This window comes from Quercus robur, chromosome 10 (genome assembly GCF_932294415.1).
Source record: "Quercus robur chromosome 10, dhQueRobu3.1, whole genome shotgun sequence".
Classification (NCBI taxonomy): Eukaryota; Viridiplantae; Streptophyta; class Magnoliopsida; order Fagales; family Fagaceae; genus Quercus; species Quercus robur.
In genome coordinates, this window is record NC_065543.1 from 5,833,853 (window position 1) to 5,905,941 (window position 72,089).

Sequence of the window (72,089 nt, forward strand, 5' to 3'; positions counted from 1 at the left end):
TGGATATGCTATTCTTTATGAGTTTTCTAATGATAAATATTGGTTTAGATTCACATGAGTGATATTTTATTATCTAAATTTGTTTTAAGTATTATATATAGTGGTTTCTAATTAACTCAACGGGTAAAATTTATTGTTGTTGAGTAAGAAATTTGAAATTTGAACCCTACCTGCCAAAATCAATTGTTATCTTGGCATGATGATTATAAAAAAAACAATTATTATAGAGCAGACATCATAGATTGAAATTTTGATTATTGCTCATTTCTCATTTATTTCCAATAACTCATATGTACTAAGAGCTAAGTCTTATTCATTTGTAGATGGAGCTTCAATAGAAGCGAAGTTTAAAGGAAAATTATGAGCATTACGTTCATGCATAACTTCCATACCAAGGTTAGTATGGTTAATAATATCAGCCCAGATATTAATATCTATCATAATATATATATATATATATATACACACACACACAGACACACATGTCATGCATGTTTGGGACTTTTAGATTTACCTTATGCTCTAGATGAACAAGAGTGATATTGTATTATCTAAATTGGTCTTAAGTTATTATATATAATGGTTTCCATTCAGATTTGTGTTATACTCTAAATGAACAAGAGCGATGTTGTATTATCTAAATTGGTCTTAAGTTATTATATATAATGGTTTCCATTTTCCAACTAGCTTCACTAGCTTCATTGGTAAAGGTATCATTATCAATACTTTTATCACTTGAACCCCACTTTTTTTCCTTCTTTTGAGAGAGTTTCAACATATGGCGCTTGCTCCTAATGATAGTTCTTTATCATTAAACTAAAACATCAATTGGTTTTTGGTGTAGGCAAGGATTGAACCCCAGATCTCTTATTCAACTATCAGAGACTTTATCACTTAAACCCCACTTAATTACACGAATTTGAGATAAAATGTATGTGAGACTTAAGTTTTCTTACGGTGGATAAATTTTATTATTATCATCGTTGTCAAGATCTAAACTCCAAACTTTGGAGCAATAACTTCACATCAAATATTAATATTAGACTCTATAACACATATTAGGGTTTTGAAGTTTGATCTTTGAAGGATAATGGCTAATAAAAGTGATATATATTTAACTCAATTAAACCAAAAAAAAAAAAAAGAAGGGTAAATTCTACTAATATACCCTGAGGTTTGGGTTAATGCCAATCACGTCTAAGAATTTTCAAAACTAGCCAATTTGGTCCCTAAAACCAACTTAGTTCTTAAATAGTTAGTTATTTTTTCTCAACTATTTTAGAGACACAGTTGGCATTAGGGATCAAATTGGTTAGTTTTAAAAAGTCTTGGACCTGGTTGGCATTAGTTCAAACTTCAGAGGGTGTGAATGGAATTTACCCAAAAAAAAAAAATCTTGAATGCCAAGTGAAGCATATATATATATATATATAAAAATATTTTGAAGAGTGGAAGCCATGCAAAACTTAGGGAGAAAATGGGCATTTGCCCCTAATTTACAAACTATGTAGCAAAATATCCCTGTTTCGAAACTATGTAGCAAAATACCCCTATTTTGAAATTTGATTTTGGTAAAATCAAGTTTTATGAAGAACTCATTATTACTAAAATCGAGTTTGATATGCTTTGTGCCACAGTGGAACTCCCTGATGTGGCTGTTGGACAAAAAATGCCACATAGAACTCGATTTTAGTAAAATCGATTTTTGTACAGTTTTTTTTATAAAATATAACTCGAATTCTACATAATCAAGTTCTATGGAAAAGTTTATCTACATCAATCACTTGGGTGTCACATCCATTAAATGCAATAACATGAACATCTATTAGGTGTAGAAATGGCAGTGGAGGCTTAGATACTTGCTTAGTTCAATTGAAAATCACGACCACATAATTAAAGCCTAGTCTAGAGAGTAGAGATGGGCAGATAGCTTGGCCAAAATTGGAAATTAACATCGTTTACCAAACAATATAATTAGTAGGCACTATTTTCAAACTATATTTTTTTACTAACATCTCGAGTTTAAAATACTCGATTTAGGGCCTATAAATCGAGTCTCAAAGACTCAATTTCCATGGTTTGATCACGTTTGATGTGGCATTTTTTTTCCATGTGGTGACCACTTGGAAATCGAGTTTAAAAGACTCGATTTATAAGCCCACCCTTAAACCCTGCATATTCAGCCTCCTTACACTACAAACCATTCACCCCACCCCACCCCACCCCACCTTCTCATCAGACCAGAAACCAAAGAACCCACAGCCGCCCGATCCAACAAGACCACACCACCACCGCACCACCGCACTAGACCCACGCCGCGTGACCTAGCCTGTGTGACCCAGGCCGCGCAACCCAGGCATCAACCCGGTGAGGTGAGGTGAGCTCTCTCTCCTCGGATTTTTTCTCTCTCTGATCTGATTTGGGTTTTCAAGTTCAGTTTTTAGTCAAAATAGAAAAACCTAGAAAAATTGTTTCATTGTTGAATAAATAGCGAATGTGTTTCATTGCGCTGGGATTGTTGTGTTTCTGGGATTTCTTAAAATTTTTTTTGGGTATTTTTGGGAATGGCTTGTACATGAGAGACTTGAGACTTAAAATTTTTTGGTTTATAAATCGAGTCTTAGAGACTCGATTTCCAGGTGGACACCACGTGGAAAAAACGCTACATCAGACGTGATCAGACCATAGAAACCGAGTTTTTGAGACTCGATTTATAGGCCAAAATCGAGTCTTTAAGACTCGAAATGTTAGTAAAATATATACTTTTGAAACTGTGCTTACTAACTATATAGTTGGGAAAATGGGCTTAATTCCCAATTTTGGCCAGATAGCTTTACATTTTACTTTACAACTTTTTTCTTCTATCAATAAGACTTGAACGGCTGAAGCTATCTAAAAAAATTGAAGTTGTAGTCTTGCAGTTGTAGAACAAAGATAACGAAAGAGTGAGAAGCTCATACCACACATCCACTCGAGATAAATCGAGGTGGTAGAGGGCTGTTTGCAAAATTGTTTGGGTTTTTAGGGTCGGTTGATCTTGGTTTTCGATGTTATTGTGGTGGTGGTGATGGCTGGGTTTCTGTGGTTGCCTGTTGCTAATGGTGGTGGGGGGTGGTTGGTTGCTAATGAAGGTGGTGGTTACTGGGTTTTGGTGCTACTGTAATGGTGGTGGTAATGGTTGGGTTTCAGTGCTTGGGTTGGGTTTCAGTGCTTGGGTTGAGTTTCGATAGTTGCTGATGGTGGTGGATGATTGGTTGCTGCGTGGGTGTGCTTGATTTGTATGGAACTTGATTTTGTTAAAATTGAGTTCCACCTAGATTTTTTTACTGAAAAAAGCCATGACAACTAGTCCACTGTGGCAGAATTTAGCTATAACTCGGAAATCTTGAAATCGAGTTATAAGCAAAACTCAATTTTCTAAAAATTGAGTTTCAAAACAGGGACACGATGCTATATAGTTCGAAAACAGAGATATTTAGCCAAATATTTTAAAAATAGAGGGCAAAAGCCCATTTTTCCCCAAAACTTAGATGTCATGTTCACACCACGGGTGGGCTACCACGTGAAATGTTGGATGGGAGTATAAATGTATGATTGAGTTTTAAAACCATTTCTTCTCTTCTCAGCCTTTGATTTCATTCTTAGTCCTTATTCCTTACCAAATACACCAACTTCACTTATGTAAGTGACAGGAAAGCCTAACTAAACACCATCTAGATGAGCCTGAAAAAAAGTGGAAGATTGTTAATCACTCTTTATGTGTGATTATGTATTTCGTGCTCTGAATTTTCTTCCTACATGGAAATGACAATTTCAATTTTGAAAGTAAAGGATAAAGCAATTGTCATTTGGAATTGACATGTACGAGAGAAATGATAATAGAGATCTATATCGTATTGTTTCCTTTTTTCTATTTTATTCTTATCTACAATCTACATAACATGCCAATTATATTTCTTTTAGGAGCTTATCCAATTAAGATAAGTAAACTTAAAACATGCCATTATTTATTTTGGACTACCGATATTCCTTTGTAGCCCAATATTAGGTTTATTCTGTTAAAAGCATTGATGGAACAATGTTTTCCAAATAACATCCTATACCACCAAATCCACGTTAATTACATGGAAATATATTATTTATTCATTTCACTTCTACTTGTAATGACCATCTTCAAGCCTTTCTTTGTGGTGCACTCTAAACACGTCCTAAATTGATTGAGAGAAAATAGGATGTCGGGCTTGATACTCCTGCAAAATGGGCCTTTAATTAGGTCATATCTTGCCACTTCCAATCTAAAAGCAAACATTAAAGCCCAAAATCCAAAATAACAAACAATATATGTTAGAGGATAGAGTGGGTTAATCAATAAGGTAAAAAAGTACTTTTATTGGCTACAAGGAGTTTTGATCCCAACCCCCCACAGGTTTGTGGCTTAGCTTGTGCCATTCAAACCTATAAGGTTTGGAATCTCATTTGGAGTAGCCTGCATATCGAATTATATTGGAAACCAAACTCTTTGTGAATAAAGAAAGGCACAGGTGAGTAAGGTTCTGGTGAGAGTGGAAGAACTAAGCATGTGCATGCAATTAGATTTTGATGAGAGGAGTTATTATCTTTTTTTTTTTTCAAAGGATGGGATACTGTCATACTTATAAATTTGTTTTGGAAGCTTTTAGTCTCTATAACTTTCTATTTTGGCTGGTTAGTCTCACTTTCTTCCTTGTTGTGTCCTTGAGCTGACCGAAACCTTCACTTATACCCAAAATCAAGGGAATCCCAAAGGCCAAAGCCCTTGGACAATGGACTCTTGATTTGTCCCTATACTTGTAACCTTTATTTCTGCTTTGGGAAATTAGTGATGATGAGATAGTATTCCTTCATTCTAGTCAGCAATGGAAGATTCTTTATCTCGACAGAATGGGTAGCAAGTTGCAGCAAAAGGTGCATACGGATGTTGACTTTGGTATGAACAAAAACTGTGGTTAAAGGTAATAAATGGTAATGGGAGCAAAAATGTGCATACCGATGTTGACTTTAGTATGAACAAAAACGGTGGTTGAGGGTAATAAATGGTAATGGGAATATGGGATCAATTCAATGGCATCGAGCCCAAGGTATTAAACATGCATCTTGTAGTAACTTTCCTTTGATTCTTATGAAACATGAGTTCCTATATATATATATATATATTATTTTATTTTTTATGAAAAATACTATGTCTACAATATTTTCACAACAAATTCTAAGTGGCAGGTTATTATTAGTTGTTACGGATGAATTAAAAAGTAAATTAAGTTTTGAATTCAATTTAGAACCAATAACAACTTTCCATCTATATATGGTTTATTGTGAAAATCTTGTAGACGTAACACATTTTTATTTATTTATTAGAGGTGTGGTTTGAGTTACAAATCTCTTGACATGTGAAAACCTCATTAATAGATTGAGATCCTCAAAGTTTTTAGGATTTTTTTTACCATAACAATTTGAAAATACCAACCATTTATTAATAAATGAGTGGTTTAGATTTTTCTCACATCATCAGTATTTATATGTGCATTAATTAACAATATTTCGATCCTTACCAAAACTCCAAAACTTTTTCTTCCACTTAAAAGTTCAAATCAAGATATTTATATATATAAAAATTAACCTGAAACTATAGCAAGGAATCAACCAAATGTAAGATTTGAAAAGATTATAAAGAGAACTGCCGAGGAGATAAATATCTAACGAGTCCACCCACTCATAGATGGTCGGTTTGTAGACTACTAAGAGATTATGGGTCCCACACATGTATGGGTCCCAAAATATATGAGTGGCTAACTCCATAAAACATAATCACAAGATATTTACTAGTTACGGTGGGATTATGGTGGTGGTACAAATGTATTTAAAAATTTTAACAAAACAATCAATGTGGTATTATATTTAAGAATAAGTAAAACCACACCCAATCAATTTTAATATCTATATATAAACTCAACTAAATTAGGAGTTCATTGAGGTGTTTTTAGGTGTGGTAGGATGTATTGAATTTTAAGTAAAATGATGATGTGTCAATCTCTTATTGGATAGTATAAAACATGAATTTTACATCCCGTCTTTACTAAATTCGAACTCCGTAACATAAACTGCCATGTCAATCTATAAGATGACACAAACTTTGGAGAACAATTTTATTCTTTATAAATCTAACATTAATCTAAGTAAAATTCTTTGGTTATAATTAGAGAGGGCTAAGATTGCGATTTTATTTTAATTGTAGCTAAGTGATATTGCTCGGACTTCTTTACGTGGACAACTAAGTTTCAGATCTCCCTGCCTGATTATTGTAATATTTAAGATCTTAAAAAAAAGTGAAAAGAAGGTAAAAGGAAATAGGATCGAGTTTTTATAGAACCACAATTTTTGTGTTACAACTTTCATCATAACTTTGATATAGTAGACTATAAGTAACTGGTTTTTACTTTTACAAAAACTCACAACTTTTTCTTTATTACTCATAATTAATCACATTAGAGTTGTAACAAAAATTGAAGCACAAAAGTTGCGTTCACATATTTTCTGAATTGGACCCGTCTAATAAGCTAGCTACACCACTCTACCTGAAATCCAGCTGAAAGGAATAGTGGGTGCTTTTTGGGCCTTTGCTATAGCTCTCTCCTCTAGCCTTCTCATCCTTTGAGCCAACCTACATATATAGTCTTGGGCTTCTCGTCCCTCACTTGTAAGTCCAGTAAGCTTCTCTACCTTCCATTTAGCCACCAAAAGTTCCACAATTTCTCTATAGTCCCTAGCTGTGTAGACCCCAATCCTTGATGAAACAAGCAAAGTGATCAAAAAGATTATGGTCATGGCCATCATACATCAAATGGGCTGGCATTGAGATTTTCCTCTTCATCATGTCTGCAAAGGCTATTACCATTTCATTTGGATCGAGCTCAAAAAGCTTCTCAGCTATTTTTGTATAAGCACTTTCATGGCGCTTCTCATCCCATGAGAGATAAATGCTGCTCGTTCTTGGAATGATGTGTAAATGGTCCAAAGGTATGGATCTTCCCTGGTGCCAATATCCTAGGTGCAAAATGCAATTAGACATTAACAAGAATTATATGAATTTTAAGACTATAGATCTCCACCCAACATTATAACTTTTAGGGGCATTACATGTGGAAATCGTATAAGGAACATCTTAAGCAAGGTTATCTAAATGTAATATGATAGCAAGGCTTAACTCCTCAATGGCAATATTAGGCTTAGATGCAAACTCCATGTGATATAGTGTTAAAGAGAGTTATAATTATTGTATTTGAATTAAGTTAACAGTTTGGTCAAAGATAGTGGTCATTGAAGGAATTTTTGTTAGGTGGTCATTAAGAAATTTAAATTAAATAAAATATAATAAAAATAAAACTTGAATATAACGATAATATAAAATAAATAAATAAATAAATAAGCACAAATGCATAAAGTTTAAAATTTTCATTCTATGAGTTTTTCTTATTTTAAAATCATTGTATGATAGTTTCATTATTAATACTATCAGCTACATTTTTTCATTGTACACAATCAAATAATCATTAAACTACTGATTTTCTATTCAATTACCAACACCTTGCCTAAATAAGTAACAATATAAACAAAATACATCATATTTTTTTTTGTATTATTTAAATAATTATGATTAAATTGATGCAAAGTTTTGCCATTTTTTTTAAAGAGAAATCATGACCAAGTGGTTGACAAGAACTTCTTTGTCAATACGCACTTTTTAATTATTTCATCTTGATCATTAGGATAAAAAGATGAAACATTTTCTCATAGCCTAAGATCAGAAAAAATATTATTCAAGTCAGTACAAATTTTCTTAGAAGATAAATCTTGCAATAGAAGTGATAGCAAAAGAATAAAAGGTAAACTATAAGTTCATTCAATATATTCAATTTTTTTTTTGGTTAAACAATATATTCAACTTAGCATTAAACCATTATATTTAATCATGTTCAATAAAGTATTGATGCATTATTTTAGTGCATATGCGTATATACAAGATGTATCAGATAAATCCAACAAATTTAAACTAAAGACTAAAACAAACACTAAATGATTAAAAATTTAAAAATATGCATTTTTTATATAAAAAAAATAGCGATTCTATTTTGACAAAAAATTTAAAACATCACAAGCTAATTTTTTTGTTTGGAAATTTTTTGAGAAATGCTACGTCTACAAAATTTTCATAACAAATCCTATGTGGCAATTTGTTGCTAGTTATAATATATATACCATTGAAATTACTTCTTTTGTCCATTAGTAACAGTCAGTAACAACTGAACACTTAGGATTTATTGTGAAAATGTTGTGAACATAACATTTCTTGTAATTTTTGGTTCAATCTTCCATAGACCACAATTTTTGAAAGGTCAAATTTTATTTTTAATGGGCTCAAATTTTTATTTAGGATGTTCAAGTTTTTTTTTTTTTTTTGAGGTGGTCAAGTTTTTTATTTTTTTATTTATTTATTTTTATATAGGGTGGTCAACAACCCATTTTATTTTAAAAAAGATGGTTTTTTAATATATATATATATATATATATATATATATATATATACATATTTCTTTTCAAGTAGGGTGGTCTTGTGACCACCCTGAATTACACTTGGCTCTGCCCTTAGTCAAAGAACTTATTGCACTTTTGAAAATGGATTTGACTTACCGCCAGTACTTTTTCAACTGGATATCTTTCTTTTTCCAATTTTTTTTTTTTTTAGTATACAATGACAAATGATAGTAGGTTTTAATCTTCACATTTTATTTAGTTAGTGTGTGATGTGGTAGTTTCTCATTAAAACAAAAGGAAATTCCATTCAAAAAAGTACTGGAGGTAACTCAAATCCTTTGAAAACCAAGAAGTGGTTTGATAGGAATTGCATCTATGTGATAATCAAAAGTGAAAATTAGAACAATTATGGGCAAAGAAGCATGAACACTTCAAAACCTCCAACATGTCCATATTGGACAGGCTAGAGACTCTTCTTCATTCTTGTCTGTTTTAATTAGATATGTTTTTAAAGATTTTAATAGTTGTTATTTATTTTGAAAACTTATACATAAAAATGAAATATGCCTATTAATATAATTAATTAATTAATTAATACATCACACACACACACAAACGCACATATATACAATTATATAAATATATTTTTTTTATATAAGATGGTGTAAAAGAAAAAAAATTGTTAAAATAATAGTTAAATTATTAAAATCTCAATTTCTTAAAATTTAAGAGGTTTTAAAATAATTATGTTGCATATCTTACCATTCCTGACTGAATCAAGTATTGAGTTGTCTTCTCAATTTGCTTCATGTCCACTCTTCCAGAAAGGAAAAGGTATTTATTGAGAAGATCACCATGCCTGTTTTCTTCTGCACTCCATGCCCTTGCCCAAATTGCCCAAGGAGTGTTATCTACACCCGTTTCATCATGAAAACATTCTGTGGAATTAATTCGAGTTTGGTAAGTTGGAAGGGCTTCTTCTGTGATCATATCACCAACTAAGGCAACAAAGTACTCATCTGGAATGTCTTTTGTTCTCTTTCTTAGTTCATGGACTTGCTCAATAAATCCATCTGAGGTAGGATCTGGCAAAAAATCTTGTGGTTGCCAACATTCCTTAACAGGTTTTAGGAGAGTTAGAACATTGTTTTTAGCCGAATTCTCCATAGATTTGAAAATTTCAACCTTTTTAGGTGGCATGGGGCAAGCTAGGTTCACATTGAATCCACCAAGATGGTCTAAACCCCCTTCTGCTCCTCTAAATTCCAACAAAAAAGGAGAGAGAAGTAATTAATGTCAGGATATTGAAGCTAAAATGCAATATGAAAACAATTGTTTGTCTATGTATATCTATTTGGTACACATTATTTCTTTTGCTTTTTGAGAATGGAGTTGCTTAATTTTTTTACCTATGTTAAAAAAAAAAGTTTATTAAAATTGTATCATAAAAAAGCTGAAAATAAAATAAAGTGATTTCGATCTGCTATGCCAAATAGCATGAACAAATGCATGCATCATTTACTAATAAGGTATATAATTTAAACTCCTTGCAGGGGTTGATTTTAGGTGAGCCCAAGCAACATGGGAATTGGCCCAACTAACCTCAGCTCAAAAGAGAAGGGAGTCAAGTCCAAAACTCATTATAGATGTCCAATAGAGGGTAATGACGCATAGCAAAGAAAACAACTCAAAAACACGAAGTCACAATAGCTAAAATAGATGAAAATACTTTCAATATCTATTAGTGTCAAATACAGCAAGATGAGGAAAGCAAATAAGATGGTAGAATTGAGAGAGAGAGAGAGAGAGAGAGAGAGAGAGCACTATTGTGCTGCCACATGTACAATATACCCTTGAGAGCTCCTATCTCAGATGTTCATAAGTGTTTGAGTTGTGTAAGTGTCTTAGGTAAGATGGGTATTATTGGGTTATTAATGCAAGGCTTTGAATTAAATCTGAGATGCTCTTAAGATCCATGATAGGATGGAAAGCTTCAATTTTGCTTTTGCATAGGTTTTATGGTGGGCTGGTTTAATCATAGTTTGGCTAATTTTTTTTACTAACCTTAATTTGTTGAACTCTTCTAGGCCAAAATGACACCTGGAGAACCTGTTAAATTTGCCAAAGCTTATCATAAAGCATTAAATGAACTTGGCATGCTTCTCATAACTAAATGCAGTCAGATCGAATTTTTAGTCACATAGAGCAACTCTTGAAGGAATCCTTTTGTGTGTAAGTGGCCAGCATATGGGTATATTCATAGGCCTTTATATTTTTTAAGTGTCACCAGTCCACTTTACAAGTGTTAAATCTTATATGCAAAGTGTTAAATCTTATATCTTAGGATTAGGACCATGTTAAACCCAAGATAGCCCCACCCTTCACACCTATTTCATTTACTTTCCCCATTAAAGTACATGGACTTGAACCACACATACGATAAAATAAGATATTTCAGAGCAAAGATAATTGGTCCCAAGCACCTAGGATTTGCTTTGCATGGGCCTATCAGGTCTAGCAAAAATGAGCATCGACATATCTTTTATAATTTCTAAAGAACTAAGTGACCATACTAATAATTAAAAAAAAAAAAAAGTGAATGTATCATTGTGACTTTGTGCGTGCGCGTATATACCATGTTTAAAGAGCAAATAAAATATATCAAGATATTATAATATATGACATGAAAATCAACAATTCAAATGAGTTATTGATCTATCTTTCATTCTAATTATGAAAAATGTTAGTTCATGTGAAAAGATGAGAGAGAATTTGAAGTTTAATCTTACTTCTTGTTGGAGAAGAGTGGGGAAGTCATAGAAAACTTAAGAGATCTATCTCTGAGTTCTCATCAGTGAGAGAGCAAGTGTTGAAGGAAAAAAGTAAAAGTTGAAGGAGTTGAGTATTAAAACCATGTCTTCTCTTTAACCTCTCTTTTAGCTCCTGAACACCAAACACTAAGGTAAAGGGGATTGGTTAGTTCTTAGTTGTTATGAAATTAGGAATATATATATATATATATATATATATATAGAAAGCAGTGAGGGAGAGAGGTTTTAGAAGACGTGGTGGATGGTGGAAAGAGTTTAATGTCTATTTGTTTGTTTTTTTTGTTTTTTTAAGCGAGTTTAATGACTTAATTAATGGAATTACATGATTGATGTCTAGAAGGATGATGAAATGATCACTAGTGTTTTTTTAAATGTTGGACTTATTAGAAATCAATGATTATACTAGGTGTATTTTTTTCATTTTTTTAATTAATTTATTTATTATAGATAAGATAGAATTTCAACTTATAATATCTATTATATAATTATTACTTTTTATTATCATGACAAAATATGAATATTTTTTGAAATAGGCAGGATTCGAATTTAGATTTTATGTTCGACATTAAAAAACTCTACTAATTGAGTTCACCCAAAGTCGTCTATATATTTTGTATTATTTGATTGAGGTTACTCCCATTTTAGAGGGTTGATTCTTGTTAAATGTATCCAACCACAAGAAGTCTCTCTCACTCTTAATCATTAACTTTTTATAATAATTTGCCTTGGCCAGTCATTCAAAATTCAACAATCAACATTTCAACAAACATGTTCGACTCCCCACCAACTTCTGTCCCTCTGCAGTGAGATATAGTAACAGCAGGCGCTTAGACAATTGCCAATTGAAGACGACGACATCACCATGATGCAAGAGCCAAGAGCTGTGTCAACTTGGGAGTGGCTAGTGAGCGTTCGACCTCTATTATTTTATTTGAAAGAAGCCAGTGGGTTTGTTTTTGGGTTTAAGTTTGAGTTTTAAATTTGATTTTTTTATTAATATATTAATATAGTCCTCTAATTTCAGTGGGTACGAAGATTGTGGCAAAGATGGTGGTTCCTTGGACCTTGGGCAAAGATTGTGGTTCCTTGCTTCATTAGGTCTCCCATATTAATAAATAATAAGCGTAGTGTCTTCTATCATTTTAGTCAAAAAAAAGAAAAGAAAAAAAAGCGTAGTGCCAGCTAGTGTACAGTTTATATTTAATATTTATAGTGTGTCTATCATTATGGGGTGGAAGTTAGGCATTTTTAGGATGTCATCCAATGAAGATAAGTTTTTTTAGTCCAATTATGATATGTTACTTTTAAATTTTAATTAAAAAAGAAAAGTTACTTCAGAAACTTCCATTATTTATTTTGAAAAACCCATTCCTTGTAGGTAGCCCAATATTAGGTGTATTCAGATAAAAACATTGATGGGACAATGTTTTCCTACAAACATCCGATGCTCCTGAACCTACACTAATTACATGTAGCTATATTATTTAGGATAAAACTTAATTACATACTTGGTAATTGTCGCACACTTAATTACTGCACACTCGTAATGTGATAGTCACTTCATAAATATAAATACTTGTGAGGTGTGAGGGCAAGGGTCATAGTTCAAGTCTCCTGAAAGGAGTTTTACACACATATACACTTAGATTATGTTAAAATAGAATTTCTATCTTGTATTAAAATAATAATAATAATAATACAACTTCAAGTAAATTGCAAATTAAACCCCTAAAGTTTAGGAGTGATTGTATTTTACATCTTGAAGTTTCAGAATTTAGATTTTACTCCCTAACTTTTGAGAGTTTTAGATTTTACATCATGATGTTTTAGAATTTGGATCTTATCCTCTATATTTTAAGGGTGTTTGGATTTTATTCTCTAAAGTTTGAGAGTATTTAGATTTTAGACCCTAAAGTTTCATAATTTGGAGGTGTAAAATCTAAGCACTTCTAAACTTTAGAGGGTAAAATCTAAATTTTGAAATATTAGGGTATAAAATCCAAACACCCTAAACTCTAGGAGGTAAAATCTAAATTCTGAAATTTCAAGGTGTAAAATTCAAACACCCCCAAACTTTAGGGGTGCAATTTGCAATTTACCATATAACTTAAGTACATAACTTAATTAGATTCAAACATTTGGTTACATTGTCCAATAAAATACATTCAATAGTATCATTTAAAAAAAAATTAAATTAAATTTCAAGCAATTATGTGTTTTAATCTAATCGAGGAAGCTAGCTCACTGCACCTAAAATAATATGCCGAAGAATTACCTTATTATTTATTCACTGCTACAAGTAATAACCTTCTTCAAGTCTATATTGTGAGGAGATTTCCAAGTTTATGCTCCTTATTTTTTCTAAGATAAAATACAATTTAATCTCTAAAAAAATTGCACTTTACTTCCTTCAATTTTGAGATTACTTCTAAATCAATCGTCAAGTAAACTTATATAATAATAATAATAATAATAATAATAATAATAAAAAGGTTAAAGTGCAAACTACATCTTTGAAATTTGGGTGTCTATAAATTTTACACCCTAAAGTTTTAGAATTTGAATTATATTTGCTAAAGTCATATTCTATTTGCATCAATAGCCAATTTGTTCATATTTTATGTTAAGTGCCACATAAACTTGATATGTGTGTTTAGTTCATCCAAAAAAGTGACATCATTTGGCATAATAAAAATGGCATGGCATAATGACAATGATGTGACATTATTTTATTGGATGAACTAAACACATGTGGTAATTTTATGCGACACTCAACGGAAAATAAAGAAAAAAGGCTACTAATGCAAACAAAATATAACTTTAAGGGTAAAATCCAAATTCTAAAATTTTAGGGTCTAAAAAATTCAAAGCCCTCCTAAACTTTTGGGTAATAGTTTGTCTTTACCCTAATATATATATATATATATATATATATATATAGAGAGAGAGAGAGAGAGAGAGAGAGAGAGAGAGATTAAATTCTATAAGGATGGGTTGTAAAACCCATGTTTTACACCATCCATTAAGTGATTGTCACATCAGTATTTTACTTAAAATTCAATACATCCTACCACACCTAATAACATCTCAATAAATTCCCAATTTGGTTAGATTTATATATAGGTATTAGAATTGATTAAGTGTGATTGTGTTTATTCTTAAATATGTGATAAAATGATGTGGCATGTTGGGATTGGTGGGGTAAAACATGAGTTTCACACCACATCCTTATAGAATTTAATCTCATATATATAAAAGTTGAAACTCTATTGTTAAGGCATTAAATGAAATTAATTATTTCTTAAACCACTATGGATTAGGACTAGATTAATAGATAATTCATGCCCATAGCTAATTCTATAAAAGGGTTTGTAAATGGACATTGACATGTAGAACAGTATGACGACCTTAAGTTTAATCATAAGCAAAGATACATGTATGTTTCTTGATTTTATTGTTTCTGAACAAGAATTTACAAGTAGTGTTATAATGTTTGCACTTACAACTGTCCAACTGTGTGAGATGCAGAAACTTGCCTACTCCCAGACAAGATTAAGATTGTTCTTCCACTGAATTTTGGGTTAACTCTACCATGATAGTACTATCATGGCCTCCCAGAATCAATAGCACAAATACACTTCTATGGGTACTACATCCTACCAAAATGATCATATCTATTAAAATAATGTCACATCATTGTCTATATTAATAGGAATTGCCACTCTTCTATAGGTATCACATCCTCCAATATTTATTTAACTTTTAATTTTTTATATATTTAGAATATATTTTTCATCCTCTTTGAGATATAAAATTATTAATTAAGGTTTTACATCCAAGTTTCATTAACATTTCCTTTTTAATTGATAATGTAAAGACACGGTTTGCAGCCCAAACCCAAGATGTATGGGATCTTGGCCCAATGGGTCGAAGAACTAGGCCCTAATGAGTTTGACAACGGCTAGTATGGATTTAAAAGATGACCAAGCAAGAACAAAGAAAATAGAGCTGAATGAATTCACTGTCCGAGGAGGTATTTTATCATACAAATCAAGTACAATTGGGTACAAGTATAGTTCTGATGGCTATAGTCTTCTTTCTCTATTTTTCATCCCCATCTCATGGAGAGTCTCTCACATTATATAGCTTCCTTTGGACCATCTTGATCCTACACCTGTTGATCATTTGAGCCCTTACTTGAGTGCATGTCCTATCAAACACCCTCTTTGGCTTTCTGTGAGTTGTGGTAGCCATGACAACATTGTTTAGGGGTCTACTCCACATAAATGCGGTCAGAAAAGTAGCTGTAGTGCATTTAATATGGTGGTAGCAGCTTTCCCTTAGATATTTTTGGGTTTCCTTCCTTCTCGTATGTTCATGAGGCACGTCCCTATCATTGAAGCTTTTGGAGGGTCACTCTAATTGCTAGAATACATACTTGAGCTGCATTCATCATATTCGAGGAGGAGTTCCTCCTCGAATCACCTTCCATTCATTCCTTACTCATGAAACTTTAAATTGGAACCCCTCATAACTATTTGTCCCTCCTCGGACCATTCAACGTCCTCAGACAAAGCCTAAGACTCAATATATGATTTTAGGCCCGCATCCGTACAATAGTCCCTCAAAACTCCGGTTTTTCCTTCTCATCCGAGAAGAAAAAGTGGGGTTTTGATTTTTAAGAGTCAAGACCATTTATTTCTTTGGTTCACACTTGTGAAATTACCGTTTTGCGTGTCCCATGATTGCTACCGACACTTCATAGCCCGCGAGGCGTCATTAATTGCTCCAGGCGGCGTTATGTTCCCTACATCCAATGGTGAGGCGCCAATCCAATGGCTGATATTTTTCCTTGGGTTTTGAGCAGGATAACTCCCATTCAATCTCACCCTCTATATAAAGCATTGAGGGAAATCATTTTCCTTTTACTTTGCGAATTTTCAAGTCCTCTAGAGATTTCAAGCACTCCAACTCACTAAGCTCCGTACATCCCTAAGTTTCCCTAACTCTTTTCCTCAAGAAATTTTCAAAAGATTTTTCTAAAGGTTTAGGACTTGATACACTCACTTGTTTTCGTAAGTATCTATTTCTTCAAACTTTCTTTTTCTCCTCGCCCTTCTTCCTTATTAGAAAACTTTCTCCTTGTCATCCACATTTGCTTAGATGGGTAGATTTAAGCATTTAGTGGATTCTTCAGCCGGTATGCAGGGTTTTAGGGCCAAATACCATATCCCACAAGGAGTGGGCTTACAATATTGTCCCCCAGACCGAATACTTACCAATAGAGAAGTGGGTGAAGTCGTCATTCCCATGATTGCTTTCATAAAGGGAGGAATGACGCTTCCCAAGGGTAGGATAACCAGGGATTACCTGATTAACCACAAACTGACTTCCCTTCAGTGCGCCCCTAACCTATTTAGGGTCTTGGGTTGCGTAGATGCTCTCAACAAGCAAATGGGCTTGGGGCTTACGTGGCATGATATGGTTCACATGTATAAGTGCCACAAGCTTGTCGACGTGGGATACTATCTCAAGTCCTGGTCCGACGTCGTCAGACTGATATCATACCTTCCTAAGTCAAACAAGGGCATGAAGGATGATTACTTTATTGTCTTCGGGGAGTTGAATGACGGTCTTCACTACCCAACTCGAGCAGGAGATCCAAGTGGAGTACCCTAGGATTAAGTCCCTTAGCAAGGATTTTAGTTTTCTTATATACTATACATTTTTTTTATAACTCTACCTTAACATTTCGCCTTCTCAAATAATAGTTTTCATTTTTCTAATCAAAACTTCCTTCTCGGCTGTTTTTGCAGATAAAAACCACGTTGCTCCGAGACTTAGTCACGTCAACGCACCGGGTCTTAACAAATTGCTGAGATCCAAGATATTCATAAGCGAAGACAGACAGTTACGGGCTGTCCACATATTCTAGGACATTGGCTAGGCAATAAAGGCTGGTGACCCCAGGCTAGCACGCATAGACGTCTTTAAGTCGAGGTTCTTGTCCAAGAGAGACCTTCCGCCCGTTGAGCTGCCCATTCAATGCGCCCCTCGGGAATTAGCTACCCCGAGAGAGGAGACAGCCTCCACACCATTATCCCTCGAGGCCGAGATCGACCAATTCCATCTTGAGGATGAAGGTAAAGTGCTAGAAAGGCTAATAGAGCTCTCGGACTCTAACGCTGATTTGGATAGGTTTTCTGCTACTCATTCTCCGAGGTTGATAGTAGCTCGGGTTGATACCAACTAGGAGGAAGAAGAAGCTATGGACTTGAAGCAAAGGTCCAGCTTAAAGGGTCTGTTGGCCAACCAAAATAAGGGGTCAGCTTCAAAAGAAGTCACTGTTAGGTTCTAAAGTTTAGGATTTTATATATTTAGAACTCTAATTTGTATTGTTGGCAAACCATGATCAAAACAATGTGTTTAGAAGTGTTTAAAGCTAGCTCAAAGTTGTATGTCAATGTAAAGTTGGAATCGAGTTTAATGCAGGAAGCACTGTGGCTTTCGGTCTGGCTCGATCGATCGAAGCTTAGGCTCGACTGATCGAAGCTCGAGCAGATCGCTTTTCTGCAGAATTTTCCAACTCAGTCCTAGTTGTTTTAAAACGTTTTTAGGGTTTCTTATTTGTCCTAAGTATAAAAGGCAAACCCTAGCCACGTTTTAGTGTTGCTTATATTGCGGTTTATGTAAATCTCTTGTGAGATCTAGAGGAGCTTTCCTTTACACAAACTTAGGGTTTTCAAGGAGGAGATATTTTCTACACCTTGATGATCAAAACAGTTATTGCCATTGAAGCTTAAAGAATACACAAGCGGGTGTGCTTGTAGCTGGTGGGAATCCAAGAAAGAAGGAGTCCGTAGATTCGGAGCTTGCACGTGGTCGTGTCAGTAAGTTCTACTGGTTGGTAGCATTAGGAAGTCGAGCGGGGGTGCTTGTAAGTCCTTTTGTATGAACTTCAATTCTTTCAAGATAGTGGATTCAAGTTTACCTTGAGGATAGCTAGGTCAAATCCTCCCCAGGTTTTTATCGGTTTGGTTTCCTAGGTGATCATATCTTGTGTTATTTATTTTCCACTGCTTTGCATAATTTGATCTTTATTATTGTGATAACCTAGACTTGTTTAATTGGACTAAATAACAACTTGGCTAATTACCTAGGTTTAATCAATTGCTTAAGTGGTCTAAAAACTGTCAAGTGGTATCAGAGCAGGTAGCTCTTTTGTTGTTGATCTTTTGATCACTGAGCTGATCCTTGACCCCTTGGTATGGATTTTTGGAAATTCTTTCTGCTTATTCATCAATTTGCTTACTTTGTATATTTGTCTCTTGTTGAGTTTGTTAAATCTTTCCTTGATCATCTTGGTCTTATCATATGTGGTAATAATTATTTGTGTTATACTGCCTTAACCGCCTTAAAGGCACGTGATTCTTGTCTTTGGTATTTGGATAGTGGTTGTTCCAAGCATATGACAGGAAACAAAGTATTATTCAAGACCCTTTTTGAAGGAAAGATTGGGACAGTCACTTTTGGAGATGGAAGCAAATCTGTCATCAGAGGCATTGGAACTGTGGACATCCCTGGGTTACCGGTCTTTGAAGATGTTTGGTATGTTGATGGACTAAAGGCAAATTTACTCAGCATCAGTCAGATTTGTGACAATGGACTAAATGTTCTCTTCACTAAGCATGAATGTGAAATACTTGATGGTGGAGGTGACTGTATGTGTGTTAGTGTACGAACAGCGGACAACTGCTATGGATTGACACCAAGCATAAGCAACAAGTGTTTTAGTGCAAAGATTGATCAAGTTGATTTATGGCATCAACGGCTGGGGCATGCAAGTCATAAGCAGTTAGAAAAGATTTCAAAATGTGATGCTGTTGTTGGTTTACCTAAGTTTGAGAAGATAGATAAGTGCATATGTGGACCATGTCAGATAGGTAAACAGATAAAGTCTAAGCACCCGTCTGTGGCTAGTGTTCAAACTTCAAGACCTCTAGAGTTACTACACATTGATCTTATGGGTCCTGCTCGAGTTCAGAGTTTGGGAGGAAAGAATATATTCTAGTGGTTGTGGATGATTTTACCAAATATACTTGGGTTGTGCTCTTGAAAGATAAAGCTGAGACTCCTGAGAAGATGATACATCTGTGTAAGAAATTGCAGGTTGAAAAAGATACAGTGGTAGCCAAAATCAGAAGTGACCATGGAAGAGAATTTGAGAATACCAAGCTAGCTACTTTCTGCAATGAACAGGGCACACATCAAGAATTTTCATCACCCAAGACACCGCAACAAAATGGAATAGTTGAACGAAAAAAAAAGGGTCGTTCAAGAGATGGCACATGTGATGTTGCACAATAAAAAATTGCCAAAATCTTTCAGGGGAGAAGCAGTTAACACTACTTGCCATACACTAAACCGGGTGTATTTCAGACCTGACTCCAAGAAGACTCCCTATGAACTCTGGAGAGGAAAGAAGCCAGTTGTCAAGTATTTCAGGATTTTTGGTAGTGATTGTTATATTCTACGTGATAGAGAGCACCTAGAGAAATTTGATGCTAAGAGTGACAAAGGATATTTTCTAGGGTACTCCTCTACTAGTAGGGCATATAAGGTGTACAATCTGAGAACCAAAACTGTCATGGAATCTTCAAATGTTGTGATCAATGATGAAGTATGTTCAGAAGCACATCCAGAAAGTACAACTCAGGTTCAAGATAAGCCAATGGAAGTTAATGACTCTCTCCCTGATGATTATGTTGTGAAACACAGTGATGAGGAGCTAATGGTGTTGAATGATGCAATATTTGTGCCATCAAGTCCTGAACCATCCACTCCAGTTCATGAGACTCAACAGGTTCAACATGAGTTTAGTCCTTCATCAGAACAAAGAGGTACATCTAGATCTCTGGTTAAAGGTCCTTCCTCTAGAGTAAGGCTGAATCATCCCTCCTTAAATATATTGGGAAGTCTGAATGACAATATGAGATTAAGGTCAAAAGCCTTAAGTGTAATTACACACTCATGCTATCTATCCCAATTTGAACCGAAGAAAGTAGATGAAGCACTTCAAGATGCTGATTGGGTGAACTCTATGCATGAAGAACTTCATCAATTTGTTCAGAATGATGTGTGGGAATTAGTTCCTAGACCAAAGGGTGTGAATGTAATTGGAACTAAGTGGATCTTCAAGAACAAGTCAGATGAACATGGCACTGTCATCAAAAATAAATCAAGACTTGTTGCTCAAGGCTACACACAAGTGGAAAGGATTGACTTTGATGAGACCTTTGCTCCAGTAGCAAGATTGGAATCCATTAGGATATTGCTGGCTATAGCTAGTCATCTAAACTTCAAGTTATATCAAATGGATGTCAAAAGTGCTTTCTTGAATGGAATGCTGCAAGAAGAAGTTTATGTTAAACAACCTAAAGGATTTGTTGACCCTCACAGACCTGATGATGTGTATAAATTGAAGAGAGCACTGTATGGTTTGAAACAAGCTTCACGGGCTTGGTATGATAGATTGACTGCATATCTTACTGAACACGACTTCAAAAGGGGATTTGCAGACACTACTCTCTTCATAAGAAAGGATAAGAACAGTTTTGTTGTAGCTCAAATTTATGTAGATGACGTTGTTTTTGGTGCTACTAATGACTCTCTTACTCATTCTTTTGCAGATGAAATGAAGGCAATGTTTGAAATGAGTATGGTTGGTGAACTAACATACTTCTTGGGATTATAGGTGAAGCAAACGGATTCAGGGATCTACATCAACCAAGCCAAATACGCAAAGAATCTAGTCAAGAGATTTGGACTGGACCATGCTGCCCATGCTAGAACACCAATGGCCGCCAATGCAAAACTAACAAATGATCCATTAGGTGAGTCTGTTGATGTTACACTATACAGAAGTATGATTGGATGTTTGTTATATTTGACTGCTAGTCGGCCTGATATTGATTTTAGTGTTGGTGTTTGTTCTAGATTTCAGTCTAATCCTAAGGTTTCACACTTAAATGTTGTCAAAAGAATAATTAAATATGTTGCTAGAACTTGTGACTATGGATTATTTTATAGCAAAGAGTCTAATCTGTCTCTTGCTGGTTTTTCTGATTCTGATTGGGCTGGTAATGCTGATGATAGAAAAAGCACCACTGGTGGATGTTTTTATGTTGGTGCTAACCTTGTTGCCTGGATGAGCAAAAAGCAAAATTCTGTGTCCTTGTCTACTGCCGAGACAGAATATATTGCTGCTGGAAGTTGTTGCTCACAACTTCTTTGGATGAAAAAGGTTTTAACAGATTATGGAATATCCCAAGATACCATGGTGGTTTACTGTGATAACTCTAGTGCTATTGACATATCTAAGAACCCTGTTCAGCATTCTAAGACTAAGCACATAGAGATTAGGTATCACTTCATTAGGGATCTTGTTGAAAGAAAAATTGTGTCTTAAGTATATTCCTACTGAGCGTCAGAATGCCGACATTTTTACCAAACCTCTTGATAGAAGTAAGTTTAATACTCTTCGTCAAGTGATTGGTGTTATTCTGTGTCCCTGATTTGTCTTTGGCCTCATGGTCCTTGTACTTTATTGCTCTACCCTTTGTGACCATTGTTCTTTGTTTTTTTTTTTTGTTGTCTCTAGGATTTGCATAGCATAACATTCATGCATTTCATTCTAGGTGTTTTTTATTTTTTAAAATTAAAAAAAAAAAAAAAAAAAGGGAAAAGGAAGCACATTTTGTTTTGCACTATTCTTCTTGGTTTTTGAGAACAAGGTTGGTCAATTTATTTTCACATAACATGTTTTTTGTACCTTGTTTAGCTTTGATGAGCTTATTTATTGCACTCTACTAGTTGAAGATTTGTAGTGCATGTTGTGTGGGAAAGATGTGTATGGTTTTTGATTACTATGTCTTAATCTTGAAGTCACATGTTTTTAAATGTTGGACTTGAACTTTTAGAGAAAGGCATAAATAACCATCTCACTACTGTTCACTAGCCAATCATAAACACCTTAGTGCATATCATAAGATTTTGTGCTCGAGAAAGTGTAGCACATGCACAAAAAGAACATAAGGTGAAGCCTCGGTAAAAGTGCTTAATTCTTAAAATCTAATTGGTGTGTACTAGTAGGCTTGATGTCAAACTCACATAAACTTAAAATTGGAATGTATATTATGAGGCATAAATACAAGAAACTTACATAATTGCAAGCTTATGATCTAGGAGATGTGGGAGTTATATGATGTAACTCTTTAGATGATAGTCTCTTTTAAATTCTTTGTGATGAATTTTGTAAATTTTGTGATTGATTGCTATTCACATATCACCTCACATGTATCTCATGTCTTTGCTAGTCGCACACACTACACGAGTTACTCGTTGCTAAATATTGTACATGTTATTCTGTGTGTTTATGGTCTGACCAACCAAGTTTTTGCAATCACTTTGAATTATGTGCAAACTAAATTTGTTGCTTGAAAATTTGTGGAAAATGCAAAATTTTGTTTTTGGGAATATTGGGCTTAAAATTCTTGTTTGGAAAATCTTATCATCTCATACTCATGCATTTTTGTTCTTAAATTTCAATACTTTGAGTCAAATCATCTTGTTTTTCAAAATTTGTGTTTTTCCTAAAAAATATGGTGAGCCTCTGCCTGATTCGATCGGTCCATTCTGTTTTTCGACCGATCGAAATTTTTAAATTTTAAAATTTTTGAGAGAGGGAGTCTCTGTCTGTTTCGACCGGTCGAGGCTGATTTTCGACCGATCGAAACTCGTAAATCAAGTTTTTCAAAATGGACTTTTTCAAACATCTTTTTCAAATAGATCTTTTCCTTTCTCTCTCTCCACGTTGGCTCTTGGCTCCACCAGTCAATTTTTGTCTTTTTCCTTCAAGATTTTTGCAAGGTTTTTGTCCTTAGAAGCCGGTAAGACCCTTTTGCCCTTCTTTTTCAAGTTTATTTCTTGTTTTCATGTATTTTTCATGCATTATCATGGGATTTTCGACATCTTCAAAATTATTGGGGTTTTTAATGATTCAAGCCTATTCTTGTGTAATTGATCAATGGGTTTTTGTGCCATGATGTTATATTGATGTTCCCTATAGTTTAATTTGATCAATTTTGTGGTTTTTGAAAAATTGGAAATTCTAGGGTTTTGAATTTGATTCGAATTGGGGATTTTGTCAAATTGGCTTAAATTGATGAAATTGGCTTATCCAATTGATGGATTTGGTCATTATTTTTGTTATTTTATCATGTGTAATGATCAATTTGTCAATATTTTTCAAATTAATCAAGTGGTTTTCCAATTTTTGGGGTTTTTGTGTTAAAAACCTTAATGTGCAAGCCAATTTTTTAATTTGAACCTTTTTGACTTAATTCACTGCATTAGCACATGCATCATGACATTTAAACTTGTTCATGCATCATATAGATTTTGATTCTAATTTTTGTTTTTGTGCTAACTTGCAGTCTGCCCTTGGTTTTGGTTTGTGGTTTTTGTTCTTTCGCTCTGTGTTTTGATCCTTATCTTAGCACCATGCCTAGGAAAACTAGAGCTCATAGGACCACTTCCACTTCCTCTGTGTCTCCACCTAGAGTAGAGCTGTTTAAGAATGATAAGTGTAGAGAAGCCTATGAAACCTTGAACTGTAGGCGTAAGATCTGGTCTGAGTGAGCTGTTATGTTAGATGCGCTTGATCCGGCCATTAGGGCAAATTTTGAGCCTAGGGGTTAGTTGCCTCTCGTAGAGATAGATCATCCACCTCCGACCGCCCTGATTAGAGAGTTCTACTCGAACCTCTCTTGCCACATCTATGATTCCAACACCCTTGTTAGGAGTTGGATACGAGGTGTAGAGTTCACCATTACCCCTCAGGTGGTGGCTAAGGCTCTTGGGGTGCCGGTTGTTCGGGATGCTGTCTATCCCTATGATGAGTCACCCTCTTTAGATGTTGTCATTTCTTACATCACTGGGTCATCTATCCAGTGAGGTTCTGATCCTCGGATCACGTCTGCTGAGCTTACCGAGACTGCCTATCTCTTCTTTAGGATTGCGTGTCATTCCTTGTGGCCTATCTCTCACTTCCACACCATCCCTTTAGAGCAATGTGTGTTTTTGTACGCATTTGCTTTTGGAGCGTCCATCAGTTTTTCTCACTTGTTCCTTCATTCTTTGAACGACATTCATAGGAGTTATGCCGTAGGGCATGTGCTGATTCATCCTATTTTCATTCATAGGATTCTGCTCTACTTAGGCCTAGATGGTTTTCCTTCAGGTGAGCCTGTTCATGTGATAGCTCCCATAGGTGCCACCTTTCTTCGTCAGAGAGCTGCTTAGTTGAGGGTTCCTCCTTCTCGTCCTAGAGATGCATCATCTAGTAGTGTTCCCCCTCCTCCCTCTTCTACAGGTACAGCTGCTGCTGAGACTTCAGGTGCTGCTGCTGATGCTGATGCTACTGTCCCTCCACCGACTGTTTTGGATGATTCAGACATTCGTCGCACGTTGGATCATGTCTTGACCGTTCAGGCGGCTCAAGGACAGATTTTGGTGGATGTACTTGATGAGATCCGTGCCTTGCGTGCGGAGTTGGCGCAGTTTAGACCACCTCCCTTTTGATGATGGATATCTTGTTTGCCCTTTGGCATTCCGTCACAAAAAGGGGGAGTACTTGTAGGTTTTTTGTTTTCAGGGGGAGACTTATTTGTTTTTGGTTGGAGCTTATGGAGTTTTAGATTGTATCTAGGAGCTTCACTGTGTACTTAACATTTTTAGCTCTTACCTTGTTTTTGATGGGATATTCATGTTAGGGGGAGTTTTATGTTTTTGTTGGTACTTTATTTGTTTCTTGTTTCAAACTGCTTATTGATTTATATTTATGAGTTATTCATTGATATATGTCTTTATTTATGTGTTGTTTGAAATTAAGAAGTTATTTTGTTTACTTGTATTATTTCCACACATGCGGTTATGCATTTTGTTTAGTGTTTTAGGAAATATACAGGTTGATTCAATTGAGCTGTTGTCTACACTTGCAACTGATGGATAGTAGTTAGGATTGAATTTGGTTTATAAGCATTATTTTGTAAAGGGCTTTTTCATTTTGTAAACTTTGAGCTTCTAAGTTGTGTTTTGTCACGGATTGCCAAAGGGGGAGTTTGTTAGGTTCTAAAGTTTAGGATTTTATGTATTTAGAACTCTAATTTGTATTGTTGGCAAACCATGATCAAAACAATGTGTTTAGAAGTGTTTAAAGCTAGCTCAAAGTTGTATGTCAATGTAAAGTTGGAATCGAGTTTAATGCAGGAAGCACTGTGGCTTTCAGCCTGGCTCGATCGATCGAAGCTTAGGCTCGACCGATCGAAGCTCAGGCAGATCGCTTTTCTGTAGAATTTTCCAACTCAGCCCTAGTTGTTTTAAAACGTTTTTAGGGTTTCTTATTTGTCCTAAGTATAAAAGGCAAACCCTAGCCACGTTTTAGTATTGCTTATATTGCGGTTTGTGTAAATCTCTTGTGAGATCTAGAGGAGCTTTCCTTTACACAAACTTAGGGTTTTCAAGGAGGAGATATTTTCTACACCTTGATAATCAAAACAGTTGCTGCCATTGAAGCTTAAAGAATACACAAGTGGGTGTGCTTGTAGCTGGTGGGAATCCAAGAAAGAAGGAGTCCGTGGATTCGGATTTTGCACGTGGTCGTGTCAGTAAGTTCTACTGGTTGGTAGCATTAGGAAGTCGAGCGGGGGTGCTTGTAAGTCCTTTTGTATGAACTTCGATTCTTTCAAGATAGTGAATTCAAGTTTACCTTGAGGATAACTAGGTCAAATCCTCCCCAGGTTTTTACCGATTTGGTTTCCTGGGTGATCATATCGTGTGTTATTTATTTTCCGCTGCTTTGCATGATTTGATCTTTATTATTGTGATAACCTAGACTTGTTTAATTGGACTAAGTAACAACTTAGCTAATTACCTAGGTTTAATCAATTGTTTAAGGGGTCTAAAAACTGTCAGTCACCAAAACCCAAGTTCCTCCTAATCTTCCCCCTTCTCCTCTCCCTATGACCGCAGAAGGACTGCTCCCTTGTCCCTATTTAAAAAAGAAGAGAAAGGCACAAGATGGGAGGAGGGGGAGGTTATTCCTCTAAAAGGGGCGAAACAGCCCAAGAATGTTAAGGACAAATGGGCTCCCTCCGTGGAGAGCAGGAAGGAGACTGGTGTTGAGGCACGCTGAGGGTCGCACACATGGGCCCCTCTACTAGAAGTGAGGGGTGGGGTGCTCCCATTCCTTAGGATGCCACAATTTAGGAGTCCCAAAGGAGGCACGCCACCTTCCTCGCCAAGGCCTTAGAGCAACCTCTTCTTCACCCTAGAGACATGGTGGGCCTTAGGCGGACAAGGCAACAAGACCTTTTCATGTCCCTAAAGAGGGATTTAGCCATGGTAAGTTAGCTATGGACTTGAAGCAAAGGTCCAGCTTAAAGGGTCTGTTAGCTAACCAAAATAAGGGGTCAGCTTCAAAAGAAGTCACCAAAACCCAAGTTCCTCTTAATCTTCCCCCTTCTCCTCTCCCTATGACCGCAGAGGGACTGCTCCCTTGTCCCTATTTAAAAAAGAAGAGAAAGGCACAGGATAAGGAGGAAGGGGAGGTTATTCCTCCGAAAGGGGCGAAACAGCCCAAGAATGTTAAGGACAAATGGGCTCCCTCCGTGGAGAGCAGGAAGGAGACTGGTGCTGAGGCACGCCGAGGGTCGCGCACATGGGCCCCTCTACTAGAGGTGGGGGGGGGGGTGCTCTCATTCCTTAGGATGCCACAATTTAGGAGTCCCAAAGGAGGCACGCCACCTTCCTCGCCGAGGCCTTAGAGCAGCCTCTTCTTCACCCCAGAGACATGGAGGGCCTGAGGCGAACAAGGCAACAAGACCTTTTCATGTCCCTGAAGAGGGATTTAGCCATGGTAAGTTAGTCAATACTCTTTTGAGTTCAACGCTAGGATGTATACCTATTCATATGTATATACTTGACCACTTTGCTATTATCATGTAGATCACCCAACAAGTTTTTGTAGCTGAGGAGTAGGTTAGGAATGCTCACGATGAAGTTAATGCTGAGGCCCACTCCTGAGCTAATGTTGAGAAGGCTCTTAGAGCCCTAAAAGGCGAAGTTGTCTGAGAAGCTGAAAGAAGCGAACTAGGCTTGCCTGAGTGCTAAAGCGGGTCTAAAGACCATGGAGAAGCAGGCCGAGGATCAACGCCAAAAGCTGCACTTAACCGAGATAGACCTGGCTACCGAAAGACAGATGGTTTTGGATCTTAAGGCGGAGCGGCAGAAATCCAAGGATGTAGCCCGGGTGGCCAGGAAAGCCACTGAGGCCACAATGAAGGCATCCTATGAATGTGGGGTACAGAATACAGAGACCCGGCTGGCAGAAGAGGTGGCCGCAGTGTGCAGAGACTACTCTATCGAGTTATGGAGGGTAGCGCTTGATCGAGCGGGAGTCTCTGCAGACTCCGAGTTGAGGAGGGCCGAGAATATCTTCTTCCCAGAAGATATTCGAGAAGTTTCGAATACAGTCCCTCCTCCTGAGCAGCTTCCTACCACCTAAGCTCCCCCTCCTGGTGCTGAAGTTTCTAAAGGGGCTGAAGTGGGTAAGGAGGCTCAGCCACCGATGAAGGCCAATCCCTCGGAGGACACCCTTACAATCAGGGATGTGGTCTCCCAGGCCAAGGACACAGAGCTCAAATCTCAGACTGAGGGTGGCAAGCTGAAGGCAGCTGATTCCAAAGAGGACCCTCGACCAGTAGAGAAGTAGTTGTAGGATTTTTTTATTATTATTATTATCTTCTTTTTTTCTTTTTCTTTTTTTTTTCCTTGTGGTTTCTACCGCCACTTGTAATGCATCTTCCTTTGATTAATGAATAGACTTTTCTTTTTACTTCTTGTGTCTCTACTTTATATGCTTTCAAGTTTACTATTATTGCAAATAAAATAAAATTGTTGCCACTCTAACTTTAATAAAAATTGAAAACAATACCCTGTTAGTAGTTTAAATAATTTGATTAAGTATCAGCAACAAAGAGATTTACCCCATACTTGTACTATGAAATGATCCTTTTGCAATGAAGGTTGAATCTAATAAAGATAAGTAATGGACTTTGAAAGGAAAATGGAAGGGGGAGATACTCTTAATTTTTGCCCAACACTTGTATAAATAATCAAGGTCCTTGACTTACTCAAAGCCACTAGTCCGAGGAGTTGATTATAATCTTGGATCTGTTTTGACACTTAGTGAAAAACAGATAGATATCAGAGAATGTCAATTTCCTTAAAGTATGTGGTCCGAGGATCCAGGCATGACTAAGGTTCCGTTTAATCACTTAAAGAGATGTCATAGAGCGTTAATTTCCCCAAAGCATGTGGTCCGAGGACCCACGCATGACTAGGGTTCTATTTAAGCACTTATAAAGATGTCATAGAGTGTTAATTTCGCCAAAGTATCTGGTCCGAGAACTCAGGTATGACTAAGGTTCTATACTTCTATTTAAACACTTATAAAGATATCTTAGAGTGTTAATTTCCCCAAAACATCTGGTCTGAGGACTCAAGCATGACTGAGATTCTGTTTAAGCACTTATAAAGATGTCTTAGACTGTTAATTTCCCCAAAGCATCTGGTCCGAGGACCCAGACATGACTAAGGTTCTCTTTAAACACTTATAAAGATGTCTTAGAGTGTTAATTTCCCTAAAACATTTGGTCCGAGGACTCAAGCATGACTGAGGTTTTGTTCAAACACTTATAAAGATGTCATAGAGTGTTAGTTTCCCCAAAGCATCTGGTCTGAGGACTCATGCATGACTAAGGTTCTGTTTAAACACTTATAAAAATGTCTTAGAGTGTTAATTTTCCCAAAGCATCTGGTTCGAGGACTCAGGCATGACTAAGATTCTGTTTAAGCACTTATAAAGATACCATTAAGTGTTAATTTCCCCAAAGCATTAGGTCCGAGGACTCAGGTATGACTAAGGTTCTGTTTAAGCACTTATAAAGATGTCTTAGAGTGTTAATTTCTCCAAAACATTTGGTCCGAGGACTTAGGCATGACTAAGGTTTTGTTTAATCACTTATATGAAGAATGGATAAAGGGAAGTATAATGCCTTTATACAACAAATGAACATATTGACAAAGAAAACTTTTATTAATAATAATACCTTTTCAGGTTGTTTACATTCCAAGGACGCGATATTACATGCTCATCTAAGTCTTCCAGAAAATATGCTCCTATACTAACCACTAAGGTGATGCGATATGATCCTTCTCAATTAGGCCTTAGTTTTCCCCACGTTGGGTTCTTCGCAGTACCCAGAACTTTTCTCAACACCAAGTCACCAGGCACTAATGGTCTCAGTTTTACGTTGGCATTATAACCTTGCTTAAGTTTGTGTTGGTAATATGCCAATTGAACCTTTGCACTTTCTCTCTTTCTTTAATAAAGTCTAGGCTCTTTTCCAGTAACTCATTGTTATTGCTCGGATTGAACAAGCTGGTCCTTAATGTTGGGAAGCCAGTTTCTAAAGGAATGACAGCTTCAACTCCATTAGTCATTGAAAAGGGGGTCTTTCCTATTGACCTATGAGGTGCAGTTCTATACGTCTAGAGGACATGTGACAACTCTTCTACTCATCTTCCCTTCGCGTCATCCAGCCTTTTCTTGAGTCCATTCACTATGACCTTGTTAACAACCTCAGCCTGTCCATTTCCTTGGGGATAAGCTGGAATGGAATACCTATTTGTAATTCCAAGATCACAACAGTATTTTCTAAAAGATTTGTTTTCGAATTAAAGGCCATTGTCTGAGATGAGGGTATAAGGGACCTCGAATTGTGTGACAGTGTTTTTCCAAACAAATTTCTTGGCATCCACATCCCTGATATTCGCCAAGGGCTCAGCTTCAACCCACTTGGTGAAGTAGTCCGTGCCGACCAGTAGATATCTCTTGTTTCCTACTGCCTTAGGGAAAGGACCAACAATGTCTAAGCTCCATTGAGCAAATGGCCAAGGGCTGGATAGAGGGTTAAGGATTCCTTCTGGCTGATGTATATTTGGTGCAATTCTTTGGTACTGATCATATTTCTTCACATATTCTTGCACTTCTTTCTGCATATTTGGCCACCAATAGCCTTGAGTGATGGCTCTATGAGACAAAGATTTGCCTCCCGTATGGCTTCCACAAATTCCTTCATGTAACTTCTTGAGGAGTAGCTCTGACGCCTCAAGGTGAATGCAGAGTAGGTATGGCCTAGAAAAAGAGCGCTTGTACAGTTTTTGGTCCTCGGATAGCCAGAAACGAGGCACCTTTCTCCGTACTTTGTCAGCTTCTGATTTATCCTCCGGCAAGATATCCTCTCTCAGAAATAGTATTATGGGATCCACCTAGCTAGGCCTTACTCTGACTTGGTGAACATGGACCACCTTTCCCTTTACCTTCGTAGGTTTGCACAAGTCTTCTATAAGGATAACCTGAGGTAAGCTCTGCGTCAAGAAGGTTGTAAGTGTGGCTAGGGAATCAACATGTGTGTTTCTACTTCTAAGGACGTGCAGTAGGCTAAATGATTCAAATCCTAATTGCAAATGCCTAACTTGACTTAAGTACCCTTGCATTCTCTCATCTCTTGCTTCTAGCTCGCCCTTTACCTGGCCGACGACTAGTCTTGAGTCCAAGAACATCTTTACTGTCTTTCCTTCCATTCTTTGAACCATGGACATTCCTTCTAGCAAAAATTCATATTCAGCCTCATTATTTGTAGTCGAGAAGTCTAGTCTTAGTGACTTTTCAATAGTGATTTGTTCAGGAGAAACCGGAACTAGCCCCACTTCGGAGCCCTTTTGATTTGTTGCACCATCAACATATACTTTCCAGAATAAAGGTTCTTGTAGGGAGATTATGTCAACTGATTTTCCATCCATGTTCTGTGTCGCTGCCACTTATTCTAATGGGGGTTCAGTGAACTCGGCCATCAAGTCTGCTAGGACTTGGCCCTTGACAGAGGTACGAGGCATATACTTGATGTCAAAAGCCCCTAGAATTGTGCCCCATTTAGCAATCCTTCTCGTATAATTAGCACTTCGAAGTATAGCCTTGAGTGGAAGCTGAGTCAGGACGACAACCGTATATGCTTGGAAGTAATGGGAAGCTTTCGTGTACTATGCACTACCACCAAAATGGCTTTCTCTAGTGGTAGTTAACGAACCTCGGCCTCATGTAGTGATTTGCTTACATAGTAGACTGGTCGTTGTACACCACTATCAACTCGTATCAACACTAAACTCACAACATGAGGGGCCATAGCGATATAAGCAAACAAGACCTCATCCACCTCAGGACTAGACATGATAGGTGGCTGAGATAGATATTCTTTAAGTTGTTGGAAAGCCAAAGCACACTCCTTGGTCCACTCAAATCTTTTCCACTTATTCATTAAGAGGAAGAAGGGTCTGCACCTATCTACTGACTAAGAGATAAACCGGTTCAAGGCAGCAGTAATTCCAGTAAGCTTTTGGACCTCTTTGGGATTTCGAGGTGGTTGTAAACTGTTAATGGCTTTGATTTGATCGGGGTTGACCTTGATTCCCCTGTGAGTCACCATGTATCCCAAGAACTTACCTGATCACACAACAAATGAGCACTTGGAAGCGTTTAGGTGCAACTTGTGTTTCCTCAGAATTTCAAAGATGTTTCCGAGGTCTCCAATGTGCTCAGACACCACCTTGTTCTTCAGCACCATGTCGTCTATATAGACTTTAATACTTTTGTCCAACCGTGGTTCAAACATTCTTATCATCATCCTTTGATAGATAGACCTTGCGTTTTTTAAACTAAATGGCATCACCTTGTAGTGGTAGTTTCCAATGGGAGTGACAAAAGTTGTCTTTTCTTGATCGTCCAGGGTAAGTGGTATCTAATGATACCCTTGAAAGGCGTCTAAGAAGCTCATCCGAGGATGGCCCACCGTTGCATCCACCAATTGATCTATTCGAGGCATAGGGAATGGATCTTTTGGGTAAGCCTTATTCAGATCTGTGAAGTCCACACACACTTGCCACTTCCCATTCTTTTTTTTCACCACTACAGTGTTGGCCAGCCATTCAGGGTAGAAAAATTCATTGATAGCCCCTGCCTGCTTGAGCTTTATCACCTCATCTCTGACAGTATCTACATGTTCCTTGGATGGACACCGAGGTGACTGCTTTTTGGGAATGATGGATGGATTAACATTTAAATGATGATAGATGAAGTTTGGATCCACCCTTGGGGCTTCATAAGCCTCCCATGCAAACACATCAATGCTTCTACTAAGAAATTCTACCAGCTTTTCCTTCTCTTTAGGAGGCAGCTGAGCCCCACCTGAAAGAACTTCTCCGAATCATCACTTATAACAACATTTTCTAAATTTCACACTTGGCCTCCTCGACTGATCCATTGATAGGAAACTCTAGAGCTTTTAATTGCTATAAGCCCATTTGATTAGAAGCTGAAAACTTCGCTTCGAGTTGATGTAAGATGGCAGCCACCAGGCATTGCCTAGTTGTGAATTAACTCCCCATGATTTCTTCAATGCAACCCCCCGATGGATATTTCACCTTTTGATGCAGAGTGGAAGAGACAGCCTCCAGGGCATGAAGCCAGGATCTGGCTACAATGGCCGTGTAGGGGGAATAAGCATCCACCACGATGAAGTTTACTTCCACCACTTCTGAACCCGCTTGCACGAGAAGTCTAATTTGACTCCTTGCGATGACAGTCTTCCCATCGAAACTCACCAAAGGAGAGTCGTAGACCATCAAGTCATCGGGCCTTAAGTTTAGCCCCTTGTACAAGTCAGGGTACATGATCTCGGCTGCACTGCCCTTATCCACCATCACTCTCTTCACGTCGTACCCTTTGATCCTAACCGTGATCACTAAACCATCATGTGGCTGGATGGTCCCAATTTTGTCCTCGTCCAAGAAACTCAATGCCGGTGGGATATCCATCTTAGCCCTTTTCGGCCCTAAATTAGCGCCCTCGGCAGGTAGCTGAGCCACGGACATTAATCTGGAGGGGCAGAAGCCGGTTCTCCTTGGAGTAGCAACGATGACATTGATCGTTTCTAAAGGAGGTCTTGAAGAAGTATCTCTCTGGGGTTCCGAACCTGCCTGGCTCCCTTGGCCACTAGAATGATGCAAGAGTTGCTTCAACTTTCCTTCTCAGACCAGCTGGTCCAAATGGTTCCACAAATTTCTACAGTCCTCGGTGATAGTGGTAATAAAGGCTCTGGTTGTGTCTCATGGGATTTCCTGCCATCTTATTTGGGCATTTGAAGAATGGCTCATTCTTAATCTTTTCCAATACCTAGTGCACTGGCTCTCGGAACACAGCATTAACCGCCTTGGTGTTGGCAGACCCTGACTATTCAGCGAAATCTCTCCGAGGTCGATTATTATTGAATTGGTCCGACTTGAAATCCCTCATCTCCTAAGGGATAACCTTCATTTTACCTTTCCTTTTTTGTTGGTCTTCCTCAACCTTCTTATACTTATCAATATGGTCCATGAGTTGGCACACACTAGTAACAGGTTTGCTAGTCAGAGACTTCCTTAAATCGTGCTTAGCAGGGAGGCCAACCTTAAAAGTACTGATGGCCACGTCATCAAAGTCACCATTTATCTCATTGTACATCTCCCAGTATCTATCTAAATACGTTTTCAAGCTCTCCCCCTCTCGTATGGATAAGGAAAGTAGTGAGTCCAAGGGCCAAGGTACCCTACTACACGTGAAAAAACGAGAGCCAAAGGCCCGAGTGAGCTCCTTAAAGGAATTTATGGAATTGGCTCTCAAACCATCGAACCATCTCATCGCCACAGGTCCCAAGAATGGACAACCATCCTCTAGTTGAACTGGCTCATATGTTCTACAGGGTCCGTTCGACCATTATAAATGATGAACGTGGGCTGATGGAATCGCCAAGGAAGTTTTGCCCCCTCTATCTTGCTCATAACGTCATTTCCCAAGCTTTTGCGAGGCAGGCTCTTGTATCTTCGCTTGTGGTGGTGCTCTTCATCGTAGGAGAAAGACTCACTTGGTGGAGTTCTTGACCTTTGCCTATAACTAGAATCCTCTTCATCATTGGATGAGACGTCAGAACTGGAAGGAGTTCATTTTCGTTGTGCATGGCGTAGCTTCTTCTTTAAATTGTCAATCTCCCTTTACATGGCTCTGTTGTTCTGCTCCTGAAAGACGTGACTCCCAACTTGAGAATGACTTTTACCAGTATGTGTGGTGTGTATGCTACCTTATCGATCTCGCTTGCGTTCAAGGTTAAGGAAGTCATCTTGTTGCCTGGAACCCATGAATCCTTCTTGATGGGGACTTGATCCTATCATAGTTAAACGTCATACTCACTATTACATAAGTTATTTCCCATAGACGGCGCCAATTGTAGGGACACGGTTTGTAGCCAAAGCCCAAGATGTATGAGATTTTGGCCCAATGAGCCCAGTACAATAAATTTGTAAAGAGTGGGTCGAAGAACTAGGCCCTAATGAATTTGACAAAGGCTAGTCTGGATTTAAAAGATGATTAAGCAAGAACAAAGAAAATAGAACTGAATGAATTCACTGTCCGAAGAGGTATTTTGTCATACAAATCAAGTACAATTGGGTACAAGTATAGTTCTGATGGCTACAGTCTTCTTTCTCTATTTTTTCGATCCTCATCTCATGAAGGGTCTCTCACATTATATAGCTCCATTTGGACCATCTTGATCCTACACCTGTTGATCATTTGAGCCCTTATTTGAGTGCATGTCCCATCAGACACCCTTTTTGGTTTTCTGTGAGTTGTGGTAGCTAGGACAGCACTGTTTAGGGGTCTTCTCCACATAAATACGGTTAGAAAAGTAGTTGCAATGCATTTAATGTGGTGGTAGCAGCTTTCCCTTAGATATTTTTGGGTTTCCTTCATTCTCGTATGTTCATGAGGCACGTCCCTATCACTAGAGCTTTTTGGAGGATTACTTTAATTGCTAGAATACATACTTGATCTGCATTCATCATATCCGAGGAAGAGTTCCTCCTTGGATCACCTTCCATTCATTCCTTACTCATGAGACTTTAAATTGGAACCCTTCATAACTATTTGTCCCTCCTCAGACCATTCAACGTCCATGGACAAATCCCAAGGCTCAATATATGATTTTGGGCCCTTATCCCTACAGATAATATCACTTAATCTTTTAGTAAACATTTATAATTAAAATAATGGTCCGGTTAATGTGTAACCTTGGAGCATATATTAATCATCCATTTTAAAAAACTTTTTTATGAAAAATTGAAAAAGCTATCAAAAAAGTCAGACATTTTTTATTTTCCCATAAAATTTGTTCTAAAATACTTTTACTAGAGCATACATTAGTAAAACCCTTAAAATAAAACATAATATATAATTTAAAAAAATGATAAATTATCTAGAATAAAACAAAAATTGAAGTATAGAATAATAGAAATTGATTTATCAAAAGCACAATCGCAACTTTACAAAATAATATGATCACTTTACACTTTAAATTTGCACAAATAAAAAATTATTTATCACATAACTTAACAAATTAATTTTAATACAAAATATATTATGCTATTTTATAATTTTATTAAATTAAGATAACCCTCGTACATATAACAAATTAAATGACTTTCTAAAAATGGATGTGAAAAAAAAATCGCTAGGTGTGGGTTGAATAAATAGAAGCACTAAAATAAAAATAAGTGACCGCCCACTCAGTATTAAAGCTTGAATTAAAACAAAAAAATATATAAAAAGCAATTTTAAAAAATTTCTTAATTGTAAGAAACGTGTAACTATAAGCCTGCAATTCACATGAGTTCTAATAACTCCTAAGGATTGACATGATAACTCATAAGAGCAACAGTATCAGTTTGCACAAAATTTCTGTCTATTTTGCAAAAAAAAAAAAAAAAAAAAAAACCTAATTTTTCTATTTTAAACACCATTTTTACCACATCAGTTTGTCTATTCTACCATATTTTTTATTTAAATAATCATTTTCCTTTTAAGTTATTTATCTCAACTCTATCTCTTCATGGTTTGAAACTCTCTCTCTCTCCATTCCCCATCTAAAACTCTCTCTCCATTCATGGTCACAAGCAATGATCCAAGCATCAGTCCACTATGGTTGAAACTCGCTAATCCACAAGCATCGATTTACCACAAGCATTGATCCACAGAGATTTGTTTTAGTCGACCCTTCCAAGCACCAACCCACAACCACAAGCTCACAAAAATGCTCTCTCTGTCTCTGTTGGTGTGTCCGTGTGTGGGCGTGTTTGATTTTTGGTTGATTTTGTGGTGTGTCTGTGGTTGATTTTGTAGAGTGTTTGATTTTGTGGTGTTGGATCTGTGTGGATAGTGGGTCTGTGTTGATTTTGCGATGTTGGGTCTATTGGTGTGTCCGTGTGTGTGGGTGTGTTTGTGTGTATTAGAGGAAGAAGAAGATGATGAGGGAAAGAAGATGCTTGAGTTGGTTTTATAGATGGAGAAAAGAGAGAAAAAAGGAGCGAAATGTGAAATTAATAAAATATTAGTATGCAAAGCTATGGTAACCGTGCATATATGCATGGTTATTGTAGCATTTTTGTATATATGCACAATTTTGCAAGCACCGATGTGAGTGTTTTTTAATTAAAATGTGTAAAATTAACCAGTTTTTGTATTTTGCACAATTTTGCATTGACTAATGTGGTTGCTCTAACATAGAAAAAACTGGAATGCTTCCCAACCATAAATGTACAACTTGGACTTAGGAGAAAAATATTAAAAATTATGAGAGTCTAGGAAAAGGACCCATGGCACCTTAAAGTTTTTCCTAGGTGAATGAGCCATAATTAATTTGTATTTGATAGGCCACAAACTGAATGACCCCTTGTGATAGAAATTAATTAATTAATTAACCAAGTTATTAATTAATCAATTTATCATGCAAACGCGTGGTAACACAAATAAATCACCAATAAACTAAATATGCAGCAGAAAATAAATAACACAGTGATTTGTTTACGAATGGGGAAAACCTAATGGCAAAAACCCCACTGAGTGATTTTCAGGTCACCACTCCCGAAACTCCACTATTATCACAACAAGCGGTTACAAGTAAAGGAATCCAAGTATCTTACCAACCTACAGTTGAACCCTTACCCTAATACCCAATTGGACTTGTTCTGTAGTGACAGTTCCCCTTTCGATGCACGACTCCCAAGTACGTGATTAACAAATTGCGCGGATCCGAGTACGCGACTTACTCCTTTGCACGAATCTCAATACGTGACTAACTCCACAGCAACCCTTTGATTATTGTAGTTGATTTGCAACAGTTTTACATAGAAACACCAATAAGATCTTCAATGTTGGTGCATGAGATTTTGCTTGGTTACAAAACCCAAAGGTGTACAAGAAACGCAGCAAGAACTCTTTCTTCTGTAGAAGGAGATTAGGGTTTCAAAAAGAAAACCTTATGAAGCTCTCTAGGGTTAGGCTTTTCTTTTTCCACCTCCTTTAAATAGGAGTTTAATGGGCTCTTCTATTCCAAATAGGTTTACACAAACCTTGGGCTTTCGTAGTCCTATAAGGATTATACAAACCCATAAACAAATAGTCTTTTAGAATAAAACGTTTCTGTCTATAATCTGAAAACTCGTAAGCTCGATCGATCGAGGCATTTGTTGAGCTTTAATGAATTTCGACAGATCGAGCTTCTATCGAGCAGGTATCGAGACATACAGATTGCACTTTTCTTAAACAATTCTTGAGTAGTCTTCATGTCTTCAATTTAACCACTTGTAATGATCATCTTGAAACTACTTAGATTTACCCAAATACAAGTAAAGTGCGTTTTGTCAAAAGATATGCCAATTACATAAAAATATGTCCCCAACAATCTCCCCCTTTGGCAATCCGTGACAAAACTACAAGAGTACATTGAATGTCCTAAAATACATTCTACTCAAGATTATAGAATAAATAAGCCTAGTCTAAAAGATCTGAACCTTGGAAGTTGCTGCAAGAAGAAGGTTCGGAATCTTGACTTGGCTTTAACTTGTCTTTCTTGAAAGGCACTAAACAAAACACATCAAGGTACCATGTGGAAAATAATGACAAGTTAAATAAACAAGAAACATGTGTATAAAGAGAGAAAAGAAGCAACACATGTGAGATAAAGAGTGAAACACATACACCATCATCTAATATAGAAACAACACATAATGTATATAAATGGTTACAAAACCAAAAGATACACAACACAAAAAATATATCAATATCAATGTGTATCAAACTAACTCTCCTCCTAAGTTAGTTACAACAAAAACATTCTTCCCTTTAACATGAAGTTCTCCCCCTAAATTTATTACTCCCCCTGAGGAAAAGACATTCAATTCTCAAATTTCTCCCCCTTTTTGACATGATTATCAAAGGGCGTAAAAAGCCAAAAGACATGATGGAGACAAACAGAAAACTAACATAGAGGGAACAAGGAGAACAAGGAACCAATAACCATAGACCTACAAGAAAAAGAAAAACAAGATGCTATGGACACAAAGATAATAAAAAATATGCAAAACATGTGAAAAATAATGCATGCAAGAGGATCTCAATCGATCGAGAGGTGGCGAGACAGGTGTCAAGCATAATAGACGTCGACAGGTGCAGCTGTTGAGGATCTGTTGAGGGAAAAATCAACAAAAGGCTAAAAAGATCTCGATCAATCCACCAGGTGCCAAGAAGCTATCGAGGAGACAGGAGCTTTCTCGATCGATCCACTAAGTGTCGAGAAGCTGTCGAGATTGCGATAAGAAAAAGCTTAGGAAGTTCGACAGATAGCTAGCTATCGAGGAGGTGTCGAGCCAGCTTTTAAAAGCAGTTTTTCGAGATGTGAAAAACACAGACATGAATGCAATCCAACATGCAACTCAACCAATGATCCAATCAACATATTAAGCTCTCAAAAACATCTCTCAAATAAAATTTTAAGCACATGGATCTTCAAAAACACACACACACACTAAACAAGTCTAACCAATTTTAAATTTCAAAAAATAAGTCAAGACAGTTTAGTGAGCATACATTAATACATGTAAAACCTCGTGATAGCCAATTCACATTGTACCTGCACATGCACCAAGAATAGCAAAGAATATTGCGTGTTGTGTGTGAAAAACATCGCGAGATTGCATAAGTGTATACATGTTATGACGATTTGAGATATGAGAAAATCACTTTAACTCATACACAATCATAACTGCTTGATGGGGACTATCACCTTCGAGGTACATCCTATAACTCCCACGTCTCCTAGAATACACGCTTGCAATCATATTTAAAGCTTTTTTGATCTTTTTGCTTTTAATTTTTCCTTTGCATATTTTTCTTTTAAGCATATCATGCATGGGCATATTAGAGATAGAAAAGAAATACCCAATGATATTTGACATTTCAATTTTGCTATGCCTAAGCACACAAATGTCATTGACACTGCACTTTTGCTATGCTGAAGTATACAGGTGTCATATTATGATTGGCAGGCAACAATTGTGAGATGATTATTAATGCCTTTCTCTTAGGATTTTTTAGTCCTTCTTGTCAAAAAGAGTAATATGAGTGTTAAGTATAAGAGACAACTTAATCTTACTCATCACAAACAAGAGCCACAAAGCTCATTTGCTCAGTTGTGCGTAGAGATGCTCATCTAAGCTACGAACGATACAAAGTTTAGAAGACTTTGTTTCAATGGCCATCCAAGGTACACAAGTACCAATGTACATAAAACAAACATTGTTTTTGTATTTTTCTGATTTTTCAATTTTTTTTTTATTTTTATATGAAAAACAAAACAAAGCAAAACTGAAAAATAACCAAACAAAAACATGTTAAACAACCTGAAAGCATGAAAGAAATATGCATATGCATGAAGACATGATAGAAGGGTGCAGATGCATGAAAGCATGATTTCAAAAGCAGATAAGAAATCAAGCAAAGAGAGTCATACTTTAGATAGAAATAATTAAAGTAGAGGACAAACAGAAAAGACAATTAAGTCTTAGGATCCTTTATCACCCACACAGCACGAGTCTTTGGCCGTGAAGATGAAAAGGCACGTGTCCTAGTATGACTACTATAGGACATAGAGGAATTAGAATTCCCCTGAAATTGAGTTAAAAAGCTCAAAGCTTTTAATAACTCACCAAGAATAGGTACAGAGCCTTTAGACAAAGGATGAGACCTATTTGACACTCGCTTATGAGGAAACAATTTGAAACAATTAGGATGAGTGTGACCTGAAGCACGACAATGGTGACAAACATGAGTAGTTTTAGACTTACTCGGTTTCTTAGAAGGAGGTCTAACCTTGGAGGTTGACAGAGACCTTAACTTAGGACAATTTGGCCTAATATGACCAACAATATGACAATGATGACAAGTGGGGACAAATTCAGAATTTTTATTCTTTCTAGGAGAAGTTTTAGACATAGGTTTAGAAACTTCAGCGTTAACATCAGAATTTTTACCTTTGTCTATCCTAGCAATATTAGCCTTCAACTCTTCATTATTCCTTTTAAATGGAGGAAAATAAAAATCCTTTTCTTTTGAGTTAGACAAGTTTGGCACTAGTTAATTTTTCAACTTCAGTTTTAGATTCTATTAGTTGCTCTTCCAAACTTTTAATTTTGTCCACCTGAGATGAAATTTGATTTTTAAAATTCTCATTCAAATTATTGGCTTCATCCAATTTTGCAATCAAATCATCTTTTTCAAGCTTGACCTTCTTAAATTTAACTTTTAATTTTGTAAAATATTTAAGAGATTTCATACAAAAATTATAAAGCTTGCAATAGGCATCTTGAATATCATCATCATCATTCAACATAAGATCATGCAAATCAAAACAATCAAGATTTTCCATGACAATAGGGGTCAATGGATCACACAGTAACGATTAACCCTAATCAAAATGTGCCTGCTCTGATACCACTTGATAGGCCACAAACTGAATGACCCCTTGTGATAGAAAGCCAAGTTATTAATTAATCAATTTATCATGCAAAGGCGTGGTAGCAAAAACAAATCACCAATAAACTAAATATGCAGCGGAAAATAAATAACACGGTGATTTGTTTACGAATGGGGAAAACCTAATGGCAAAAACCCCACCGGGTGATTTTCAGGTTACCACTCTCGAAACTCCACTATTATCACAATAAGCGGTTACAAGTAAAGGAATCCAAGTACCTTACCAACCTACAGTTGAACCCTTACCCCAATACCCAATTGGACTTGTTTTGTAGTGACAGTTCCCCTTTCGATGCACAACTACCAAGTACGTGACTAACCAATTGCGCGGATCCCAATACGCGACTTACTCCTTTGCACGAATCCCAATATGTGACTAACTCCATAGCAACCCTTTGATTGTTGTAGTTGATTTGCAGTAGCTTCACATAGAAACACCAATAAGATCTTCAATGTTGGTACAAGAGATTTTGCTTGGTTACAGAACCCAAAGGCGTACAAGAAACGCAACAAGAACTCTTACTTCTGTAGAAGGAGATTAGGGCTTCAAAAAGAAAACCTTATGAAGCTCTCTAGGGTTAGGTTTCTCTTTTTCCACCTCCTTTAAATAGGAGTTTAATGGGCTCTCCTATTCCAAATAGGTTTACACAAACCTTGGGCTTTCCTAGTCCTATAAGGATTATACAAACCCATAAACAAATAGCCTTTTAGAATAAAACGTTTCTGTCTATAATCTGAAAACTCGTAAGCTCGATCGATCAAGGCATCTGTCGAGCTTTAATGCATCTCGACAGATCGAGCTTTAATGAATCTCGACAGATCGAGCTTCCATCGAGCAGGTATCGAGACATGCAGATTGCACTTTTCTTGAACAGTTCTTGAGTAGTCTTCATGTCTTCAATTTAACCACTTGTAATGATCATCTTGAAACTACTTAGATTTACCCAAATACAAGTAAAATGCGTTTTGTCAAAGGATATGCCAATTACATAAAAATATGTCCCCAATAGTATTGAGGGCCTTCTTTTATTTGGCGGTCTTAATCTATTGCCTCGATTGCTTATATGATTGAGCTGACCTAATTGCCAAAAAGATACATGTGTTGGAATTTAAATCATTTATATGAAGCATGATATTAAAATGCTTAGGGGTGGCAAAATCTGACACGACCTGAGAACCTAATATGACCTACGAACCCGACACGACTAACTCGTTTATAAACAGGTCATGGTTTAAGGCTAAATGAGATCGGGTCATATTCAGGTTGACATGGCTAACTAGTTTAATAAACAGGTCGTGTTGTGTTCAACAAGTGAACCCGTTTGACCTATTTAGCTTATAAAGTTGTTAGTTATTTTGATATTATTGCTTAATTTATGGTTGTTTTTATATGTTTATTATTATACTTGTGGTTGTAATTGTATTTTAATTTTAGATATATGAAAATTATATAGGTCATATTAATCAAATAGATTATTAAACAAGTTATTTGTATTGACCTCTATATGACTTGTTAATTAAATGAGTTAAACGTATCGGGTCGGGTCAACCTGTTTGATAAACAGGTTGTGTTCGGGTTGAAGATTCTTGATGTGTTTACTGAACAGGTTGGGTTCGGGTTAACCGATATAACCAAACACTCATGGCTCGACACAACACAAACCCGACCCATAAACACAAATTACCACCTCTTACATATACGTGAAATGGAGAGTGCAGACTATAAAAGAGGGAGAATTAATGAAAATAAATATTTATTAGGGACATAGAGGGAAGCAACAAAAACCAAAATGTTAATTTTAGTACCTACAGTGTAATTTCGCAAATAACAATAAATTCCCAATAAGTTGGAATTCTAGGTAGCCACCGTAGGATCAACTAAAAGACAAAGGGTAAATTATATATTTACGCTCTGTTTGTTTCACTAGAAAACCTTCTATAAAGATAGTTTTCCTTATTTTCCAATATTTGTTAGCATAAAAAAAATTGGTTAACAGAAAACTATCTTTAGTCAATGGAAAACTCTTATAAAAATAAGGCTTATTTTCTATAGGTTGTTTTCAAAAAAAAAAAAAAAAATTGGAAAACAATCTCTCTCTCTCACACAGTGCATAGCTCTTATAAATATTATCTTCTTCTGACCTAGGAAAAAATATTTTCTCACTTATTCAGTCTTTCTCACAATAAACTCTCTCACTTCTTCTCCTCCCTTTTTTTTTTCTCTCTTCTCACACCCTCACTATCACCCCCTCTGACCTCTTCTCTTCCCACAGACTTCTCTCTCTATCTGTCTTTCTTCTCTTTTTTCTCCCTATTTGTTCTCCCCTCTATAACACCATTCTTTAATAAGGTTTGTATTTTTTTTTTCTCCTCACAGATTGGTCAACGGTTCTATAACAATTTTTAGTATATTTATCAAACTATTTGTATTGGATTAGTTTGCCAGTAAAACTATTTGGCCTATGTGGCATTTTGAACTATTTAAAATGGAACTTAAGGTTATAATGGTTATTTTGAATTATGAAAAGTATGGTTTATATAAATTTATATATATATATATATATATATATATATATATATATATATATATTATGAATGTTATTGTTTATATACATGAGCAAGATGAGTATTTGAGATCATGAAAATTGGATAACTAATTTTGATTATATTCGTTGTCAAAATTTTAGTTTGAAAACCAAATTCATTCTTGGTTTTTATTATTATTATTCATTTATATTGATTACATTAGGTGAGTTTACACAATACACATATTATACATGTTTTAAATTATACAAGAAATGTTATAAAAACTGTGAATACCAAACACCAGAAAACATTCTCAAGCTCATTTTCAAGGTTGTTACCAAACACCGAAAAATAAGATAATTTTCCAGAAAATACTCTCTGAAAAATAAATCATTTTCCAGAAAATGTTAATGCCGAAACAAACAGAGCGTTAGTTATTAACTTTTATACCGTGTGTTAATTTGATCTCTAATTTTTCAAATGTGTCAGTTTGATTCTTAGTCTTTTGGTATTGTGTTAAAATACTCTCAGTTGTTAAGTGATGTATAAAAAATGCTGATATAACTAAAAACCAAAATAAAAAATTATTTTTATACCACATCAAATGACAAGTTTGTTGCCACGTGGATTAAAAAAAATATTAAATTAGATAAAGAATTTGTTAAAATATAATATATATTTTAATCAAAATATGCTTCTTCTTTTTTAATCAAAATTTTCTTTAAAAATTAAAAATATAACATCATTCTAGAATGTTCTTATCACTTTTTCAGCATCGGAACAGAAAATCTAAACCAAATTTGAACCTTATGCACCCTTTAGACCAAGACCCACTATAACCCCTTTCCTAAACTACTTCTCGAATCCAAGTAAACCATCATTGCAAAATGTAATTTTTGCATTTTCAAATCCCAACCTGAAAATTGTTCAAACAATTGCGATCTTCTTGATGGAATGGATGTTGAGGAGCAGGACAAGAACGCTGACTAAATGGGTAATATCACCAGCTAATCTGAATATATTCATTTTCGATGTTCTTTGAGTTCTTGTCCTCGTTTCTTTCTCAAATTAATTGTCTTCATGTTAAAGACATTCAAGCAGTAAGTGATATTAATATTATAACCTCCCTAAACGCAATATGGAAATAAAGCCAACTTCAAATTTCACCAATCTACATCGACTTTATCAACACGTTTTATCTCTTTTTTTTTTATTATTATTATTTTATTTTATTTTTAAGAATACTAAGTATTTTTAACACACACACGGGAAGAGGGGATGAGGTTTTTTAAAGAAACTTACAGTGGTGTATATCCAAAAGAACCTAACACATTTTATCTATACTTCACATATTGATTCCAATAAAACCAAAAACAGACGCATTTCATTTTAAGGAATAAGAATAATTAGCTGCGTTGGGTCCTTGCCGTTCCAATCAACTAAAACATTCTTTGTTTAATTTGCATTACCTTCTCACACTGAAGTTAATTGGTTTTCCTTTTTTACTTTTTTTTTTTTAAAAAAAAGAAAAATTTATTTCATATGGCAGTACATGGGGGTGCCAAAAACTTGTTTCTCAAAGTATAGTTAATTAGACTGGTCAAAGTATAGTTAATTAGACTGAAAAGACAGATACAGGGTTTCAGGGATGCTCTTGACTATTGTAGACTGAGGGATTTGGGTTTCAACAGGTTTCCATTTACTTGGTGTAATAGGAGGCTGGGTGGACAGAATGTATGGATTCGGTTGGATAGAGCGGTGGCTTTAGTTGAGTGGACTTTAAGGTTCCCTTCATCTCGAATACATCACTTGGATGCTTTTCACTCTGATCATAAACCCTTGTTGCTTTGCTTGGACTCTGAGCTTAAAAGGTTCGATAGAAAAGGTAGGTCGTTTTGCTTCGAAGCTATATGGTTGAAGGATAATTCTTGTGAGGATGTAATTCGGGATTCCTGGGACTCTAGGCAGCAACCTGGTTCAGTATGGGGGTTCACAAGAAAAATAGTGGCTTGCCAAGAAAACCCCAAAGTTTGGAATCAAACCACATTTGGCCCTGAAGATGAAGCTGGCCGAATTGAAGGAAGCTGAAGAAGGGGACTGTTACGGAACTGATCCAGGCCGAATTCAGTTGCTTAGAAAGGAAATTGGCAGCCTTTAATCTAGGGAAGAATGTATGTGGAAGCAAAGGGCTCGAAATTCTTGGCTTATAGAAGGTGATCGTAACACTGCTTATTTTCATTGTAGAGCTAAGCAACGGAATAGGAGGAATTTGATTTTGGGCTTGGAAGATGATAATGGGGTGTGGGTTGAGGATGAAACTGAAATGGGTGGAGTGGTAGAGGGGTATTTTAAGAATATCTTTTCCACCTCAAACCCATCCGGAATTGATAGCATTTTAAATGGAATTTTGCACCCTGTGGATGTTTATCTAGATTCGAGTGTGGGGGGTGATTTTCAAGCTTATGAGGTGAAGCAAGCTCTCAACCAAATGGCTCCAAATACTACCCCTGGCCCTAATGGTATGTCACCCATTTTCTACAAATCCTTTTGGCACATTGTTGGTGAGGATGTAACTGCAGTTGTCCTCCAAGCTTTGAATTCAAGTATTGTCCCATAATCCCTTAATTCCACATTTATCTCTTTGATTCCCAAAGTTAAAAATCCTAAGAAAGTTTCAGATTTTAGGCCCATAAGTTTATGCAATGTTGTTTACAAATTAATTGCAAAAGTGGTGGCTAACTGGTTGAAAAAGTTGTTGGCTAAAATGATTCCAAATTCCTAAAGTGCATTTCTATCAGGGCAGTTGATCACTGACAATATTCTAGTGGCTTTTGAAACCCTTCACTTTCTGAAAATGAAGACTCAAGGGAAATTGGGGTACATGGCACTTAAACTAGATATAAGCAAAGCGTATGACAGGGTGGAATGAGTGTTTCTGGAAAGGATAATGCGCCACCTGGGTATTGAGGAAAGGTTGATCAAAATTATTATGGCTTATGTGCAATCTGTTTCTTATGCAGTTCTTCTCAATAGGTAGCCAGTGGGCAATATTAACCCCACAAGGGGGCTTCGATAGGGGGACCCCTTGTCTCTATACTTGTTCCTTTTGTGTGCCATGGGATTACAGAGCTTGATCCATCAGGCTGAAGTGGATGGGCAGATTCGAGGGGTGGCTATCTGTAGGAATGGTTTTAAAGTTTCCCATTTATTCTTCGCAGATGATAGTGTGTTATTTTGCAAAGCTACGAAGGTTGAATGTAATAAGATTTTGGAGATATTGGAGGTTTATGAGAGAGGGTCTAGTCAAAAGATCAATAGAGAAAAAAGGAATATCTTTTTCAGTTCAAACACCCCTTTGCCACTGCAGGATTGGATTTAGCATCTCCTAGGTGTCCCAACAATCTGTCAATATGAAAAATATTTGGGGTTACCAGCTCTAGTAGGCTGAGCAAAAAAACAAAATTTTATATTCCTAAAAGAAAGGGTGTGGAAGAAATTGCAGGGGTGGAAAGAGAAGTTATTATCTCAAGCGGGGAGGGAAATTCTCATCAAGACTGTTATTCAAGCCATGAGTTGTTTTAAACTACCCAAGGGTTTGGTTAGGGAGCTAGAAAGCCTTATCCAAAAAATTTGGTGGGGTTATAGTGGTGATTCGAGAAAGGTGCATTGGGTTTGTTGGGAAAAGCTTTGTGAAGTGAAGGAGGTGGGTGGCATGGGATTCAAAGAAATTGAAAAGTTCAATGACACACTCTTAGCAAAACAAGTTTGGAGGATGATAAATAATCCGGGTTCACTTTGCTTTCGAGTGTTTAAAGCTAGATTTTTCCCAAACTGCTCCATCTTGGAAGCGAAAGATTCCATAGCTGGGTACTATGCTTGGAAAAGCATTCTTAGTGCGAGAGATGTTATCCGGAAACATATGGTTTGGAGAATTGGAAATGGCCAATCAATGCGTGTTAAGGAAGATAAATGGCTGCCTAGAAGAGATTGTAGTTCCGTCATTTCCCCCCTGCCTACTGTATTGCCTGAGACAAGGGTTAGTTCCCTCATTGATGCTAATCGGAGAGGGTGGAAAATTGAGGTGATCCAAGAGATGTTTTTGCCTAGTGAGGCGTCGGTAATCATGGGAATCCCTTTGAGCATTAGGAACACAGAGGACCGGGTCATTTGGGCATACACTCCTTCAGGGGTGTATTCTACAAGCAGCGCCTATAAGCTGCTCTCTACAAGAGTCTCGCCAGGCAGCTCGAATCAAGAGCCTCAAAGACGTTTTTGGAAGGCAATCTGGGAGCTGCGAGTACCTCACAAAATAAAACACTTTGTTTGGAGGGCCTGCCACAATGCTCTCCCCACAAAGTGTAACCTGTTTTGGCAAAAACACATAAACTCGGAGGTGTGTGAGCTGTGTAATGAAGGCCATAAGGACTTGTTACACGCTGTTTGGAAGTGTAGGGTGGTGGAAGGTGTATGGAGTTGTCATAGTTGGGACCAACAGGCCGTAAACCCCCCTCCTCTAACATTTTGCGATTTATTTGATCGGTTTTTGCAAGTGACGAATGACTTCAGGAAGGAAATTTTTGCAGTAGCGGCTTGGTGTCTGTGGAATCGAAGAAATGCCTTACACTTTGGGCGCCAAGTGCAACCAATTGCAAACATTAGCTCTCTGGCAAGTAAGCTGCTACAAGAGTTCCTAGTTGCCCAGGAATATGAAGCTCAACCCGTGCATATGCCTATTATCCAACACTAGTGGAGACCTCCAGAGCACGGATACTTCAAAGTAAATTTCAACGCTGCTTTGTTCAAGCCTCTTAACTGGGCAGGCATCGAGGTTGTCATTCGAGATTGGCGTGGAGAAGTAATGGCGGCTCTGTCAATGCCAATAGCTCTAGCCTCAACAGTTGCTGATTTGGAAGCCCTTTCATGTCGCCGTGCCGTGATGTTTGCTGCTGAAAAGGATCTGTAGAATGTTATCTTCGAAGGAGACTCAGCTTCAGTGATCAATGCTATCTCCCAAGAGAGCCCGGTGCTGAATTCGTATGGAGATATTGTGGACGACATCCATTCCTTAGTTTCTGATTTTCAGTCATTTAAATTTGTCTTTGTTCATCAGTCTTGTAATGTGGTTGTCGATGCGTTAGCTAAGAAGGCCAAATGTTCAATGGGGTATCAGGAATGGTCGGGTGGCCTACCTGTAGATATTTCCTAGCTAGTTGGCTTTGATGTTCCTTGATCTATTTTTTATTTTTCCAATAAATTCCAAGCCTGATTGGCTAGCTTCTCAAAAAAAAAAAAAAAAAAAAAAAAGAGTATAATTTGATAAGAACGATGTCAAACCTACAAAGCCTTGTATGAATGGAGGAATATTAATCAAACCTTAACAAAATAAAATCATTAAATATTTTAATAAGGAAAATATTTAATCTAAAAATCAATCTTGCTATTAAGGAAAATATTTTCACTAAAATCCCTATTTTAAAAATCTAAAGCATTCTAATATAAAATTAAATCATCAATTATTTCTATTGACAAACAAATTACAAGAGATATCCAACTTTAAAATCAAAAATTACAAACCAAGCATTCAATCAATTAAGATAAATCCAAAATTATGAGAAAAACTTGATTGGACTCATATTAAAAATCTTATCTTAGTCAATTGAGATAAAGCAAAAACAATTTAAATCATTAAATAACAACTGTTGAGTATTGCGAGAAAAATTAAATCTCATAAATAAAGATGATAATCTTTATCAAAGTTTCATCCTTGACCTTAATTATAAATTTAGCTACACATGATAATTGAAAGAAAACATATAAAATAAAATAAAAACCAAACATCAACTTAAACAAATAAATAAAAATAACTGTCATGGAGGAAAGTCACAAAGCAGCCGCGGAGTGATCTTTTCATTTTTTAACCCTCCATCCTTATCGAACCCCAAAGCCCTTTGACAACAAACTCTTGATTTTTCCCTATAATTGTAACCTTTATTTCTGCTTTGGGTAATTAGTGATGAGAAAGTATTTCCTTACTCTAGCCATGAATGAAAGTTCTTTATCTTGACGAAATGGGTAGCAAAGTTGAGGGTAATAAATGGTGAAACGATAATAAATGGATTTGACATGCACCTTGTAGCACCTTCCCTTTCGTTCTTTTTTTTTTTTTTTTGACGTCAAAGATAGAACCCTTTCGTTCTTTTGAAGTGTATGTGTTTCATGTCTTCCTCTCCTTCCTACCAAAGTTTACCTTCAAGTTCATGGACTTTTGATTGTGATGGATCATGCTTTACTGCATGCTTGGGTTGCAGATTGAGCCATTTTTCCTTATAATAACATACGTATTTCAACTGAGTTACTGGTTGTACTAGTCCATTGTAGCATATTATGAGGTTACCGAACCCATTGTTGGGTCACTCTCCATTTTGCCACACATTTGTTTAGGTTCACTACTTGGGCCCTTGTGGGCTTTTGATGTGGGGCTTGGTTTAGCAAGCTTAGAGTTGTTGACCTGTTTTTATGGGTAGCACTTATTTATTAGGATTTGGGGGCCAAACCACCTACTCATTATGAAATTATTTAGTGCACCCACTGTATTGCATTTTCCTCTCTCATAAATTTGAACCCCTCACTTGGCATCCACATTAATACGAGAGGAAAGTGTGTTGCACTAAGTGCACTAAATAATTTCTTAGCTTAGGCCTAAGCCAACTTTAATAAAAAATTTTTAATAGATTGATAATGGGAGAGAGGGAGATAGGATGCAATCCTTTAAAATTCTTAGGTGCCGGTTAAAATAGGTGAGGGTGGATTTAAAATTTGAATGTTTCAATTGAAAACACCAAGAGGTGTTAATTGAGCAACAAGACTTCTGGCAGGTAGAAATCAACTTAATAGATTGAGATTCTCTAAAATTCTTAGTATTTTTTTCACCATAAAGTTTTTAAAATACTAACCATTTATTAGTAACAATGGGATTATAATGGTGGTACAATTAAGTGTATGTAAAACGATTACCAAAACAGCCAACGTGGTAATGCAATATAAGCTGTCACATCAATCTAAAGACAATAAACTTTGGAGAATAATTCTAACATTTTTCTTAAGTAAAATCTTTGGTTACAATTAAATAAGACTAATTAAGTAAGAATAGTACCACCTTATCCTTTATGATTTAACACATGATTTGTACTTCATTTTGCTCATATAATCTGACGTTAGGATTTGTTTTTAATTGGTAGTTTATTTCATTTGTAGCAAAGTGACATTGTGTTGAATTCTTATAAAGAGAACTAAGCTTCAAACCACCCTCTCCAATTATTTTAATATTTAAATTATCCACACACAAAAAAGCAAGTAAAATAGAACCCATCAAATCTAGCTACACCACTCTACCTGAAATCCAGCTGAAAGGAATAGTGGGTTCTTTTTGGGCCTTTGCTATAGCTCTCTCCTCTAGCCTTCTCATCCTTTGAGCCAACCCACATACATAGTCCTGGGCTTCTCGACCCTCACTTGTAAGTCCAGTAAGCTTCTCTACCTTCCATTTAGCCACCAAAAGTTCCACAATTTCTCTATAGTCCCTAGCCGTGTAGACCCCAATCCTTGATGCAACGATAGCAAAGTGATCAAAAAGATTATGGTCATGGCCATCATACATCAAATGAGCTGGCATTGAGATTTTCCTCTTCATCATGTCTGCAAAGGCTATCACCATATCATTTGGATCGAGCTCAAAAAGCTTCTCAGCTATTTTTGTATAAGCACTTTCATGGCGCTTCTCATCCGAGGCAATTATACCACATACTTGGGCAAGCTTTACGTCCCCATGTTGCATGGCTAGCTTGGCTGTGTTCCCATGAGAGATAAATGCTGCTCGTTCTTGAAATGATGTGTAAATGGTCCAAAGGTATGGATCTTCCCCAGTGCCAATATCCTAGATGCAAAATGCAATTAGACATTAACAAGAATTATATGAATTTTAAAACTATAGATCTCCACCCAACATTATAACTTTTAAGGGCATTACATGTGGAAATTGTATAAGGAACATCTTAAGCAAGGTTATCTAAATGTAATATGATAGCAAGGCCTTAACTCCTCAATGGCAATATTAGGCTTAGATGCAAACTCCATGTGACATAGTGTTAAAGAGAGTTATAATTATTGTATTTGAATTAGGTTAACAATTTGGTCAAAGATAGTGGTCATTAAGAAACTTAAATTAAACAAAATATAATAAAAATAAAACTTGAACATAACGATATTATAAAATAAATAAGCACAAATACATAAAGTTTAAAATTTTCATTCTATGAGTTTTCTTATTTTGAAATCATTATATGATAGCTTCATTATTAATACTATTAGCTACATCTTTTCAATATACACAATGAAATAATCATTAAATTAATGATTTCCTATTCAATTGCCAACACCTTGCCTAAATAAGTAACAATATAAACAAAATACATCATACTTTTTTTTTTGTATTATTTAAACTAATTATGATTAAATTGATGCAAAGTTCCACCATTTTTTTTAAAGAGAAATCATGACCAAGAGGTTGACAAGAACTTCTTTGTCAATACGCTCTTTTTATTTATTTCATCTTGATCATTAGGATAAAAAGATGAAACATTTTCTCATAGCCTAAGATCTGAAAAAATATAATTCAAGTCAATACATAAATCTTGCAATAGAAGTGATAACAAAAGAATAAAAGGTAAACTATAAGTTTATTCAATATATTCAACTTAGCATTAAACCATTATATTTAATCATGTTCAATAAAGTATTAATGCATTATTTTAGTGCATATGCGTATATACAAGATCTATCAGATAAATCCAACAAATTTAAGCTAAAGACTAAAACAAGCACTAAATCATTAAAAATTTAAAAATATGCATTTTTTATATAAAAAAAATAGTGATTTCATTTTGAAAAAAAATTTAAAACATCACAAGCTAATTTTTTTGTTTGGAAAATTTTTGAGAAATGCTACATCCACAAAATTTTCATAACAAATCCTATGTGGCAATTTGTTACTAGTTATAATATATATACCACTGAAATTATTTTTTTTGTCCATTAGTAATAGCCAGTAACAATTGAACACTTAGGATTTATTGTGAAAGTGTTGTGGAAATGTTGTGAACATAATATTTCTTATAATTTTTGAAATGTCAAATTTTATTTTTAATGGGGTCAAATTTTTATTTAAGATGTTCAAGTTTTTTTAAAAAAATATTTTTTTATAGGGTGGTCAACAACCCATTTTAATTTAAAATTCATATTTTTTAATATTTATATATATATATATATATATATATATATATTTATATCTTTTCAAGTAGGGTGGTCCTGTGACCACCCTGAATTACACTTGGCTCTGCCCTTAGTCAAAGAACTTATTGCACTTTTGAAAATAGATTTGACTTACCTCCAATACATTTTCAACTGAATATCTTTTTTCTTTTTTCTTTTTCTTTTTTTTGTTTTAAGTATATAATGACAAGTGATAGTAGGTTTTAATCTCTACATTTTATTTAGTTAGTGTGTGATGTGGCAGTTTCTCATTAAAATAAAATGAGATTCCATTTAAAAAAGTATTGGAGGTAACCCAAATCCTTTGAAAACCAAGAAGTGGTTTGATAGGAATTGAATCTATGTGATAATCAAAAGTGAAAATTAGAACAATTATGGGCAAAGAAGCATGAACACTTCAAAACCTTCAACATGTCCATGTTGGACAGGCTAGAGACTCTTCTTCATACGTGTCTGTTTTAATTAGATATGTTTTCAAAGATTTTAATAGTTGTTATTTATTTTGAAAACTTATACATGAAAATGAAATATGCCTATTAATATAATTAATTAATTAATACATCTCTCTCTCTCTCTCTCACACACACACACATATAATTATATAAACATATATTTTTTTATGTAAGATGGTGTAAAAGAAAAAAAAAATTGTTAAAATAAGAGTTAAATTATTAAAATCTCAATTTCTTATAATTTCAGAGGTTTTAAAATAATTATGTTGCATATCTTACCATTCCTGACTGAATCAAGTATTGAGTTGTCTTCTCAATTTGCTTCATGTCCACTCTTCCAGAAAGGAAAAGGTATTTATTGAGAAGATCACCATGCCTGTTTTCTTCTGCACTCCATGCCCTAGCCCAAATTGCCCAAGGAGTGTTATCTACACCCGTTTCATCATGAAAACATTCTGTGGAATTAATTCGAGTTTGGTAAGTTGGAAGGGCTTCTTCTGTGATCATATTACCAACTAAGGCAACAAAGTACTCATCTGGAATGCCTCTTGTTCTCTTTCTTAGTTCATGGACTTGCTCAATAAATCCATCTAAGGTAGGATCTGGCAAAAAATCTTGTGGTTGCCAACATTCCTTAACAGGTTTTAGGAGAGTTAGGACATTGTTTTTAGCCCAATTCTCCATAGATTTGAAAATTTCAACCTTCTTAGGTGGCATGGGGCAAGCTAGGTTCACATTGAATTCACCAAGATGGTCTAAACCCCCTTCTGCTCCTCTAAATTCCAACAAAAAAAAGGAGAGAGAAGTAATTAATGTCAGGAAATTGAAGCTAAAATGCAATATGAAAACAATTGTTTGTCTATGCATATCTGTTTGGTACACATTATTTTTTTTAGCTTTATGAGAATGGAGTTGTTTAATTTTTTTACCTATGTTAAAAAAAAAAAAAAAAAAAAAAAAAGTTCATTAAAATTGTATCATAAAAAAGCTGAAAATAAAATAAAGTGATTTCGATCTGCTATGCCAAATAGCATGAACAAATGCATGCACCATTTACCAATAAGGCATATAATTTAAACTCCTTGCAGGGGTTGATTTTAGGTGAGCCCAAGCAAAATGGGAATTGGCCCAACTAACCTCAACTCGAAAGAGAAGGGAGTCAAGTCCAAAACTCATTATAGATGTCCAATAAAGGGTAACGACACATAGCAAAGAAAACAACTCAAAAACACGAAGTCACAATAGCTAAAATAGATGAAAATACTTTCAATATCTATCAGTGTCAAATACAGCAAGATGAGGAAAGAAAATAAGATGGTAAAACTGTAAGAGAGAGAGAGAGAGAGAGCACAATTGTGCTGCCACATGTATAATATACCCTTAAGAGCTCCTATCTCAGATTTTCTTAAGTGTTTGAGTTGAGTAAGTGTCTTAGGTAAGATGGGTATTATTGGGTTATTAATGCAAGGCTTTGAATTAAATCTGGGATGCTCTTAAGATCCATGATAGGATGGAAAGCTTCAATTTTGCTTTTGCTTAGGTTTTATGGTGGGTTGGTTTAAGCAAAGTTTGGGTAATTTTTTTTTACTAACCTTAATTTGTTGAACTCTTCTAGGCCAAAATGACACCTGGAGAACCTGTTAAATTTGCCAAAGCTTGTCATAAAGCATTAAATGAACTTGGCATGCTTCTCATAACTAAATGCAGTCAGACCAAATTTTTAGTCACATAACATAGAGCAACTCTTGAAGGTATCCTTTTGCGTGTAAGTGGCCAGCAGCATATGGGTATATTCATAGGCCTTTATATTTTGTTAGTGTCACCAGCCCACTTTGCAAGTGTTAAATCTTATATCTTAGGATTAGGAACATGTTAAACCCAAGATAGCCCCAATCTTTACCCCCACACCTATTTCATTTACTTTCCCCATTAAAGTACATGGACTTGAACCATGCATACGATAAAAATAAGATATTTCAGAGAAAAGATAATTGGTTCCAAGGGCTTAGGATTTGCTTTATGTGTGCGCATACGTACCATGTTTAAAGAACAAATAAAATATATCAAGATATTATAATACATGATATGAAAATCAACAATTCAAATGAGTTATTGAACTATCTTTCATTCTAATTATGAAAAATGTTAGTTCTTGTGAAATGATGAGAGAATTTGAAGTTTAATCTTACTTCTTGTTGGAGAAGAGGGGGGAAGTCATAGAAAACTTAGAAGATCTCTGAGTTCTCATCTGTGAGAGAGCAAGTGTTGAAGGAGAAAAGTAAAAGTTGAAGGAGTTGAGTAGTAAAGCCATGTCTTCTCTTTAACCTCTCTTTTAGCTCCAGAACACCAAGCACTAAGATAAAGGGAATTGGTTAGTACTTAGTTGTTATGAAATTAGGAATATATATATATATATAAATCAGTGAGGGGGAAAGGTAGAAGAAGACGTGTGGGATGGTGGAGAGAGTTTAATGCATATTCGTTTGTTTTTTGTTTTTGTTTTTGTTTTTTTAGGGGAGTTTAATGACTTAATGGAATTTCATGATTGACTTCTAGAAGGACGATGAAATGGGTACTAGTGTTTTTTTAAATGTTGGATTTATTAGGAATCAATAATTACATTAGGTGTATTGTTTTTATATTATTATTATAGATACGATAGGATTTTAACTTATTATATCTGTTTTATAATAATTACTTTTTATTATCATGGTAAGATGCAACTCATTTTTTGGAATAAGTAGGATTCGAACCTAGATTTCATATTCGATATAAAAAACAACTACTAATCGAGTTCACCTAGACTGCTCTATATAATTAGAATTATTTGATTAAGGTTACAAGGGTTGATTCTTGTTAAATGTATGGAACCACAAAAAGTCTCTCACATTTTTAATCATTTACTTTTTATTATAATTTGCCTTGTCAGAGCATTATTAACAGTCTCTTTAAATTTTTATATTGTTTGATGAATAATCAGTATATCATACCTTTTACCTACTTTTTCAAATTTCGAACAATACTGATTGGTATGGCCGAAATTTCTCTTTTCGGTGAGCAAACAGATACAGGTAACCCCCTGTTTCATACCGCTTTTATACAAATTTGGCTATTTCGGAAAGTTCAGGTCATTCCGGCCGAAATCAGTTCAGAAGAAAATTACCTCTTTGAAATTGATTTTTGCCGGTAGAAACCCATAGATCCGTGACACTGATACAATGACGAAGTTCCGGCGAAGCCCACCGCTGCATCATGTCTTCGTTCTGTTAATCTGCATCTCTTGTTCTTAGTGGTTTGTCTTCTCTTCTTCGCCCAACACAGACTTGTTGTACCAGTCGTTTATAGCTTCTCCATGCATTTTTAAATCGTGTGGCTGTGAAGTTGTGTTTATTATTTTTTGAAGTAACGTGTGGCTTTGGTAAAAGTTAAAACTAATCTCAGGCATTGAATTCACTCCAGAATTCACTCCAGATTTCACGTGGGTTAGGTAGAATCTTTACCTTCTACACTTTTTTTTTTGGTGTTTGAGAAATATGCCTTTTACACTTGTTCAAAGTTTTATTATTAATCCTTATAAAAAAAAAAAAAAAAACAAAGTTTTATTATTATTTTTTAAAATATAATGATTAGACCATTTAGATTTACATGTAATGGATTGGGCTATTTTTTTTTTTTTTGAAGAGGAAGCTTTATAACATAAAAGCCAGCAAGGATACAGCAGAGGACAAAGACCACAGCAAGCTACAGATACAGCAGTATCTAAACCAACGCCAATAAGTCCTTTTGAACTAGCCTAGACACCTCAGATGGGGTAACCCCATTCCACATGCAGGAAGACTCAGTTCTACGCGCAAGTTGAGCCAGCTCATGCGCAACATCATTAAAAGCTCTACTCAAATGTTTAAAAATACAGCTTTCAAAGCTCTCACACACAAGAAGAACTCCCTGCAAAATGTGTCCCAAATCGTTACCTGTGATATTGTCATTAATGGCTTGAATCACAGTAAGGGCATCACTCTCCACAAAATTGATGATGAATTAAGCCTAATATACTCTAAGACATAGGATTGAATTCACGTGGGTTAGGTAGACTCTATACCTTCTACACTTTTTTTTTTTTTTTTGAGAAATATGCCTTTAACACTTGATCAAAGTTTTATTATTATTATTATTTTTAAATATAATGATTAGACAATTTAGATTTATATGTAATGGACTGGGCTATTATAAAATGATAAAATTGATGATGAATTGAGCCTAATATACTCAAAGACATAGGATTTAAAATACTATGGAATATATATATATATATAGCAGTAACTCCGAAATGGTATATCGGTATTAATCGGTATCAAAATATATCGTTCCATTAGCTAAATTGAAACAGCTTTCGGTACGAAATTAACTTCCTTGTTTCAAATACACTTTCCAACATACTCTCTATCATTTCTTTATTCCATTTAAATATTATTTCTTTATTCTCCTTTCAATTTTCCTTCATTCATTTCTAAAAACTACATTCATAATATTTTTACAACATTTTCACATAAAATCATTTGTGATGAGTTGATGCTGATTTTTATTTGAATGTACTATTAAAATTTTTTTTTTTTTCATTCTAAAAAAAATTATTTTTTCTTTCTTTCTAAAAAAATTATTTTTTTTCCTTACCAATATTAGCTAATCATAACCTACCAAGAGAGAGGTAGTTAGAACTGGAGATTCCAACCGCATGAGAATCCTAGAATCTGAAGTCAATCTATTGCTAGATAAAGAGGCAAAAATGTGGGCACAGAGATCACGGATTATGTGGCTTAAGGATGGTGACTGTAATACACAGTTTTTTCACAGCAAAGCCTCTCAACAACGTTGCCAAAATTACATCAGAAGTTTGTATGACCACACAGGCAGATGGTGCACTTGGCCAACACATATTACAGCCACAATCCTGAAATTCTATACAGACCTCTTTACCTTAGCAAACGCAGACAGCTTTGAAGAAGTGGTGGAGGTTATTCCTCAGGTAGTATCAGATGAGATGAATGACAAACTTATCAGGGACTTTACAATGGAAGAAGTTGAGACTGCATTTAAGCAAATGGCGCCCATGAAAGCGCCTGGCCCCGGCGGAATGCCACCGCTTTTCTATAAAACTTATTGGTCTTTGCTTGGTTCAGATGTATCATATTCAATTTTACATTACCTTAATACCGGGGTATTACCTCCATCACTTGGACATTCATTTATCACCCAAACTCCTAAGGTAAAAAATATAGAATATGTGCACCAATTTAGACCTATTAGTTTAAGTAATGTTTTGTATAGGATCTTCTCTAAGGTACTAGCAAACAAATTGCGAGATATTATGCCACTACTTATCTCTAAGCACCAAAGTGCATTTATGTCAGATCGCCTAATTTTTCATAATATTCTAGTAGCCTTTGAAATATTGCACTATATGAGAAATCACACCAAAGGGAAGACGAGGTTTATGGCTTTGAAACTTGATATGAGTAAAGCATATGACAAGGTTGAATGGGCTTATATGGAAAAAGTGTTGGAAAAAATGGGTTTTCATGAGAGGTGGGTGAAGCTTATGATGGTATGTATTACAACAGCATCCTACTCTGTTTTGATAAATGGAGAACCTCATGGTGAGATCACCCCCACATGGGGACTTCGCTAAGGTGACCCCCTCTCCCCCTACCTTTTTCTCATGTGCACTGAGGGGTTGCATGGCTTGATAAGTAAAGCAGCCACCGATGGAGATATTAAGGGGGTTTCCATTTGCCATAATGGGCCTAAACTAACCCATCTTCTTTTTGCAGATGGTAGTCTCATTTTTTGCAGATCTAGTGAAAGTGAATGCCAAAGCTTGCTTAATATCCTTGCAAAATATGAGAGAGCCTCCGGTTAACAAATCAATAGAACAAAGACCTCTTATTTTTTTAGCAAGTCCACAGATAATATGTGGCAAACACTAATCAAGGAGTTGCTTGGAGTTCCAATCATCCACCATTATGAGAAATACCTTGGCCTATCATCACTTTTAGGTCGAAAAAAGAGGGAGAGCTTCACCCATATTAAACAACAGATTTGGAAGAAGTTGCAAAGATGGGAGAGAAAGCTTTTATTACAAGCGGGGAGAGAGATTTTGATCAAAGCAATGACTCAAGCTCTCCCCACATACACTATGACATGTTTCAAATTGCCGGTCACCTTATGCCATGAAATTGAGTCGTTGATTTATTGATTTTTTTGGGGCCAAAGAGGAGATAGTAGGAAGATACATTGGGTGAAGTTGCAAGATTTATGTAGACCAAAGTCATAAGGAGGTATGGGCTTTAAAGATCTCTCAATGTTCAATGATGCTCTTTTAGCAAAACAAACTTGGCGACTTCTTCATGATTCTCAATCCTTGCTCTATAGAGTTTTCAAAGTGAAATTCTTCCCAAACTCCACAAAGGTAGGGAAGTGATTAAAAGGGGGGCGATATGGAGAATAGGGAGGGGAGATTTGGTCCATGTTTGGGGTGATAATTGGCTCCCTATTAAAAGCTGTCCAAAGGTTATTTCGCCAAGTCCTGATGGTGGAGAAGTTGTCATGGTAAGGGATTTGATGGACCCGGTCTACAGAAAATGGAGGGAGGATGTCATTGATGGGATGTTCTATGAGTTTGAAGCCTCCATCATAAAAAATATCCCTCTATGCAGATCCATTCAAGATGATGTACTGATCTAGCCCTTTAAGCCAGATGGAGAATACTCAGCAAAGTCTAGATACAAGTTCTTACAAGATGTGCAATTGATGCAACAACAAGGACCGTCCAACTTTGAACCCATGAAGCCGTTGTGGAGAAAAATCTGGAACTTGGGAAAGTAAAACATTTAGTTTGGCGGGCTTGCAAGGATTCCATTCCTACTAAAGTAAACTTGGTCAGGCACAAAATATTGGTGGATGATTTATGTGAAGCCTGTAAACAGCACAAAGAGGATATGGTACATGCATTATACCGATGCCTACTACTTGAACCTCTCTAGCATCGCACACCCATGTGGAACCATGATGCTCTCAATAGAAGCATCTCTTTCACTGACATTATTGAGCTTGTTTTTGCAGGTGATAAAGATCCGGAGCTCTTTACCTTAGTGATTTGGAACCTATGGAACCGTTGAAACAATCTTCGACTAGGCAAACCAGCTCTACCATTGGACAAAATTCTGGATGTAGCTCGTGAAAAATGGCTCGAAACCTTCCTAGCTGAAGCACCAATGCTACCTCAAGGACCAACCACCTGGTCCCCCCTGGAGAAAATAACTACAAAATTAATTTTGATGGCGCTACTTTCGCTGACACAAGTACTGCAGGGATGGGAATCATTATTCGAAACAATAAAGGCCTTCCTATGGCTTCTTTATCACAGAAAATACCATTCCCAAACACGGTGATTGAAGTTGAGATCCTTGCAACATGATGAGCACTTGAGTTTGCCTTGGAATTGGGCTTTGATAACGTGGTACTTGAAGGAGATTTTGAGACCCTGATGAAAGCTCTAAAACAGGGCAGCATCAATTTGGCACACTATGGGCACCTTCTACAGGACATTTTATTTCTTAGCTTGCATTTTCTTTGTGGAATTTTCCTTTATACGAAGACTAGGAAATAAGGTAGCCCATTACTTAGCGAGGAAAGCAAATTCTCTTACACATATGATGGCTTGGATGGAAGATGTACCACCAGACCTCCTTACTGTACTACTGGCTGATTCAAATGGCCCCACTTAATAAAGTAATATGATGTCTTCTTTCTCCCAAAAAAAAAAAAAAAAAAAAAAAAAAAAAAAAAAAAAAAAAAAACCCTACCACTTAAGATTTATTGTGAAAAATATTGCGGTAACATTTCTCAATTTTAATTACTTATTCTTTATTTTATTTCCCTTTATCTCCATCCTTTTTTTTCATCAATACGTTTTTTTCTTTTTTTTTTTTCCTCTTTGTTTTCTCCTCCACACACGTACACTTCTTATCTCTATCTTCAATTTCATTTTTTGTTTCTAACTCAGTATCTCCAGACATACCTCTCTCTCTCTCTCTCTCTCTCTCTCTCTCTCTCACACACACACACACACACACACACACACAAATTGCCGACAAGAAAGAGTTTAAATCGGCGTTCACGCATGCCACTTGTCTGCTCCACCACCGCTTGTCCGCCTCAACACCATAGCTTAGATGGATTAGATTTGCTTTGTTGTTGTTGGTTTTTTTTTTTTTTTGGTGACTAGTTTTAAGATTGAGATTGTGATTTGAGTTTGTATTTTGATTGTGATTGAGTTTAGATATAGATGTTTGAGAGAGAAAATTCTGGAATGGTTGAGATGTTTGCAGTTAGCCGTTGTGAACTTAAATAAAATTGATTATTTTATTCGGTGGTTTGAATTTTTTATTACAATTAATTGTTTTGCTCATGAACAGTAGGCCTTCAAACCAAGAGAGTGACTATTCATTAGCAACCTATTTTTTGCTAATGAATGGTGAATTAAAGTGACTGTTGGAGCATGTTTTTGTAGGTTTGCTCTTCAAATTTTGGGTTTAGAGAGCTTGTTGGAGATGCTCTCAAGTCACTCAAAATTAGATTCCCCAACAATCAACATTTCAAAAAACACTTCTGCAATGAAATATAATAACAGCAGGCGCTTTAACAATTGCCAATTGTAGACGACGACATCACCATGATGCAATTAAAGCAAGAGCTGTGTCAACTTGGGAGTAGCTAGTAAGCGTTCAATCTCTATTATTTTATTTGAAAGAAGCCAGTGGGTTTGTTTTTAGGTTTAAGTTTGAGTTTTAAATTTGATTTTTTAAATTAATTTATTAATATGGGCCTTTAGTTTCTATGAGTACGATGGAAAAAATTTAACTACAAAATTAGTTGTAATCTTAGGCTGCCTTACTCAATAAAATAAATATTACTATATATTTTAAAAATCTAACAGTTGAATTGCATGTTCTTTATGTTTTTAATATACATGTCAAATTTTATATCAATTAGATATTATTTACTATATGATCTATAAACTTACATTTTATACATAATTTTAAATCATAAAAACTTTCAATTTAAATAAATTGTAGATCACATAATTATTGATTTTTAATTTTTTAGAAATTTTGCAAGTAAGGAAGATATAAAAAGAAAATATAATCCAATAGTAGATTTGTCAAAATTCACTTCTAATAAAAAGATATTGAGTAAGGTTATATAACTTAAGGTTACAATTAATTTTGTAGCTAAACTTTGTCCGAATACAATAGTGGTGAGAACTATCATTATGCAATTTAAATCCATGAAGCAAAACCACCTCAGCAAAGATTGTGGTTCTTTTTCTTTTTCTTTTTCTTTTTTTTTTTCTTTTTTGGATGAAAAAAAAACTTCATTGAACAGAAAAACAAAATACAATCTTTTTTTGGCAAAGATTCTGGTTCCTTGCTTCATAAAGTCTCCCATATTAATAAGCGTAGTGCCTTCTATCATTTTAGTCACAAAAAAAAGGAAAAAAGAAAAAAAAAAAAGAAAAAGCGTAGTGCCGGCTAGTGTACAGTTTATATTTAATATTTATAGTGTCTCTATCATTTGGGTTGGCATCTTTAGGATGTCATCCAATGAAGATAAGTTTTTTTAGTCCAGTTAAGATATGTTGCTTTAAATTTTTAATTAAAAATAAAGTTACTTCAGAAACTACTAATTATTTATTTTGGAAAACCCATTCCTTCTAGGTACCGTAAAACACAATCTTTGGTACCGTGTTTAAATGGAATTTCAGATGCTTGTCCTATGTCTCCCATCAAGTCTACTGGGAAATAAGTACGTTTATTTGGATGTTATGCTTCGGCATCAATCTTCTTCTTTTGCTCCTCATCCTTAGCTTAGAGGAATAAAGCAAAGATTTGCAAAGTCAAATAGGAAAACAAAGATGACTTGTGTAGGTTAGCTTGCAGATTGGGAATGGGAAAATAGAGAAGACCTGCGTAGGGAAGAGTTCTAGGGAAAGAAGAAGATTTGTTAAACAACTGAGGAGAAAGAAAGGAGGTCTGCGTTTAATGAGATTGAGGTTTTTGTATTATCGAGTTTTAGAAGAAAGAAAATCAAAATTTTTATTTATTTTTTTGAAATAATGCTGACGTGAAAAACTGTAGAAATTTCAGAGATTTCAATTTTATATATAAATATATATTAATTAGGGACATAGTGGGAAGCAGGGAAACCAAAATGTTTATTTTAGTACCTACAGTGTAATTTCACAAATAACAATAAATGCCCAATAAGTTGGAATTCTAGGTAGCCACTGTTGGATTAATTGAAAAGACAATTCTAGGTAGCCGCTGTTGGATTAATTGAAAAGACAAAAAATAAATTATATATTTAGTAATTAATTTTTATACTGTGTGTTAATTTAGTTTCTAACTTTTCAAATGTATCAGTTTGATTCTTAGTTTTTTGGTATTGTGTTAAAATGCATGTTTTTTTTTTTTCTGTTAAGTGATGAATGAAAAATGTTGACAAGACTTTTTATACGACATCTAATAACAAGTGTATTGCAATGTGGATTAAAAAAATTAATTTAAATAAAGAATTTGTTAACATATAATATATATTTGAATCAAAATTGCTTCTTCTTTTTTAATTAAAATTTTCTTTAAAAATTAAAAATATGACATCATTCTAGAATGTTCTTATCACTTTCTCAGCATCCTAACAGAAAATCTAAACCGGATTTGAAACTTATGCACCCTTTAGACCAAGACCCACTATAACCCCTCTCCTCAACCACTTCTCAAATCCAAGTAAACCATCATTGCAAAATTTTTGCATTTTCAAATCCCAACCTGAAAATTATTCAAACAATTGCGATCTTCTTGACGGTATGGATGTTGAGGAGCCGGACAAGAACGCTGACTAAATGGGTAATATCACCAGCTAATCTGAATATATTCATTTTCTATGTTCTTTGAGTTCTTGTCTTCGTTTATTTCTCAAATTAATTGTCTTCATGTTAAAGACATTCGAGCAGTGAGTGATATTAGTAATGGAAAACTCAGTATCACAGACTGAGTAATAGTGAACACAAGTCAACAATCACGGCTAGAAACACAGAAAAGAAAATATCTGAGAAAGTGTGAGAAAGAGAGAGAAAGTCAAAGAAAGAAGCAGAGAAAGAGAGAAAAGATGAATCTGGAAAGTAGTATTGATAATTAATTAATTAAGTTAACTTCCCACATTATGCGGATCTAACTCCTGAAAATGTGGAAGGTTGTTAAACCTGTTAAGCTAAACCACCAGCTAAATCTTGCGCCTTATCCAACATCCCTTTGAACAGAACCAAACGCACCGTTTTACTTAAAACAAAACAAGCCTCAGTAAAACAAAACGTGAAACGGCGCGTTTACTATTCTTCTTCTTCTTCATGTTTGGGCTTCTTCTTCACAGACACAGTGGGCTTGGGCTTCTTCTTCACAGACGCAGGACTGTGCTCAACAATTTGTACCTCCCTAAACGCAACATGGAAATAGTGCTAGCTTCAAAATTTCACCAATTGATTCCAATAAAACCAAAAACAAATGCATTTCATTTTAATGAATAAGAGTAATTAGCTGCGTAGGGCCCTTGCCGTTCCAATCGACTAAAATATTCTTTGTTTAATTTGCATTAGCTTCTCACACTGAAAGTTAACTGGTTTTCTTTTCTTGCTTCTTATTTTTTTATACTTATTTTCTTTAAAAAAATTTATTTTATATGGCAGTACACAGTGCCAAAAACTTGTTTACCAAAATATAATTTGATAAGAACGAGGTTAAACCTACAAAGACTTATATGAATGTAGGAATATTAATTAAATCTTAACAAAATAAATAAATTGATTTATTTTGAAATTAAATAAAACAAAGATGTACGTTTTTAGACCTTTTAAAACACAACCAAATTAATCTAGTTAATTAGCCAAGTGATTACTTAGTAAAATTATCAAATCTAAGTTAACACACATATATCATATTATTGACAAGTGCGGAAAATAAAGAACACAACGATATGATAACTCAGGAAAACCAAACCGGTAAAAAATTTGGGGAATATTTAACCTAGCTATCCTTAAGGTAAAAGGAATCCACTATGAAAGAATTGAAATTTACACAATAGCGACTTAGACCACTAACATCCTGTTGTTACATCGTGTAGGGAACTTACTACCACGACCACGTGACAGTTCCGAGTTCACGGACTACTTCTTTTGTTGGATTCCCATCAATCACAAGCACTTCCGCTTGTATATATTTAGGCTCTTGAAACAGCAATTGAATTGATCATCAAGTTCTTGACATAATCTTGATTCTTGATAACCCTAAGTGTATGTGAAGGCAACCACCTCTAGATCTCACAGAAGATTTACACACATAGCATAAAGAGCAACAAAGTGTATGTGAAGGCAAGCACTCCCGCTTGTATATCTTTAGGCTTTTGAAACAGCAACTGAATTGATCATCAAGTTCTTGACATAATCTTGATTCTTGATAACCCTAAGTGTATGCGAAGGCAACCACCTCTAGATCTCATAGAGGATTAGGCAACCACCTCTAGATCTCATAGAGGATTCACACACACAGCATAAAGAGTAACAAAGTCCTTAGAGAGCTTTTGGGTACAAAACCCTAGATCTACAAAAGAGGTACACTCTTCTCTCTCTAAAAAACTTATAAAAATGTTTTAGGATTTCCTTTATATATAGGAGTGTTTTACTTGAAACCCAATACGTTTAAGTAGAGTTTGGACTGAATTGGAACTCTGCAGAAAAATAAATATGCACGTAGTTCGATCGATCGAGTCTAATTTTTGATCAATCGAGCCTTGCAGATTTAGTCCAATAAATTCTACAATCACCCGATTTCAATTTTACAAATAAACATACTTTGAGCAAGCCTAAACTTAGAATCTATGTTTTAATCATGGTTTGACAACATAATACAAAATTAAAGTTCTAATACATTAGTTCCTAAAGTCTTAGAACCTAACAAAAGAAAATGATTAAACTAAGAAAAGATATTATTAAAGCGGTAAAAATATGTAAACAATCAAAAGAAAGAAATTATAAAATTTTGGAATCTACCTTGTAATTCATATAAGCAAATATTTATGATCATTAATTTTTTCTAGCTACTGCATGATAATCTAAAAATCAATCTTGCTATCAAGGAAAATATTTTCACTAAAATGTCTATTTAAAAAAAATCTAAAACATGCTGTTCTTCTTTCCTAAATATAAAATCAAATCATCAATTATATCCATTGACAAACAAATTACAAGAGATCGATCCTTTTTTTGTTCCTCAAAAAAAAGAAAAAAGAAAAAAAAAAAAGAGATATCCAATTTTAAAATCAAGAAATAGCAAACTAAGCATTCAATCAATTAAGATAAATCCAAAATTATAAGAAAAACTTGATTGGACTCATATTAAAAATCTTATCTTAGTCAATTGAAATAAAGCAAGAACAATTTAAATCATTAAATAACAACTATTGAGTATGGTGAGAAAAATTAAATCTCATAAATAAAAATGATAATCCTTAACAAAGTTTCATCCTCAATCTTAATTATAAATTTAGCTACACATGGTAATTAAAAGAAAACATTAAAAAAAAAAAAAACACTAAACATCAGATTAAACAAATAAATAAAGATAATTGTCATGAAGGAAAGTCACAAAACAGCCGCGGAGTCATCTTTCCATTTTTAACCCTCCATCCTTATCGAACCCCAAAGCCCTCTGACAACAAACTCTTGACTTTTCCCTATAATTGTAACCTTTATTTCTGCTTTTGGGTAATTAGTGATGAGAAAGTATTTCCTTATTCTAGCCATGAATGGAAGATCTTTATCTTTGACGAAATGGGCAGCAAAGTTGAGGGTAATAAATGGATTTGACATGCACCTTGTGGCACCTTCCCTTTCGTTCTTTTGAAGTGTATGTGGGCTCTTGATGGGTAGCACTGAGTATTAGGATTTGTAGCACCTTCGCTTGTTTAGGTTCACTACTCGGCCTTTGTGGGCTTTTGATGTGGGGCTTACCAAGCTTAGAGTTGTTGGCCTGTTTTTATGGGTAGCACTTATTTATTAGGATTTGGGGTCCAAACAACCTACTCATTATGAAATTATGTAGTGCACCCACTGTATTGCATTTTCCTCTCTCATAAATTTGAACCCCTCACTTGGCATCCACATTAATACGAGAGGAAAGTGTGTTGCACTAAGTGCACTAAATAATTTCTTAGCTTAGGCCTAAGCCAACTTTAATAAATTTTTTTTAATAGATTGATAGTGGGAGAGAGGGAGATAGGATGCAATCCTCTAAAATTCTTAGGTGCCCGTTAAAATAGGTGAGGGTGGATTTAAAATTTGAATGTCTCAATTGAAAACACCAAGAGGTGTTAATTGAGCAACAAGACTTCTGACAGGTAGAAATCAACTTAATAGATTGAGATTCTCTAAAATTCTTAGTATTTTTTTCACCATAAAGTTTTTAATATACTAACCATTTATTAGTAACAATGGGATTATAGTGGTGGTGCAATTAAGTGTATGTAAAATGATTACCAAAACAATCAATGTGGTAATGCAATATAAGCTGTCACATCAATCTAAAGACAATAAACTTTGGATAATAATTCTAACATTTTTCTTAAGTAAAATCTTTGGTTACAATTAAATAAGACTAATTAAGTAAGAATAGTACCACCTTATCCTTTATGATTTAACACATGATTTGTACTTCATTTTGCTCATATAATCCGACGTTAGGATTTATTTATAATTGGTAGTTTATTTCATTTGTAGCAAAGTGACATTGTGTGGAATTATTATAAAGAGAACTAAGCTTCAATCCACCCTCCCCAATTATTTTAATATTTAAATTATCCAAACACAAAAAGAAAGCAAGTAAAATAGAACCCATCAAATCTAGCTACACCACTCTACCAGAAATCCAGCTAAAAGGAATACTGGGTGCTTTTTGGGCCTTTGCTATAGCTCTCCCCTCAAGTCTTCTCATCCTTTGAGCCAACCTACATACATAGTCCTGGGCTTCTCGACCCTCACTTGTAAGTCCAGTAAGCTTCTCTACCTTCCATTTAGCCACCAAAAGTTCCACAATTTCTCCGTAGTCCCTAGCCGTGTAGACCCCAATCCTTGATGCAACCATAGCAAAGTGATTAAAAAGATTATGGTTGACGGGAATGACGACTCTACATCCCACTGACGAAGATAACAGTATGGACGGGAGAGTCATCCATGACGAGGTAATCAGAAACAACGAAGAAAGCCATCATCACTGACGAAGGCAGGGAGTTATTCAATGCAGTCAATCAATGATCCGAGCAGTTACCAAATCGACCAAGCAGACCGTTGAAGAGCCTCTTAAAAGTTTCATTACTGACCAGGTACGTTACAAAAGAAGGCATTAACAGCCTCAACGGCTAGCCCTTAAAGCTTCAGGTATAAAACTTTCATACAACCAACAGAAGAAGATATATGCAAAAATACTCTGAAACTATCTTTGATTCCTTTATTGTGTCTAATTGTGATCCTAACTTTGGCATCGGAGACTTTGTGGCAGGCGCCACACTGGTGTCCTTCGTCGAGCAAATCTTCACATTCCACGAGTGATTCCATCTGCTCATTCACTGACGGACTTGTGTTCCATCAGTTTGGCGCCATCTGTGGGGACGAGTTTTCAGATTTACATCCGAAAACGTAGTTTCCTTCAATTCACCATATCCAGATGGAATCCAACCCAGATTCAACGACCTTGGCCCAGCAAGTTCAAGCCCTGGCAGCTACCATTGAGGAACTCACCCGGCAGAACCAGGAAATGAAGCTGCGGCTCCAACAGGTTCAACAAGCTCAACAGGAAGAAAACCGGTCCAAGGGTAACACGGAGGGAGAGGGGGATAGCCAACAGAGGGAAACCCCCCGGAGACCAACTACTCCGGACGAACAGAACTCAGATCTTCTTCGAGAAATGAGGAAAGAAATGGACGAACTAAGGAGCGCTATCAAGGAAAAGACAGACCGGAGTGTAGACAAGATGGTAAGGGCTACAGATTCGCCCTTCACTGCTGCAGTACTTGATTGCCCCGTGCCGTCAAAGTTTCGCCTGCCTCAATTAGAACCATTCGACGGACTTAAGGGAAACCCCCCGGACTCAAGGGATAGCCAACAGAGGGAAACCCCCCGGAGACCAACTACTCCGGACGAACAGAACTCAGATCTTCTTCGAGAAATGAGGAAAGAAATGGACGAACTAAGGAGCGCTATCAAGGAAAAGACAGACCGGAGTGTAGACAAGATGGTAAGGGCTACAGATTCGCCCTTCACTGCTGCAGTACTTGATTGCCCCGTGCCGTCAAAGTTTCGCCTGCCTCAATTAGAACCATTCGACGGACTCAAGGACCCTCAGGATCATCTTAATACCTTTAAGACGACTCTAGGCCTTCAGCAACCACCTGACGAGATATTGTGTCGTTCCTTCCCTACGACTCTCAAAGGAGCTGCAAGAGAGTGGTTTACTAAGTTGCCAAACTCGTCCATAGACAACTTCGATCAGCTAAGTAGTGCTTTCCTGCGTCACTTCATAGGGGGACAACGCCCAAGGAGACCAGTAGATTACTTACTCACCATAAGACAGGGAGAGAAGGAGACTTTGAGGTCATATGTCAAGCGATTCACCCGGGAAACTCTGGAGGTGGATGAAGCTGATGACAAGGTACAACTGACGACCTTCAAGGCAGGGTTGAAATCCAGAGACCTTGTAGCCTCTCTCGCCAAAAACCCCCCGAAGACAATGGCTGAGATGCTCCTGAAGGCCCAAAAATACATGAACGCGGAAGACGCTCTAGCTGCCATAAAAGATACCGAGAGGCTAGGAGACAAGTTCAAGAGGGAAGACGACCGCAGAGGGCAAAAGAGAGACAGACCAGAACGTCGGAACAGTGACGGGAATAGAAGGAGAGATGACAAAAATCCTCGTCAGGTAAAATTTACTCCTTTGGTTATGCCTGTTGACAAGATTTTCACGCAGATCAAGGATGAGCATTATCTCAAATGGCCCAGGCCATTACACTCGTCCCCCAACGTACGTGACAAGAACAAGTATTGCCGGTTCCACAAAGACCACGGCCACAACACAGAAGATTGCAGAGACCTGAAGGAACAAATAGAGGAGTTAATACGGAAAGGAAAGTTGCAGAAATATGTAAAGAAAGGAGAATACAGCAAGTTCAGAGACGACAACAGGACCCAAAATGAATCCTTCACTCGGGATGACGACCATACGTCACAACCTCCACGCAAAGTGATCGGGGAGATAAACACGATCACGGGAGGACCGATCTCAGGAGGGTCATTCAGATCACTTAGAAAAGCATACCACAGACAGGTAAACAGCGTCCACGCCATTCCTCCGTCCAAGTACCAACGAACATACCAAGATATGTCCTTTAATGAAGGAGACGCCAGGGGAGTGAAGCAGCCTCACAACGATCCCCTGGTCATAGTGCTGAATATAGAAGGGTTCACTACCAGAAGGATCCTTGTTGATAACGGGAGCTCAGCGGATATCATCTACCTCCCAGCCTTCCAGCAGTTGAAGTTAGATCCAAAAAGGCTTCGTCCATTCGACTCTCCGCTTGTCAGTTTCAGTGGAGACAGGGTCTACCCCAGGGGTATAGTAACTCTGACGGTGACAGCAGGAACCTATCCGTTGCAGCTGACCAAACAAGTAGATTTCCTGGTTGTAGATTGCCCCTCGTCCTACAATGTCATCATTGGGCGGCCTACCCTAAACAAGTGGAAGGCAGCAACGTCAACTTACTGTTTGAAGGTGAAATTCCCAACAGACGATGGTGTGGGGGAAGTGAAGGGTGATCAGGTCCTGGCAAGGGAGTGCTACCAGGCCGTACTGGCCAGAAAGGAGAACCACACGTGGACGATAGAAGAAAAAGAGGAAGACGGAGTGGAGGTCCTGGAAGCAGTGGAATTGGTAGAAGGGAATGCGGACAGGACAACCAGGATAGGGACGACGCTAAGCCCTGAGATGAGAGCGAGACTCATAAAGTTCCTTAAAGGGAATCTTGATGTCTTTGCATGGAGTCACGAGGACATGCCAGGCATATCTCCAGAGATCATCCAGCATCGACTGAATG

The 72,089-nt window shown here is 36.0% G+C and overlaps 1 protein-coding gene across 4 annotated transcripts; it reads right to left on the reverse strand.

Moving 5' to 3' along the window:
• Window positions 1-6,405: 6,405 nt before the first annotated feature.
• On the reverse strand, window positions 6,406-57,205 carry LOC126702335 (stearoyl-[acyl-carrier-protein] 9-desaturase, chloroplastic-like). Of its 4 annotated transcripts, none has more exons than XM_050401009.1 (5): window positions 56,030-56,233; window positions 55,433-55,477; window positions 54,120-54,615; window positions 51,599-51,994; window positions 6,406-6,756 (listed from the first exon to the last, which is right to left on the reverse strand). In XM_050401009.1, the coding sequence occupies exons 1-5, from the start codon at window positions 56,149-56,151 to the stop codon at window positions 6,598-6,600; spliced, it is 1,218 nt and encodes a 405-aa protein (XP_050256966.1). In that variant the 5' UTR covers window positions 56,152-56,233; the 3' UTR covers window positions 6,406-6,597. The 4 variants fall into 4 exon arrangements, with proteins under 4 accessions (XP_050256966.1, XP_050256967.1, XP_050256968.1 ...); XM_050401010.1 differs by having other exon boundaries at window positions 6,406-6,611; window positions 51,454-51,994; XM_050401011.1 differs by lacking the exon at window positions 6,406-6,756 and adding an exon at window positions 57,004-57,205 and having other exon boundaries at window positions 51,352-51,994; window positions 56,030-56,193.
• Window positions 57,206-72,089: the final 14,884 nt, after the last annotated feature.

Excerpts from the sequence above, each read along its gene's own strand:
- LOC126702335 (XM_050401009.1), bottom strand. The coding sequence starts at position 56,151 with ATGGCTTTACTACTCAACTCCTTCAACTTTTACTTTTCTCCTTCAACA. Across the intron at positions 55,478-56,029 it reads CCCCTCTTCTCCAACAAGAA|GTTCTCCAGGTGTCATTTTG; the intron begins GTAAGATTAAAC and ends CAAATTTAACAG. Across the intron at positions 54,616-55,432 it reads GAAGAGTTCAACAAATTAAG|AGGAGCAGAAGGGGGTTTAG; the intron begins GTTAGTAAAAAA and ends GTTGGAATTTAG.